This window comes from Argopecten irradians, chromosome 16 (genome assembly GCF_041381155.1).
Source record: "Argopecten irradians isolate NY chromosome 16, Ai_NY, whole genome shotgun sequence".
Classification (NCBI taxonomy): domain Eukaryota; kingdom Metazoa; phylum Mollusca; class Bivalvia; order Pectinida; family Pectinidae; genus Argopecten; species Argopecten irradians.
Genome location: NC_091149.1, coordinates 22,523,221 through 22,584,168, shown reverse-complemented (window position 1 = coordinate 22,584,168; position 60,948 = coordinate 22,523,221). Strand labels below are relative to the sequence as shown.

Here is a 60,948-nt window from a genome sequence, read left to right as displayed (position 1 = left end):
CGGCTATACAGGTCATTGTGTGTTATAATCCACATAAATAGCCGGCTATACAGTACATTGTGTGTTATAATCCACAAAAATAGCCGGCTATACAGTACATTGTGTGTTATAATCCACAAAAATAGCCGGCTATACAGTACATTGTGTGTTATAATCCACAATAATAGCCGGCTATACAGTACATTGTGTGTTATATTCCACAAAAATAGCCGGCTATACAGTCCATTGTGTGTTATAATCCACAAAAATAGCCGGCTATACAGTCCATTGTGTGTTATAATCCACAAAAATAGCCGGCTATACAGTACATTGTGTGTTATAATCCACAAAAATAGCCGGCTATACAGTACAATGTGTGTTATAATCCACAAAAATAGCCGGCTATACAGTACATTGTGTGTTACCACATAAATAGCCGGGTATACAGTACATTGTGTATTATTATCCACACAAATAGCTGGATATACAGTCCATTGTGTGTTATAATCCACATAAATAGCCGGCTATACAGTACATTGTGTGTTATAATCCACAAAAATAGCCGGCTATACAGTACATTGTGTGTTATAATCCACAAAAATAGCCGGCTATACAGGTCATTGTGTGTTATAATCCACATAAATAGCCGGCTATACATGTCATTGTGTGTTATAATCCACATAAATAGCCGGCTATACAGTACATTGTGTGTTATAATCCACAAAAATAGTCGGCTATACAGTACATTGTGTGTTATAATCCACAATAATAGCCGGCTATACAGTACATTGTGTGTTATATTCCACAAAAATAGCCGGCTATACAGTACAATGTGTGTTATAATCCACAAAAATAGCCGGCTATACATGTCATTGTGTGTTATAATCCACATAAATAGCCGGTTATACAGTACAATGTGTGTTATAATCCACAAAAATAGCCGGCTATACAGTACATTGTGTGTTATAATCCACAAAAATAGCCGGCTATACAGTACATTGTGTGTTATAATCCACATAAATAGCCGGTTATACAGTACAATGTGTGTTATAATCCACAAAAATAGCCGGCTATACAGTACATTGTGTGTTATAATCCACAAAAATAGCCGGCTATACAGTACATTGTGTGTTACCACATAAATAGCCGGGTATACAGTACATTGTGTGTTACCACACAAAAATAGCCGGCTATACAGTACATTGTGTGTTATAATCCACACAAATAGCTGGATATACAGTAATAAAATCTATTTCCTATAATTGATCGAGATCGTGTTATCTTAGTCGAGGGCTAAGATTTTGTAACATAATCCCAACCGAGGCGTTACAAGATGTTACAAAATCTTAGCCCGAGACTGAGATAACCCGATCTCGATCAATTATAGCAAATAGATTTTATTACTGTATATCCAGCTATTTGTGTGGATTATAAGATATAACAAAACCCATCTATAGATACGAGTTCAGAGTGTAAAATTATCCCGTCTTGGTCCTCCTGGTTCAAAGCCGATTAACCATTTCATCTGCGCTTCGATTTCAGTTATTCAGCGTAAAACTATAGTTCAGTTATATAAAAGAAAAACGATGATCAATCGATACATAGTGTTTTCATAATTAAAAACAACAACCAAACAATGCATGCTAAATGACTGAATGTACATATTTCTAATAATATCGATTATCTGAAGCGTGTGACGTCACCGATTCGACAGTATGACGTCACATGCGCAGAATGTTACATGAATGGCGTAACATTCCGCCAAAAATCACGTAAAGGTACCAGATAGATCGGACGAGATAGAAAAATCTAGCACCGGGTATCATATGAGATTTCCCTGTCCGAGGTGCGAGAATACATTGTGTGTTAAATCTACAGCGGTACGTGCCAATAAAGTTCTCTAAATCAATTGAGGATACATTGATAGAGATTATCAAGCCTATCTGACAATTCTTTACAAATTCTAAAAGATTTTCAAAAGCACTAACCAATAGCTCTACAATTCAGTATATGAATTGCCTCAATATTGAAATGAATTCAACACCAATCCTTATACTCTGATATCGGTATCCGAAAATCGATTTGTTGGCAGTCGACTTAGTTGGTTCGTTTTTATTTACATGTTACCACTGATTACAACTATCGCCACTTCATTTCTTACAAATACACTTTTGAAAACCTGAAATCCAGATAAATGAATAAATAAGTAATTAAAGTCCATAATTAATACGAACGTGTCCATATACAAAGGATTTGAAATTAATAGTCGTGCAAGAAAACAAGTCTAAATGAGTTCGTTGACCTTCCAAAAGTCCTTAAAGATCAAAACGACGGTCAACTATTCACGACTATTCACTTTAAGGATGTGGCAGGTTTAGAATTTGAGGTGGAGAAAAGCCAGAGTGCCCAGAAAAAAAATCATCGAACAACTGTCAGTATATGGCAGCTTCCCAATGTAGGATTCGAACTCGCAACCCAGAGGCGGATGGCTTATAGTAATATGTTGTGATATCCTAATTTTTGTCTTAAAATATATTTGTCCCACACGTAGGACCGCGGAGATTTGGATCTCTGGGGTTTTCGCATTGCAAGCGTTATATCCTCTGAACCACTTGGTCATTGTGGCCTACTCAAAATAACATCGATCTTCTTTGGTTAAATGTCACATTATATTCTACCGTGTGTACTTGTCACTCCATCCAGAGTTCATAATGTTGAGAGTGTCGTTTTTTTGAAACAGAGTTGTCTTTAAAAAACTTTAAAAATGCTAAATTACTGTTGGTGACGATAGTGATCTGTGGAGATGAATAAGTTACAGCAATTTAACACCACAAGTGCTGCAGAATGATTGTCTGCACTTTAAAAACAATCGCTCAATCTGAATTTTGTTTTCCCACTTCACTTTTTATCTAGTTGTAAACAAATGCACTATTGAAGTAGAAACACAATTGAAGGAATAGTGCTTGACTGTAAACGAATTTTCGGTTTCTTATACTAGCAGCATAAAAGTTGCCCTTTCTCTTTCTAAAAACAACAATGCTTATGTCAGCGTTTCAGTGAAATCACTCATAATCGTTTCATACGACCGCATTGCATGATACCGACATTACAATATGCACACGACCAATATGTAGGTGTGAAAAAACGAAACAAAACACATCTGACGAACGAACACACAATATCACTCACACTTAATGCTTCTCGTTCTCAAGAGTCTTTTTTTGCACCTTGACGTCATATTGTCCTCGTCATTTTGAAGTTTACACTTCCCCGTAAATTTTATAAAATATCTGAGACTATACACATTCTAGATAGTTCACCACAGAAAACCTGGATTCCAATCTCGAGTCTTGATTCAAAATGATGTTGGTGTTGCAGAATTGTTTGTCGGCAGCTGACGCCTAGCCCACGGACCATAACGGAGCACCCTTCCGCTTCCGCCTGCACATGCTCAGTCGTGAGCAAGACTTTACTGATTCCCACATCCGGGAGCTGAAAACGAGGTAGATCCAAGGATTGGTGCAGCTATTTAGACTATACAGCAGAAGTATGATAGTGTAGGCTGAACCTGCAACACAAACAACCGACATCAGACAGTGAAATATATATTGACCTACCTATAGGTTACAATTATATAGGTATTAGATGTGTTAAAATACCGAAATGAAAGATACCTATTAACACAAAGGCATATAATCATGATGTTTGGCCAGCAACTGATCTAAAAAGGAAATAAAGTCGACATTGATCTATGTGTTGTTTCAAAGTCATTACGCAAAACGTCAAAATCATAAAAGAAAGCGAAAAAAGCGATGGGATCAGATAATCCTTAAAATAAGCGTGTTTACATTGTTTATGTAACATTTAGTTATTTAACTCAATGGAGAGGTCTTGATTTTGGAGGATACCGATTACCCTGGCTCAGAACTATGTATGTGGACTGGTGACGACAGTATTTGTGTTAATGAGTGGGGAGTTCAATAATGGAAAGTGCATTTTTGTTGAGACAGTAACTTACTCGAAAGGTGATCATGATAAAGTCAGAACGTTGCCATTGATATTAGAGCGAAAGAAAAGTAATTGTCGGCTAGCAAACTCAGTTTCCTGAGATGCCTACATACAGATGGAACAACCTATAAAGGTTCCTAACGACTGACTGGATACGCCATAATTTATGCAGCGCTGGGGATCAACGACCAACGCCAACGCGAGGAATTTAATTTTTGTTTGTTTGTTTAATTAACGTCCTATCAACAGCTATGGTCATGTAAGGACGGCCTCCCATGCATGCGGTGTTTTGCGTGTATGTTGTGCGAGGTGCGTGTTTTGGGAGGCTGCGGTATATTCATACGAGATCACATAAACAATATAGGAGGGAACCAGGAACGCCAAAGTGAGATGGAGCTCATGGAGCACGGACCGGGGAACCGAGGGTGGGAGGTCATAGATAAAAACGGACTTTGTCAAACACCATTTCTATTTAGTTTCTATTTATTTCTGAGACCTCCTGTCGTCACCTAGTTGGTTGGTTGGATGATTAAATGAACGTCATATTAACAGCCAGGGGTATTTTAGGACGACCGCCTATGTATGCGGAGTGTTTCGTGAATGAGTGTGTGCATATTTTGTCAGTATGTTAATGTTGTGAGACTTTCTAAAGCGGAACCATTGACATATGGAAATGGGGCTTAACCAAGAATGCACAGAAAACAGAAATCTCTATGGGGAAAGGCAAAGTGGAGTTGGGAGCCCAAGGAGCACCGAAAAAGCGGAGTACCATAATCAGAATACTGTGCGTCTTTGTGTGACAGCTGGGACATTGCCGAGTCAATGCAGTTCCTGTTGACCACTTACATACTGCACCGACTATAGATAATTGTCTAATATTCCAGTCTGCCCAATATGCATCAAATCATGAAACCTTGCCACATGGCTACATCATACAAGGTCTTTCTTACTGATGATCGATATGCGCAGCGTTATGACAAGGCGCTAAGCGAAGGTGGTAGAATTGTAGATATTATGGGAACAGATTTGACATAATAAGAGGAAGGCAAAGACAAAGAAATGATGACGTACATATTGTATCAACTTTGCACGAGGTGGAGAGGGAAAGAAAGATTATGTAACAGCCCCGAGGGAGACATATCCCGAATGTGCATAAACCTAAGTTTTCTAGCGAAACTAGGTCCTGATTTAAAAAGGAGACTGATGCCCCAGACATCACATAGAACAATTTTAACAGGATACTACTTTACTCGAAGTAAGCAAAGAAATGGATTTATGGAAATAATGTTTGGACTGATAGGAAGTAAATAGCATTGCATGACGTGTTTTGGTCGTCCAAGAAGGGATCTTTTGAAAGTCCCTGTCCATTTTTTTTTTTTTTTTTTTTTTTTTTTGGGGGGGGGGGGGGGGGGGTATTGACCGCATTAAGGAATGGAAGGGTTCAATTGTGGATCTACTCTCAAGAACATTTTTCAAGAAGATTTTCGTTAAAATATTTCACAGCACAATGACCATTAAAGCACAGCATTAAGGTTAACGTTACCGCTGAAAAGTGTGTTACAGTAATAGTATAAATTACAGTATACAAAGGGTCAGTGATATATTGTTTTTTAAAAGTATTGCCATTTCTTACTGTAAATAATAGTGCATGAACGATCATTGGAATTATATCGGGTATCCTAACTGCACACGTGTGCTTGGTAACCATGGAAACATAGCCAATATTTGGTTTCGTAGGGTTTATTACTAACTATAAACAGTCAGTTTATTTAAGGACGGACACCTGTGTAGGTGGTGTTTCATGTATGAAGTGCGTGGTGTGTGTTTTGGGAGACTGCGGTATATTCGTGTTGTGTCTTCTTGTATAGTGGAACTGTTGCCCTTTTTATAGTGCTATATCATTGAAGGATGCCGCCGAAGACACCAAGTAACACACCTCACCCAGTCACATTATATTGACAAATGGCGAACCAGTCGTCTGAATAGAGCTTGCAGACAATTAATATCTCATTTGAATCTAATTCTTAATCTAGATGAATGGATGATTTTTTTTATACTTACTTGTAAAGGGTGCGTGTGGGTCAAATGCTGCCCACAGCTGAGCGAAGTGAAATGGAGAACTACACACAATGAAACAGAAGACCACGGTCAAGGTCAGTCTCACCGTGCGAACTTTAGCACGTGGAATAGCACCTCTGGTCTGAGATTGTCGACTCTGGATTGATGCATGGTCGCTTTTCCGAAGCTTATGATTTCTATATGAGTTATCTCCTTTCCTGATCAGATCATTTATAGGACTATTTTCCTCTTTGGCAGACATGTTTGAATGATTCCACTGAACTTTTGTTGACGACGCGACTTGCTCACCAACTTTTCCTCGCTTCCAGACGGAGTAGCACATTCGTCCATAGCAGAATGTTAGGATTATGATTGGAATAATGTAAACAGTTACAGAATTGAATGTTATATACAGTTCCAAAGTCCATGCAGGATTAAATGTAGCCCAGCAGTCGTAGACGTTGGGTTGTCGCTCCATGTAGGAGAATATGTAAATCTGCGGAAGACTAAGAACAAGGGAAATAACCCAGGCCAGGGCCACCATATAGTGGACTGTCCGAGATGACCACTGATGACTGACCAAAGGACGACAGATAGCAAAGTAACGGTCAATTGCGGTCATCACTAAAACATACGCCGAGGCGTACACAACCACCAGCTGGAAATACTTCACGAATCGACAGATGACGTCATTTCCGTAAAACACATACGTCACATCCCATATGAGTTGAGGAAGCACGTTGAAGAAGGCGACAGACAGATCTGCGGCACTGAGATGAAGCATCAAAAGGTGCATTCGTGTGAGACTGCGTCCACGGAGCAGAAACACAATAAACACTGTAGAATTCCCGAATACTGCCAAAATAAAAATGGCTGACGATACTCCTATCTCTGCGCGTGCTAGATCCTCGTTCCTATCATTTATTTGATTGGTCTCGTTGCCAAGCAAGGCTGCACTAGATGTATTTTCCATTTCTGTGAAATTGAAGTTGAACATTGTGATTTTATTTTGAGAACACCAATTGATTTCACAATAGAAAACGTCTTTACACAAAATAAATCGCTTTATTCCTCTCCAAAATACCACCAGTAGAAGTTAGTCATTGCATAAGACAAACATAACTCTTGGCACACGCAGCGTCTTCTAATGCCTTGTAAAGTGTAATGGGTCACAATGACGTCCACATGACGCCGGATATAAAAATATTTGTTCTGTGCGCAGATCCGGTAATTAATTTCCGTTGTCGAGAGTTAATTGGTGGTTAACTCAAGCGTCGTCTTGATGTATTGGGACCCTTTAACGTGAAGGCGACTCCGTTTTCTCTGAAATGGAAATAAGAAATTAGACCAAGTGTACCTAAATGTATAGCTGAACCGTTAATGGAAAGGGTTTCTCGATTTATGAGCACCCGTCAAATTACTTGAGATAATTGATAATTCGGGCAGTCTGATTTCTCCTTCTACTGTGACATACTTTACAACTCTACGCGATTGACTTGTTCTATATGATATCGATCATTTTACACGCTTATTAGAACAGATATTTATTGATATTCTTGGTGCCGGTGTTTTGCAGTTCCCAGAAAGATGGACGATTTTCGGAGAAATTGGTAATGGCACGGCCAGGAAAATGTAAAAGTGAGACATTTGTCGCCCAGTTACCGGGTTCTAGCGTCTTAGCATGCTTGAGACCTGTGGCTATCTATGGGTTTCGGTAATTGTCTTTATTACGGGATTTTGGGTTTCGATTTCGATTGTTGTTTTGTTATGTGTGTAATCTTGATGCAGGAAAAAATCAAACAAACGAAAACTACCGGAAGTAGAACCTATTTCATCAGTTATAAAAACGTCCTATTTACTATTTCCGGTTTTGGTTTTGTTTACTTCGTCCGATTAGGGGGATAGACATTGTCGGAGACCCACGGTTGATTGCACAATATGCTTCGCTACAGTGAATGACCAACGATTAATTGCACTAAACGCTTCGGTACACTTATCGTATTTAGCTAAAAAACACGGTTAATGGGTAGGTCGCATGATTTCCGTAAAACATGTTTTTGATAAATTAACGTCGTATTAACATCCAGAATCATGTCAGGACCACGGACATTTGCAGACTGAAAATCTTACAGTAGGTCTTGGTAATTATAAGGGTTTGCAACAGGTCACGTGACCTACGGTTTGTTTGTTTCTTTGATTAATCAACGTCCTATTAACAGCTATGGTAATGTAAGGACGGCCTCCCATGTATGCGGTGTGTTGCGTGTATGTTGTGCGAGGTGCGTGTTTTGGGAGACTGCGGTTGCCCTTTTAATAGTGCTATATCACTGAAGCATGCCGCCGAAGACACCAAGCAACAAACCCCACCCGGTCACATTATACTGACAACGGCATCCCGCTTCAATTTGAGCGGTTAAAAAGCACACTTATTCCATCTAACATGTTACAAATTACACATAACCGTATTTCAGAAATGTTGATCTTTCATTTAACGATCATTCAATGCCAACACTTATACACAACTGGGAAATCAAATAAATCATCGTCTGAGTAAAATAACTATGTACGGGTTAGGCTTTTTTTGGGAGACTGGGGTGTATTCGAGTTGTGACCTGTAAAAAGTTTCAATGAGGTTCGTACCTAATGATTCCCTTGTCAAACTGTGCCGTAAATAAACTCATTTTCCGTGTGAATAACATATCGCGAAAATCAACTGACGCGAAGCTTCATAAAACAAGAGGCCCAAAGGGCCTTAACGGTCATCTGACTACCTTGGCAATAGTAAAATTAATTTCATATGGTGTCACTTTGTCAGGACCATGTCAGGATCATTTTCCATTTCCTTCAACAAATCTTATTTCAAACAAGAGGCACAAGGGCCTTAACATGTAGGAAATTAATCAAATATAGTGTCATGGTAACCTTCTTCGATTTGGGATCAACCAGAGATGTAACAATACTTTGTCAAACCATGTCAGGAACATATCATGCAGATGAAGTTGCAGCCAAATCACAAAGGTAGAACTTGAGAAGTTCAAAATGTGTTTTCATGATGGCGGCTGTGGCGGCCATCATGGATTTCGGATCGACCCGAAAAATAACAACACTTTGTCAGGACCATGTCAGGATCATCTATGCAAGTTTCAGCCAAATCGCACCGGTAGAACTTGAGAAGAAGTTCAAAATGTGTTTTCAAGATGGCGGCTGTGACGCCATCTTGGATTTTGGATCGACCCGAAAAATAACAACACTTTGTCGGGACCATGTCAGGATCATTTCGTGCAAGTTTCAGCGAAATCGCACCGGTAGAACTTGAGAAGAAGTTCAAAATGTGTTTTCAAGATGGCGGCTGTGGCGGCCATCTTGGATTTCGGATCGACCCGAAAAATAACAACACTTTGGCGGGACCATGTCAGGATCATTTCATGCAAGTTTCAGCCAAATCGCACTGGTAGAACTTGAGAAGAAGTTCAAAATGTGTTTTCAAGATGGCGGCTTTGGTGGCCATCTTGGATTTCGGATCAACCCGAAAAATAACAACACTTTGTTGGGACCATTTCATGCAAGTTTCAGCCAAATCGCACCGGTAGAACTTGAGAAGAAGTTCAAAATGTGTTTTCAAGATGGCGGCTGTGGCGGCCATCTTGGATTTCGGATCAACCCGAAAAATAACAACACTTTGTCGGGACCATGTCAGGATCATTTCATACAAGTTTCAGCCAAATCGCACTGGTAGAACTTGAGAAGAAGTTCAAAATGTGTTTTCAAGATGGCGGCTTTGGCGGCCATCTTGGATTTCGGATCAACCCGAAAAATAACAACACTTTGTTGGGACCATTTCAGGATCATTTCATGCAAGTTTCAGCCAAATCGCACCGGTAGAACTTGAGAAGAAGTTCAAAATGTGTTTTCAAGATGGCGGCTGTGGCGGCCATCTTGGATTTCGGATCGACCCGAAAAATAACAACACTTTGTCGGGACCATGTCAGGATCATTTCATGCAAGTTTCAGCCAAATCGCACCGGTAGAACTTGAGAAGAAGTTCAAAATGTGTTTTCAAGATGGCGGCTGTGGCGGCCATCTCGGATTTCGGATCGACCCGAAAAATAACAACACTTTGTCGGGACCATGTCAGGATCATTTCATACAAGTTTCAGCCAAATCGCACTGGTAGAACTTGAGAAGAAGTTCAAAATGTGTTTTCAAGATGGCGGCTTTGGCGGCCATCTTGGATTTCGGATCAACCCGAAAAATAACAACACTTTGTTGGGACCATTTCAGGATCATTTCATGCAAGTTTCAGCCAAATCGCACCGGTAGAACTTGAGAAGAAGTTCAAAATGTGTTTTCAAGATGGCGGCTGTGGCGGCCATCTTGGATTTCGGATCGACTCGAAAAATAACAACACTTTGTCGGGACCATGTCAGGATCATTTCATGCAAGTTTCAGCCAAATTGCACTGGTAGAACTTGAGAAGAAGTTCAAAATGTGAAAAGTTAACGCACGGCGGACGGCGGACGACGACGGACGAAACATGACGACTATAGGTCATCCTGACCCTTCGGGTCAGATGACCTTAAAAGGTACAGCAGGACAATCATTATTATTCTCTAAATCGCCAAGAAATAGCTATGAAAAAAAAACAGCCACGGAAACGCAAAATTTAGTAGCCACAAAAATAGGTTGGTTTATAGTATTTTTAATCCAAAATTAACCTAGATTTGTATGACCAAGCTTTGTGCCATTGCCGAACGTGTAATTGGCATGAAATGTCCAACTACTAAACTAATGATGATAGGTTATATATACAATGTATGTCATGCAGGGTCTTTGACGTTTGACCTTGAACTTTTCAGTTTTGCGCTTTGAGTATCTTGTATGGGCAGGGGATCGTTTATACGCTCTAACCAGAATCAGAGAAAAATTGATCCTGAATTAACCTAGATTTGTCCGGTTGTTTCTTACCAAGCCGTGTGATTTTCGTGTCACACCTGAATTAACCTAGATTTGTATGAGTGTTTGTCAAACTTTGTGATTCCCTTGCGTCTGCAGTAATTGGCGATGTAAGCTGTATAAAATGTCCAATACTTATTAATAGTATATTAATAATGAATTATATATAAAAACTGTCGCGCTTAGTAGCATCTTGAACTATTTAGTTGTGTTTTCATTACATTGTATTGATAAGTGAAGATTTATGTGCACTAACCAAAGACAGTTTTGTGGTACGCCTGAAAGACGTAACACTGAAAAACTGAACCTTGTAATCTGGGTGTACCAAAATGCATGGACTAATGGGAGAGCGTTATAGTATACCTGTCGGAACCTCAAAATCCAGGTATACTCTTAATAAAACGAAGCAAGCTGTAGTGATCTATGCTGAATCTATATGTGGTGACATCGCGTGATTGTCTGCGTAGACGGAAACGTCACATCTGGGCAGGGTTTCACTTATATTTCTTTTAATAAAAGTTATATGATAAATATAATCTTACAATTGTGACTATGTAATATGAAATTTATCACTTAAACTGGCTCGTGGCATCACATTATTGATCTCATTTGATAAATTTTATATTACATAGCCACTCTGCAAGATCCTCTATTCATGTTATAACTCTGAGACTGATTTGAAAGTCATATGTAGATGTGCATACATGTTTTCTTTTGTCAAAACTTTGTTGCTATGGTAACCAGGTCGAGATTAGCGTTAGTGTAAGGTGAAAATATTGAAAGGGTCATCATCATAAATTTTCTTTTAACTTTCATCTTAAGTTTTGAAGTTATATATGAATTAAGATTGTTGTGAAGTTAGTTTGTCAAGGCGCGTTCGAATAGAAGCACGTGAACGATCATAAGAACGGTCAAAATCAAAAACACCACAATATCTTCTTGTTTGAAAGGTAAAAAAAATGTATGCATGAAAATTGTCACAATATGGATACTGTCGTGATATCAGAGGAAGCGAGAGGAAATGATGATAGGCTTTAGGCTTGTTTTCCTATCCTAGATGTTTGTGTGTATTGGTGTATATGTATGTATATATTTGAATAAATATTGTTTAAACTAAAACTAAGCGAGAGGGGGAGTTTCCCGAGTTAAAGATTTTTAAGTTATTTACTCTTTGCATGCAGTCAAACTATTATGGCCGAAACTGTATCTAGGCACTTCACGGATTATACCGGAAGCATGACACTAAGAATCATGAAGTAGCCGCTTCATCGACAAGTCCTCCTGGCTCCGTCTGGAATATTGTCAGATCCTCTACAGAAACAAATGAGAATAGGATCTGTACATCACTCAGATATGTCTAGGTTTTGTTTACGTAAACCTTATGTGAAATCTTCCTATGACAAGATGAGAGGCTAACAACATTACGTGATGGACCAATTACTATCCTCGTCACATTACGCGAATGACCAATTACATCTCTTGTCACAGAATCACAAGGAAACTGGGGATCATTACAGAACAGATTGGTTACAGACTCCAATCGTTCACGCGGAATTACAAATAGTGATTTGTTGATGTTGTCAGCATATAAACAGTTTTGTCGTATATTCTGAACTACCTCTGGGGACAACATCCGCCACTTTGACGAACGCGGTGCACTAAAGAACTGTTTATCTCGGTGATTTACGTCCCTTGGTACACATACACAACAAATGTGACGTCTGAAATAGGAGAGGAGAGTGATGCCAAAGGATGGGGTTGGGGCTTCAGTTATCACGGGGTGGCGACTATAAGATCGTAAATCAGTAATATCACGGATGGGTGGCTACTTGTGTCTAAATATGGTTCTCGCGTGAAATCGATGGTCATTCCGACCAGTGTTCAACATCTAACGAGATGACCGATATTTTTTCCACCTAGAAGCTTTCTACTCAGCCAATTACAACTGTAAGTAATGTCATACACTTGGGCACTTTCCTCCTACAGCCGGACGTCAGTGATATTATAGGAACACTGGGACACATAAGATACATTCAAGAATAGTAAGGCTTTCAGTGTGTCCTTTCGTAAGACCATTAAACAGTGTGTCCTTTCGTAAGACCAATTAACAGTATGTCCTTTCGTAATACTAATTATCAGTGTATCCTTTCGTAAGACCAATTAATAGCGAGTCCTTTCGTAAGACCAATTAACATTATGTCATATCGTAATACCAATTAACAGTGTGTCCTTTCGTAATACTAATTATTAGTGTGTCCTTTCGTAAGACCAATTAACAGTGTATCCTTTCGGAAGACCAATTAACAGTGTGTCCTTTCGTAAGACCAATTAACAGTGTGTCCTTTCCTAAGACCAATTAACTGTGTGTCCTTTTGTAAGACCAATAAACAATGTGTCCTTTCGTAAGACCAATTAACAGTGTGTCCTTTCGTAAGACCAATTAACAGTGTGTCCTTTCGTAAGACCAATTAACAGTGTGTCCTTTCGTAAGACCAATTAACAGTGTGTCCTTTCGTAAGACCAATTAACAGTGTGTCCTTTCGTAATACCAATTAACTGTGTGTCCTTTCGTAAGACCAATTAACAGTGTGTCCTTTCGTAAGACCAATTAACAGTGTGTCCTTTCGTAAGACCAATTAACAGTGTGTCCTTTCGTAAGACCAATTAACAGTGTGTCCTTTCGTAATACTAATTATCAGTGTGTCCTTTCGTAAGACCAATTAACAGTGTGTCCTTTCGTAAGACCAATAAACAATGTGTCCTTTCGTAATACCAATTAACTGTGTGTCCTTTTGTAAGACCAGTAAACAATGTGTCCTTTCGTAAGACCACTAAACAGTGTGTCCTTTCGTAATACCAATTAACTGTGTGTCCTTTCGTAAGACCAATTAACAGTGTGTCCTTTCGTAAGACCAATTAACAATGTGTCCTTTCCTAAGACCAATTAACTGTGTGTCCTTTCGTAAGACCAATAAACAGTGTGTCCTTTCGTAAGATCAATTAACAGTCTGTCCTTTCGTAGGACCATTTTGTTTTGTTTGTTTGTTTGATTTATTAACGTCCTATTAACAGCTATGGTCATGTAAGGACGGCCTCCCCATGTATGCGGTGTTGCGTGTATGTTGTGCGAGGTGAGTGTACTGGGAGACTGCGGTATGTTCGTGTTGCGTCTTCTTGTATAGTGGAACTGTTGCCCTTTTTATAGTGCTATATCACTGAAGCATGCCGCCGAAGACACCAAGCAACACACCCCACCCGGTCACATTATACTGACAACGGGCGAACCAGTCGTCCCACTCCCTGTATGCTGAGCGCTAAGCAGGAGCAGAAACTACTACTTTTATAGACTTTGGTGTGTCTCGGCCAGGGGACAGAACCCAGTGCCTTCCTCACAGGGGCGAACGCTCAACTTAAGGCCAAAAGTGAGGCGGTGCCAAGGGAGGCATTAGGAAGGATAAAGTCAGTTAGGAAGAAGAGAAAAGATAAGATCCTAAATTTAGTCGCCTTTTACGATCATGCAATAGGGGCAGCAGGTACAATTCTTACGCCCTACCTGCACAGTGTGTCCTTTCATAGCACTTATTGAAATATCGATTAAAGATGCTCCACCGCTGACAAATGGTATTTATTTCCCTATAAAAAACAAGAGCAGACGATTTAGTATTTTTCTTCAGTTAGAAAAGTTACTTTACACCATTACCACTATTGAAAAGTTTGGGCTTCTAATTTTACTTCAAGTAAAAAATATGAAAAATAATTAATTGCATCCCGAAAAAATTCCGTGACACTATATCCTCTATGGAATGAAGTACTGATTGCGCATGCACCAAAGGCGAAATCAATTATATTATTTTTTGTGTTAATTAGGCATATATATAAGATTAAACACCAATTACTGCTCAAATGATTAATATCATTTATGCTCTATCGGCGGTGGAGCATCTTTAACGTAAATATTTACCTAGTCAAAATTGTTTCCTATTTTAACTGAAAATGAAAAAAATAGATTTAGCGGTTTTCACTTTTTTGCGATTGCTTTTCAGAGTACATATAACTAAACCACTTCTCAATATTTCGTGGATCATTTTTTTCCGATCTTCAAACGTAGTGATAATAAGGATCTGTATTTTAATCAGATTGCACAATTAAATATCTTGTTCTCTGTGACATTTTTCATATATATCTGAATGCATTTTTCGTTGGTACGTTTCTCAAAACATATCGCTATTTCTACAAAGATCTCCACCTCCTCTAAAACGTGACATGATAATATAGCCACGAGTGTAACAAACCGAATGCTGAAGTACTAAGACACTCAAGGAATTCTGTCAGTGACGAAGTACCACTTAACGAACTGCAAGAGTTGCCATCCACAAAAAAAATAGTCCACAAAATTACTACACCTCTCCCATCTGATCGGTATTATCACGGAGCTATCGGTAATATCACAGTGTCAGGAGAAACGGCTGAAGACTATAAATCACACGAGTCAAACTTTTATATAAATGATGGATAGTTACTGCGCACCATATAGATAGGTTTTTACTGCCAAAGGTAACAACCATCTCATAATTAATGTTTTCGAACTTAAAGCTGACAATGCATGTTAAAAATTTACATTTGAGATTAAAAAAATAATGAAGTTATTTTTAAAAAATTCGTTTCTGAGACCGCCTCTTGCGTTTCTAAGGACGGGCAGTCGCCATTTTGTTTGAACTCAGCTTAAAGCGCGTGAATCGACACACGTGCGCTCTGTCATGTACATATACACCTAGCAGTTGTCCACTGTGTATCGTCTACTAATACATTTACCTGTAAATATTTTTATGTAGGGCTTGTTTTAGCAAGCAAACATGTCAACTCCTCTTATCTTATCGTTTCTCTTCTTCCTAACTGACTTTACGTTTCCCTAAAGCCTCCCTTGGCACCGCCTCACTTTTGGCCTTGAGTTGAGCGTTCGCCCCTGTGAGGAGGGCTCCGGGTTCTGTCCTTTGGCCGAGACACACCAAAGTCCATAATAGTGGTAGTTTCTGCTCCTGCTTAGCTCAGCAAACAGGAAGTGGGACGACAGGTTCGCCCGTTGTCAGTATAATGTGACCGGTTAAGGTGTGTTGCTTGGTGTATCGGCGGCATGCTTCAGCGATATAGCACTATAAAAAGGGCAACAGTTCCACTATAGAAGAAGACACAACACGAACATACCGCAGTCTCCCAAAACACGCACCTCGCACTTCACACACGCTACACACTGCATACATGGGAGGCCGTCCTAATATAGCTGCGATGACGTAGCTCTGAACGACGGACGGAAAATTTCTGACAAATGGTCGTCGTCAGAGCTACGATTCCGTCCCATTGACCGTAGTGTTGCAAAACATCCAGCGGTAAAAATGTTCTATTTCACGTGTGTTATGTAATTTTGTAATTAAATTCAACAATACCAAACATTTTAAATATAAAATGATTATTTATTTACCTACCTCCTTGTCTAAATTATGTTTTAAAGCACTTTTGAATGGCTCACATCTCCGACACGGCTCACTTGGCCGCCATGATGCTTCTCGTTAGAAAGTCTCGCGCTCCAAATATGGCAACTAGTACCATATGTGGAATGACCCACAAATTTTCACTACGAAAAAAATATAATGTCACAAAGTTTTTAACATGAACTTTCAAAATTCTTTTTCGCTAAATTCTAAATAATACTTACATTAATCAGTTCCACCATGTTTATTCTTAGTTTGTTGACTTTTTAAAACTTTTAAACATATTTTACCTGTTGAGTTTTTGATTTCGTAACGGTTTCCGGTTAAAGTTATATGTGCCGTAACTGGTCGAAAATTTTGACATGTTATTTTTTCTTCAATTATCTATTTAAAACCATATGTTTTAATGAATAAAGCTGTGAAAATCATTCAAATGGACAGACAATCATATGTAATGCCTTAAAAACGTTAGTTAGAACACATTGGTTATGCACTGTGAAATTCTTGTTTTGTATGCCTTATACATGTTTAGATGGAAATATATCTTCAGAAATCACTTTACAATTACTAATAATACTGTAAAAATGTGCAATGAAGATTGTGGACAGCAAGATTGCTTCATGGTCTGACCGTATATACTCATTTCATTACACTGAATATGTTAATATAATGATTTTTAGCAGTACTGCCAAAAATGATTTTCAGTCCTTTTTGTACTTTTAAAATTAAAACCTATACATTGAAAGTATTGTAATTCTCAAAATGGTAACTTTTGGAGTTGAATAACATATTAAAAGCTGTTCTTGATTCGTGACTATGAAAATTACGGCACATATAACTTTAATCAAACATGGCGGCGTATTTGAACAGGATTATACATGTGCTGGGTTTGCCTTGAATTTTACCACTAATAGTTGATGAAACATTATTCGAAAGGTTTGTGAATTGAATATTGATCATAGTTGTCAGAACAATACAGTTACATAAGAATATTACCTGAAAAATATATTTTCATCAGTCTCAAAGTGCGCATGTGGATCACAACGGGGCTTGCAACACTAGCGGCAACGGGGTGAAATTCATACCCTGCCGGGAACGGAGTGGAGGCAGGGTATGATTATTCGTTCTAGTCCTAATATAACCCTGGCTGTTAAATAGGACGGTAAAATTATCAAACAAACAAACAGTATAGATGACTTGGTCGTTATGTCAAAAACGTGACGCCGTTATGTGTAGTATAATAATCTCGTTTTGACGGAAAAGGATCTTACTGGTGAGTTTGGTAGATTAAACGAGTCTGGAACGGAACTTGATTACAATGGCTAACAACGTTATGTTATGGCTGTGCCGTGCGTATGCTTTTATATAGCCCGACAGTGTGTGTTACATTGTTGAAAACTTTGAAAGAAATGATAATACGTTAAATGAGAAATATTTCGTTCTAAATTGTTCTCAATTAGAAGACATTTATATGGATGGATTCTTTATGAAAACATGAATTGAACTGACAACGGACGAACCAATCGCCACACTCCATTAATACCGAACAATAAATAGGAACAGAAACTACCACTTTTATAAACTTTGGCGTGTCTCGGACTGGGGTCAAAACCCAGAGCCTTCGATACAGAGGCGACTGCTCGACCGAAAGTAGAAAGTGAGGTGGTGTCAAGGGAGGCATTAGGAAGAATAAAGTAAGTTAGAAAGAAAGAAAAGATAATATCTTAAATCTAGTCGCATTTTAAGATCATGTAATGTCTACCCACTAAGCTGTCAATTACAGACTTTGATGTAAAGTTATGTCTAGATCAATTTCAAACTACCTTTAAATGTTGAAGTTCTGGCTGTATTATTGCATATTTCACCATATGACCTTTGACCCACTAATTTTGACCTCACCGTATAGTCAAAAAAATTGACACTATCATTTCTTCCGAAAGAGGATGACCTACTGAACTTTTTTATGTATGGTGTCAAACTCAAGTAGTGCCCACGGAACCCCCAAACCGTACATAAGCCACCAGACTATAACTGCGTTTGGAGCTTTTCAGAATTATAGACCTGTCATGATACTACAGACGTTTTACAGTTTAGCCCTGAAAAGCTTAGTATTTATCTGTTAGTTTTGCTTCAAAATACAGTTGCATTTTACTTCAGTTTAAAACGGAATCGATACTCTCTCATTTCCTAAATGATATTTAGAAGTTCTGTTGACTTATTGTTCTGGCCAGTAGCGAAAACTTCAAACCTTCATATACATTTTTTTGCTTTAATCTGTAATCCGAAATTCTCAGAAAAGCAGGAGAGCATTCAGGAGATAGAATTCCATCCACCTAAAACGCCTGATGCACATACGTTACATAATGCAACTTTTTTTTAATTGTAAGACGGTGTTCGGCACACGTGGTTGCAGGCTATAATGTAGCGGCTGCCACAGATACTTGTAGTTCTATAATACATCCTGTAAACAGTTTAGTTTTTGTTAGACGTTAATCCTGTTAGACTTTGTTCCATATCTGTTTGTAGAATCCCCTGTTCAGATTATTATGAAGACATTATCGTTCGTAATTAAACGGACTAAATGTAAAAGTACAGGTCGTTCACCCCAGAATATGGAACCAGGAAAACAAGAAATGACGATACTTGTCTCGTATATAATAACGCCATCTATTGACCAGGAGGTCGGTGGCGCCCTCTCCCTATAAACTCTCCAATCTCCACAGACCTGCCTCATTTTAATATAGATTAGAGAGATTTATCAAGCCATGAACTCGAACTTCTTGACACCACGACGAATCTTGTGTGACCTTTGTTATAACTGGTTGGCCCAGTGGTTGTGACAGATGTGCCACCAACATTTCGTGGAAAAGGCGTCAAGTAAAACGGCCATATGTATGTATGTAACAACGTAAATTCCTCCGTTTATTTTTCGGAGCATCCGCCTATATGAGGGTACAACGAAGTCAGATACACTCCACAAGGGATTACTGGGTTTAGTGTCTATGGCATCCAACAACCAACTCTACCAACACAAATTAACTACAATTTATATACAAAAATGCACCATACACAGAGAACAATTAATTTAACTATTATCCTATACACTCAGCCCCCCAAGACATCGCTTTGAGCAGAAGTCGAACCACTTACTGAAGCAAACGTTCTGCAGCTCACGCATATTATTATATGATTATTTTGTTTATACCATAGGAGCTTAGCAATTTGGATAAGGACTTAATCACTGAGAGAGAGAGAAAGAGAGAGAGAGGGGTAGAGAGAGAGAGAGAGAGGGAGAGAGAGCACACGATATGGTCATTATTTATTCTGACGTTCTATTGGTTTTTTTTTTATATTGGTCAATGATATGATAGACATCATGTTCCTTTTTACGACAAGACATTGCAAACTTCCAAATCTAAACCGCTTACAAGTATTGTTTTACCTAATCGAATTCAATTTCTTTTTAGAATTGACACACTTATTTCATTGAGTGAGGGTTACCACGGTAGGGAACAAGTACGAAGTCAACGCAACGAGGTTTGTGACGTACGTCCTCATATCACTTTTGTACTAAACCTGTTTATATATCAGACTTGTTTTAGTTTGCCTAAAGTGATAACTATTTCCCCATAATTGGTTTAATGTCGCTTAATATTCTGTAAACAGCCTATAATTTTATTAAAATACAGATCCTGGTTCCAATAACGTCCCATAGAGAAAATCTGGCAACATTTAGGGTCACGTTCTGGTGACCTTTATATCCGCATAACTATAGTTCAAATGCAATTTCTTGCTATCTCGCTTTATCTACCGAAATCAACATTTTGTCACAGAATACACGTACATTACCCTATGTTGTGACTACACACATCAATGTGATTATGACAGCCCTTGTAAATATTTCGTCTCCTTCAGTAGTAATTTGAATGTTCAATTGGTCAAAAGGTTATCAGAATGTGATCCAGTATTGGATGTTAATAAAATTGAAAAGCTTACACTATACTATTTGTCTGGTTATTGAATATAATCAGTAGACTGTACCAGCCATACCAAGACGTATAAAAACGATTATTTTCTCAACAAGATTCAAATGTATAGAAATAATATCATCATATGAGTACAGTATTGTAATCGAAAATAAACAGACATCAACGAAATTGTCTTGAAATATCATGATCCTATGAGTAAAGTATAGCAATAAACATCAGATATCAACGAAATTGTCTAGAAATATTATCATGCAATAAGTAAATAGAGTAATCGAAAATAAACTTCAATCATCAACGAAATTGTCAAGATATTATTATCCTATGAGTAAGGTATATGGATTACATACTAATTTCTTCTACTGTTGAAATAAATTGAAAGTATTTGTTAGAAAGTCTGGTGTAATTAATTTCTTAGAAATATTTCCAAGTTCTAATGTCCCTGCAATATTCTGTCAGGTTAAACTTCTGACCCTCCCAATATGCAGAATTTTGAGAACTGTCAAAACCGCACTTTCTCAGATTAATTCATTGACACGCTTCTGTTCATCGTGGTGCCACCAACGCTTGAAATGCCAATCATTAATTTGTATGAAGGAGCACGATTTCATAGCACGGCTCGTCCCAGGGGAACTTCCACGCGCTCTCTATCCAACATCTTATCAAAATATGTCGATCAAATCAAACAGCCGTATTGGCTTGGTCAAATAAATTGTTGTGTAGCCCCTATGGACCTCCCCTATGGTTGACAAAAGGGATGCATTCTTGACCTGTATTAAGTAAATGGGCTGTAATATACATCTCTTGTTGATTTAGTGTTTACATGGTGCGTTATATCCCAGAGAGTTTGTAAGCTGTATTTGTTGCCGAATTAACCATGGATGTAAATTAAAGACCATTCAGTTAATAAAGAGCAGGGATGCATCTCCCTTGGAGTAAAACGATACAATCATCTCGTTACCTCAACAGAGTATCTGGCACTGATGTTTGTATTTTGGACGCGTGGACCCTTTTTAGATGTAAGTGTGAACGACATTCGAATTACTAGTATTGTATTAAAATATTGCTTAGGTATTTGTTATCAATTTACTCTGACCTTGAGAATTGCTGAGTACACTCAATTTTTAAAAGGACAAAACGAAAGAAGTTTTTGACAATGGGATATATTTGAGAAAAAGCCAACAAAACAGTTAAGACAATCTCCAAGGTTTGCCTTTTAAGTTGACCTATCGACGACAAATTATAAACAAATTTTATCATTTGGACAATTATTGGTGTTTAATCGTGTTTATATATATGCCTAATTGACAAAAATCTAATTTGTTTTGCTTTTATTGCCTGTCCATTTAGTGCCTGATTCCAAATAGAGATAGTGCCATAATTTTTGCAATTAATTATTGTAATACCGCAGTCTCCCAAAATACGCACCTCGCACTTCACACACTGCATTAATAGGACGTTAAAAGAATCAAACAAACAAACAACTTTAAGTAAACATAAGAAGCTCAATATTTTCAATTATCTTATAAGTGTTATATAACGCATGAAGGAGGGATAAAAAACAGATAATTAAGTATTTGGAGTATGATAATACATATGTTGGTAACTGTATATGATGTAAAACGTTTCTGGCATTACGATAGCACGAGTATTTCATGGTATGTCAAAAAGTTCAATATTGAGAAGTAAAATTCAATATTTCATACCTAAAAAATCTTTGTAGCAGAAAAAGACTCAAAGCGCCATGTTGTTTTTAGTCCAGTAAAGTAGCATATAGGTTTTTGCAATAAATGCCATGTTTTCTTTATTCACAAATTTTTTTCACCTTACACGACGATCGGTGGAACTAGGGAATGTTAATCTTAATTATATATATTTGCTGATAGAGAGAAAAAATATTGTAATACTTAATTCCGATGAAAGAGAGAAACATGCGTGGAAGCGTTGTGATATGATGAAAATCTGCTAGTAAATATATTTTCAAAAATGTAGCAAGTAGATAAAAAGACCAACACTGTTCGCGAAAGAATGAGAAGTGAAGAAAAAATGTGAGTACGTGATGAGTGTCGAATTAATGAGAGATAATGTCAACCCTGTACATGTATCAATAATTTTAGGGAAAAACTACACTTGCCATTATTACAATGCGTAATGAAGACGAAATGCAAAAATATACCTCAATATGTAATTTTATTAATTACAGTAAAACTTAGTTGTATCGAATAAATGGAATGAGTCGATGTTGTGTTAGATTTTGTTTCACCAAATTTTGTTACACGGATGATACGAACACGGTTGAAGCAAGTACTGCGGATGTTGTCGAATACATTTTGCAATCAATTTTTAAATACTGGCGAAACAATTCGTACAGTTTTTGTCTGGGCAGACTCTCATAGACATTGGGAACTCCATACAAGTTATTGGAAACCCAGGTATTCCGTTTATACTACATGTACCCGAAGGACCCGTTGTTGCCCTTAATCATATTTGTATTACCTCTCCTAGCGTCTCGACCGCGAGATAACGAATTTAGTATAGTTTATTGGGTTTAACGCCCTATTAACAGCTGGTATCATTTGATGACGGACTCCCATGTGTGCAATGTGTGAATTTTTTCGCAGGCTGAAGTATGTTCGTGCTGTGTCTTGTAATAGTCGAACTAACGAGACCACCTACATCACGATCGTGTTATACACTGGAGATCTGATGAGATTTTGGTAAACCCGATGTGGAAACCTAAATTTATCTCCCTGATCGAATGAATACCAGAGAGTCATCAGGATGTACTTCTCAATAGACATGTCTCTTTTTTTGTGTAACTGCCCATTGACTACAATAACAGTGAATTGGGATGAGGGGTCGTTTTGTCGCGTACTGTCAATTATAATTGATTTGTGTACTGGTGTACAGAAGATTTGCTCTGCAGGTAGAGTGTTAGAATATTAACCTGCTGTCTCTATTGTATTATCGTACAAGGCGCCTAAATTTAGCATAGCATATTTTCTCTTCTTCCTAACTACATACCGCCTCACTTTTGGCCTTCTGTTGAAAGCCTTTGAGGTAGGCGCTGGGTTTTTCCCCTGATCGAGACAAATCAAAGTACTATAAAGGGCAAGATTTCCACTATACCTGAAGACATAACATGAATATACCACAGTCTCCCAAAACATGCATAACGCACTCCATACACACCACATACGTCATTACATGACTATAATATGATAAGTTTCATTTGAACTCTTAAAATAAGCTATTCGGCCAGTGTCAGACTTAAAGCTACTCGTGTATGTACATGTATACGGTCAGTTATCTGCACACCTGTTGGTCATATCATAATCCCTGATTAGTCTGTGGGAACACGGAATGGATACATTGTGTGGACTGTTGCGGAAGTAGATATCAGGTATTAGATATCATGGCCAAATACTGATGTGTAAACCTACCTGCTCTCTTGTTACATGTACTAACCATTATAAATAGAGCTGACCAGTGATATATCAGGAGACAGCTATACAGGGCTAGAGAGAGAGGGAGCTAGACTGAAGCACACACCTTCTGTGTGGTCCTATTTTGGACCACATAACCATGACTGTATCTATACTGTTAAAGATGCTCCACCGCTGACAAATGGTATTTTTTTCCACTATCAAAATCAGGAACAGACGATTTAGTATTTAGTTACATACTTTGAACCATTTCCACTTTTGAAAAGTTTGAGCTTCTTATTTTACTTCAAAAATAATAATTGCATCCCGAAAAAATTCCGTGGCACTATATCCTAGTTGGAATGAAGTACTGATTACGCATGCACCAAAGGCCAAATAAATTATTCTATATTATTTTTGTGTTAATTAGGCATATATGTACACGATTAAACACGAACTATTGTTCAATTGATGAATTAATAACGCACTCAAAATAACCATGAATTGGGCTCAAAATGTGGAAAAGGACGAACGGCATCATTAGACATTATTTGACACAGTGCAGTGTCACTCAATTTTTCAGAGACAAATTTATGACTGATATACTCGATATATGTGGTATTGAATGTTTCATACTACTAGACAGTCAGTCAGACGAAGGCTTTGCACGGATTCTATTCGGACAACGTAATGATCATCTAAAAGACATAGAGGAACCATTTCACAAAAAGGCTACACACTATTTATCCTCTACTAGTGACAGACATTAAGAAAGAATGGATTGACGTTTCGCGACGTGAACGCGTAGATGTACGCCTGGCTCTTCCTTCTTCTATTTGACATTCATGAACTTGTATAGCTGATAAAATCAGTTTTTTCTTTTTCTTTTTGTAATTTTTTTGTATTTCTTTTGAATTTATTATTTGTATCGCTATAAGAGGAATTAAAGATTGAATGAATGAAATATGAAATAAATACAAAAAAGCAAATTCAGTGATAGAAAAACCATCAATGCGAATTGATGATGCTACACATTTATAGATAAATGAGATCAAACAGCAATGGAAGAGGTCGGAGGTCAATATCATGCGTTGGGGTGACTGTTGTCCGCCATTAGTCTCTATTGTACAAACTGTACTATCTGTCACTTGAAATCGTCAGAGAACGTGTTTAAGGGCCATACCAAGGACAAGACTGATCTTCCATGCTTATATTTACATTTTATTTTATTATTTCCAGTGTCAGACATTCCATTGAGAAGACAATCGATACTACACTATGTTTTTGTTTAATGTACGGCTGATATGGGGTAGCTAACTGAACGTTTTCTCGCTATATTCGATGACGTTACGATAGGCAATGATATTTTGATGGAATTGCTGTTTGCTTGATAAATTAAGATAGGAACTTTTGAAAACCGCGTCAATTCATTTGACGCTAAACCGGAAACTGTGCGGGTTTTTTTTTTAAATTCTAGAATGGTTTTCCAATACGCTACGACATTCCATTTGGATATTTTTCAATAGGTGAAAAATTGTGTAATATTGAATGTTTAAAATCATTAAATAATTAAAATAAAAGCAAGGAAGTGAAAATTAGATGATACCTCTGAGGTTTTTGTGGTCCCTGTCGTAAATGGGAATGTATTTTCAAATACCGGAAGTAACGTTCGCGGCAAAAAAATGATAGAGGGGACCCGTCCGGACCGAAATTCCTGAATTCTAAAAACATCGCAGACGGATTTTCTTAAAATACAAAATTTGGAGAAAATTATTAAAATAATCTGATAAACCAGATATAATATCACAAAAAGAACTGATGTGGAATGTTTTCTTGCTGCACGATTTTCCAAAAATAGTCAAATATGACCCATCTTAACACTGGATGAAATTGGCGTAGGGTTGCGAGTTACAAACTGAAAACTTGCAAAATTGGTAAAATTAGGTTTTTTATATGACATATACAAATATTGTGAAATTGAAATGGATATTAATTTCCTCTTTTGTCTATTCATTAATGTTTTAGGGGAGAAAATATAGAAAAACGTGATGATTACGTATAGAAACGGCCCTGGGAGATAAACAAAAATTAGTAAACATTTGTAACAATACAGTAGTTTTGTATATTGTTCTATCGTTAGAAACTTAGGACAAAAGAAACAGGATTGGGACTACATTCACCCTAATAATACAGAAAGCAAAATTTTCTGATTTTTTCTTTTTTCGCATGAAAAATGCAAGAAAATAAGATCTGTTAGAAAAAAATGATAAGGGTTTTCCCAAAAGTATGGAGCTACTTTTACATCCTAGTAACAGCTGGGATCTTGTAAGGTCGACCTCCCATGTATGCGATGTGCAGACTGTATGTAGTGCGCGGTGCGTGTCACAGATAGACTGATTACCGTCATACATACAAATATCATTTCGCCAGGGGTATTGTCTCTCTTTTTTATTTACAGAAATGCTATAAGTGGTTTTATGTAAAGACATTGCAAAATAAATGTAGCTATAATGGATTCTATGCTGATAAAATAACTGATTTTGAGGTAATTTGATGGAAATAGATTGACGACTGATGTAGTGGATGATAAATCCAGGATTTTGTAATTTGATGGAAATAGATTGACGACTGATGTAGTGGATGATAAATCCAGGATTTTGTGCGAATCTGTCTAAACAAAAGAGAATACAAACACTAGGACTAAAACATTGATACCGAAGTTTCGATTTAAACACCTTTAGCTTCGTTCGCTCCTATCACGGTCCGTAATATTGATAATATTGTCTAAAAGAATCCTTGTCTTGATTCCCCTTGGCTATCCCAGGTGGCAGTTGCGTTTGATAGTAAAAGGCACAAATAGTCTGAAAAGTTGACCTTTAGGAAAGTTCTCTCGTTTTGTATTGCTATTTCTCTGAAATGTTTCACAGATTTACCTTCCGTTCTTTGATGGTTTTATGTTGGCATTTATGCTGTCAATTCAATTTCACTTCGGAAATGGATTGCGATATGAACGGTATGATTTGATATAAAGAAGACAGTGTATGACCCACAGCCATCTTTAATGTCTTATTACAGAAGGCTAATACCGATTGGAAGATAATTACATATAAGTTTAGACAATTAAATGGAAATCGGCCAAATGCCAGCAGTTCTATACGACATGATTTATGTAACTATAGTAATAATAAAAAATAATAATAAAGTAGAACGAAAACAACATCATTCAATTTGTTAAACTCGACTTATTTCTCCAAATGAGGTTCTTTATACATTACACATTGTGTTTGTAGTCTTCTTTTTAAGAAAAAAATATGCGAACAAATTAGTTTCTGAAAAAAATTTGTTTGTGGTTAAATAAGATAATGTCAGCATAAACACTGATGAACCTATTTCCTGTAGATGCGTGCCAATTCCCTTAGTGATTTCCTCTATTGAGACTACGATATATTTGTCAAATGAAATATTAAAAAAAACAAGTAGGGATTGATACCGACCTGGTATAGTACTTCCATATTATGTTTGTCATGCTTTTGTCTATATGTCTTAGTTAACACTTACAAAATTTTCGTCAAAGACATGCTCGATGTCGAACGCCAATACTACCGCAACAGTATCCTGTATCCTGTACAGATCATCTCTACTTTACTCTGTAAACAAGTTATAAATAATGGCAAATACATAAAAAAAACCAACAACAACAACTTGTAACAAGGATCAAATTCAGCGTGAGCCGTTTCAGCCGTCATATGCAGCACTTCCTTGTTTGTAAATGAAATGCCAGTCTGTAATCAATTGTCATTGAAGAAGAGAAAATCAGGGGAAGAAATCTTTGCTAATTGACTTATTGTTCAAAGGAGCGGCAAAGATATCTTTGGTATATGATGGAATTTACTACATCAATTTAAGAAGAAACAAAAAAGCAAAAAATTATAGAAAATTTAAAGCTTTAATTCCAGCTATCTTTCAATTATCTTGTTAATTATGTATTCATTTACAGATATTTCATCCCTTTACGTTATCTTGTGATGAATGTGATGATCAGCCCTCCCCGAATTCTTTTGTTCGCCCCTGTAAGGAATGCTGTGTTCTGTCCCCTGGCCGAGACACACCAAAGTCTATAAAAGTGGTCGTTTCTGCTCCTGCATAGCGCTCAGCATACAGGGAATGGGGCGACTGGTTCGCCCTTTGTCAGTATAATGTGACCGGGTGGGGTGTGTTACTTGGTGTCTCGGTGGCATGCTTCAGTAATATAGCACTATAAAAAGGACAACAGTTCCACTATACAAGAGGACACAACACGAACATACTGCAGTCTTCAAAAACACACACTTCGCACTTCACACACGCTACACACTGCATACATGGGAGGCCGTCCTTGCATGACCATAGCTGTTAATAGGACGTTAATTAATCAAACAAACAAACAAAGCTGTGCTCGCCTGATGGCCTATAGTACAAGCAGACATTTACACACATTTGGGAAGTTTACAGTGGTATTTTGGATTAGAATTCATGTCATAGCTTCACAAGTTAACAGATTTTGATTTATGTAACACTTTGTTTGTTAAAGAATTTGCCTATGATTTTTCAAACAGTGCCTTAGAGGAGTTTAAATTAGGAAATGTATTTCTTTGTATAGACTCCTGAAAGCATGCGAACTTTATTGCTTTGATTAATCTCAACTAATAACTAATGTTTAAACTTGTACATATTTTGTAAATTTCTATTTGCTTTTTTGTTTTGTTTATTGTTTTCATGTTAAATGTCATTCTTTATGTAATTTTCAATTTTAAAGGAAATAAAGATAATAATAATTGTACCCAAAACCTTTCTCATAAGGGCAAACACTCAATGCAATACCAAAATTTCAGGCGGTCCGTATCAAGAAAATCATTGTATATTTAGAATGACAGTATACCACAACCCCCTCCCCCAAACCAATCTGATTAAAATATAGATCCTTATCACTACGTTTGAACGGAGTGGTTATAAGGATCTGTAATTTAATCAAATTGCCCCAAAAACACCCAAGAAATTGACACATTGCACACATTGCCTCATCACATTCGCTCATATCCAAATATAAATCAATAATTACTTTAATTAATTGTATGTGTTCTAGAAAATTATAATGTATTCAATGAGCAAATCAATTATGTGGTAAATCTTGCCTTTTATAATGCTTGTTCAGAAAAAAACATGGCGTAAAGCAAATCAGTTTCACTACAGACTCTCCTTGTTTCAGATTCTTTTACTAATTAGCAGTAGCAATTACCGTCATCAATGGTCCTAGTAATTACACCAATTAGCAGTAACAACTATTGAAGATGCACTATCGTCTGTAACGATGTGTCCTGTGTGTCGACTACACTGCAATAAACGGTAACGAGAAGACGGACTTTGTTTTAGTTGTGTGACGGCCGACACCTCCTAGATGCCTTGGTGCTGGTGTGAGAATAGGATACCGAGCTTAGTGACAAAAGAATCAGCTGTTCGAATCCAGGTATACATTACATTTTTGTTTGGCAATTCCGTTTAATGTTCCACAGAGTTCCGAAATATTTTCGTCAATGTATAAAGGGCCTTTCAGCGATAGATACTTTTTGCTCCTGCTTAGCGCTCAGTATAACGGGAGTGGGACGACTGGTTTGCCCGTTGTCAGTATAATGTGACCGGGTGGGGTGTGTTGCCTGGTGTCTTCGGCGGCATGCTTCAGTGATATAGCACTATAAAAAGGGCAACAGTTCCACTATACAAGAAGACACAACACGAATATACCGCAGTCTCCCAAAAGACGCACCTCGCACAACATACACACAACACAACGCATACATGGGAGGCCGTCCTTACATGACCATAGCTGTTAATAGGACGTTAATTAATCAAACAAACAAACAAAGAAACTGATGATATTCTTTGTTATTTTCTTTAGTTGTAGCATACAGCTACTTCTCTAGCACTCCGCGATAAAGTGCATGTTTGTGCAGAGCAAGACCTGTTGATTGAATAGTGCGAGTGCCGATATTGCAGCTTCGTGTTTTGTTCCACAAAGAGCTGCAAAACATTTTCGCCAGTATATAACGGCCAATAAGCTATAGATAATGTTAAGTGCAATCTGCCTTAAAGCAGCGCCGTTATGGGGACATGTGGCATATAGACTTACAGTCCTTACTTTTGACTTATGTGCACTAATTTTGCCCCTTTTCTCAACCAAGTTTATTGAATAAGATAGATAGCGTAAACATGTTTACCGCTGTCAAATGTCGATATATATATATCTAATACAAATGCTATTCATGAAACAAATATCGGTTAAAAACATTCCTTCGGATGACAATCAGTGCTTTAGAGGAGTTTAGATAAGGACTATTTTTTGTATAGACTCCTGAAAGCATGCGATTGTATTGGTTTGATTAATCTCAACGAATAACTAATTATTATTAGTTAATATGTGTAGTCACTATGTTTGTACTATGTATTGTTTAATAGGATAATTGTAAGTACAATTAAATATTTGATTTTGAATGATTTTTCAAATGTAACATTTATTATATTTGTCTTTCATGTATCTCTTGTCAATGTTGTCTTGTGTGCAATATTAAAAAAAAATGAATAAAAAAAAATATTTATTTTTATTAGACTTGAACTTGTACATATTTTGTAAATTTCTATTTGCTTTTTTGTTTTGTTAATGTTTTCATGTTAAATGTCATGTAATCTTCAATTTTGGAGGAAATTAAGATAATAATAATAGTACCAAAAACCTTTCTCATAAGGGCGGACATTCAATGCAATACCAAAATGTCAGGCGGTGCGTGTCAAGAAAATCATTATAAATTTAAAATGACTGTATACCACAACCCCCCAAAACCAATCTGATTAAAAACAGATCCTTATCACTGCGTTTGAACGGAGTGGTTATAGGGAACAACCAACTAAATAAAAAAAACGTTCGAAATGGTCCCTGTGTATACAAGATTGAGCCCAGGATAGAATTTTAACCCGGCCGCTGATTGGCTGGCTAATTATGAATTTCAAATGTAAAAATGTTTTCTGGCACGTAATTATTCCTAGATAATCATGAAATGAATTTGGAAATTCATATTGAGATTTAGGTTCAAAATATCAATTTTAATAATGAATAGGTAAAAACATTAGAATTTCAGGATTTTTTAGAGCAAAATGCGCCTGATTTCAATAAAGCTACCCTGGTTGGAGTTTGAGCAGAAGGACCCAAACTTTTGTTTCTATCTAGTGTTATATAAGAACCTAGACTTTAATTATAGAACACAATAGTTAACTAATATTCCTTTGTTTTAATAATACAGTACAAAACTTTCACAAAGTTTAACACTGTGGTCTATGTAAAATTATTTAGTTGGTTGCTTTCTATATATAGTGAACAACCAACTAAATAAAAAAGACCTTCGCAATGACCCCTGTGTATACAAGATTGAGCCTAGGATAGAATTTTAACCCGGCCGCTGATTGGCTGGCTAATTATGAATTTCAAAAGTAAAAATGTTTTCTGACAGGTAATTACTCCTAGATAACCATGAAATGAATTTGGAAATTCATATTGAGATTTAGGTTCAAAATATCAATTTTGATAATGAATAGGTAAAAACATTAGAATTTCAGGATTTTTTAGAGCAAAATGCGCCTGATTTCAATAAAGCTACCCTGGTTGGAGTTTGAACAGAAGAACCCAAATTTTTGTTTCTATCTAATGTTATATAAGAACCTAGACTTTAATTATATAACACAATAGTTAACTAATATTCCTTTGTTTTAATAATACAGTACAAAACTTTAACAAAGTTTAACACTGTGGTCTATGTAAAATCATTTAGTTGGTTGCTCTCTATATATAGGGAACAACCAACTAAATAAAAAAGACCTTCGAAATGGCCCCTGTGTATACAAGATTGAGCCTAGGATAGAATTTTAACCCGGCCGCTGATTGGCTGGCTAATTATGAAGGAGTAGATATGATAGGACCAGTATTTGGCCCTAATTTTTAGGCCGAAAAATATTGACTCTGATCCACATCAATTTCACATCAATAAATACTCTCATGCTTGCCATTCATCAAAACATAACTTTTTATAACCATGTAAACGATGTGCTCCACCTATGACGTCATCAAATCGATGATTTTCCTCTTATCGCCAAATTTTGCTAGAAATTCATCATCTTTAGGTTAGAAAAGGCTTGAAATGGATTTAGTCGCCACCTTGGAGCAACTTTATATTTTGCATGGATTTGCGTAAATACACGATACACAACATGTGAAAATCTCTTTCTGCTCCACGAAGGCGGCCACATTCATTTTTAGAGAAAACCACTCAAAAAGTATGATTTTTCAAGGATTTTTGTGAAAAATGGCGGGAAACTGCATGTTGATGACGTCATAGTGAACATAATTGGCACATGCGGGATATTTTCGGGATGTAACGTGTTAGCAAATGTATTCAACTGTTATATGGCAAAATATGTTGTTCTTTACTGGAGAATTAATTTTGGGGCCATATTCAAGTCTTAACGTCCCTTCTCCTTTCAAAAGTAAAAATGTTTTCTGACAGGTAATTATTCCTAGATAACCATGAAATGAATTTGGAAATTCATATTGAGATTTAGGTTCAAAATATCAATTTTGATAATGAATAGGTAAAAACAATAGATTTTCAGGATTAAATAGTGCAAAATGCGCCTGATTTCAATAACGCTACCCTGGTTGGAGTTTGAGCAGAAGGACCCAAACTTTTGTTTCTATCTAGTGTTATATGAGAACCTAGACTTTAATTATAGAACACAATAGTTAACTAATATTCCTTTGTTTTAATAATACAGTACAAAACTTTAACAAAGTTTAACACTGTGGTCTGTGTAAAATTATTTAGTTGGTTGCTCTCTATATATAGGGAACAACCAACTAAATAAAAAAAGACCTTCGAAATGGCCCCTGTGTATACAAGATTGAGCCTAGGATAGAATCTTAACCCGGCCGCTGATTGGCTGGCTAATTATGAATTTCAAATGTGAAAATGTTTTCCGACAGGTAATTACTCCTAGATAACCATGAAATGAATTTGGAAATTCATATTGAGATTTAGGTTCAAAATATCAATTTTGATAATGAATAGGTAAAAACATTAGAATTTCAGGATTTTTTAGTGCAAAATGCGCCTGATTTCAATAAAGCTACCCTAGTTGGAGTTTGAGCAGAAGGACCCAAACTTTTTTTCTATCTAGTGTTAAATGAAAACTTAGACTTTAATTATAGAACACAGTAACTAACTAATATTCCTTTGTTTTAATAATACAGTACAAGACTTAAACAAAGTTTAACACTGTGGTCTATGTAAAATTATTTAGTTGGTTGCTCTCTTATAAGGATCTGTAATTTAATCAGATTGCCCCAAAACACACATTCGCTCATATCCAAATATAAATCAATAATTACTTTAATTACTTATATGTGTTCGATATAGATATATATAATAAATGAGCAAATCAATTATGTGGTAAATCTTGCCGTTTATAATGCTTGTTCAGAAAAAAAACATGGCGTAAAGCAAATCAATTTCACTACAGACTCTCCTTGTTTCAGATTCTTTTTCTAATTAGCAGTAGCAATTACCGTCATCAATGGTCCCAGTAATTACACCAATTAGCAGTAACAACTACTGAAGATGCACTATCGTCTGTAACGATGTGTCCTGTGTGTCGACTACACTGCAATAAACGGTAACGAGAAGACGGACTTTGTTTTAGTTGTGTGACGGCCGACACCTCCTAGATGCCTTGGTGCTGGAATGTGTGAGAATAGGATACCGAGCTTAGTGACAAAAGAATCAGTTGTTCGAATCAAGGGATACATTACATCTTTGTTTGGCAATTTTGTTTATTGTTCCACAGAGTTCCGAAATATTTTCGTCAATGTATAAAGGGCCTTTCAGCGATAGATACTGATGATTTTCTTTCTTATTTTCTTTAGTTGTAGCATACAGCTACTTCTCTAGCACTCCGCGATAAAGTGCATGTTTGTGCAGAGCAAGACCTGTTGATTGAATAGTGCGATTGCCGATATTGCAGCTTCGTGTTTTGTTCCACAAAGAGCTGCAAAATATTTTCGCCAGTATATAACGGCCAATAAGCTATAGATAATGATTAGTGCAAGCTGCCTTAAACCAGCGCCGTTATGGGGACATGTGGTATATAGACTTACAGTCCTTACTTTTGACTTATGTGCACTAATTTTGCCCCTTTTCTCAACCAAGTTTATTGAATAAGATAGATAGCGTAAACATGTTTACCGCTGTCAAATGTCGATATATATATATATATATATATAATACAAATGCTATTCATGAAACAAATATCGGTTAAAACATTCCTTCGGATGTCAATCAGTCTGACAAATCTAATGGAGCGGTGTTGCCGATAGTAATTATGTATCATTTGATATAACAAAATATTCCAATAGAGAAAATTGAACAAATGTCATCGGCTCTCAATAAAGTGTTGCGTTCGTTTATCTTTATGTGGTTTTGGCATGCTTTATATATTGATGTAATTTGTGTAATCAACTCCCTCCCCACGCAACGTCCGTCTGTTCGTCTGTAGACCGACTACTACGAGGGTATGTTGCCTTGTGTCTTCGGCGGCATGCTTCAGTGACAAGAGTTCCACTATACAAGAAGACACAACACCAATATACCGCAGTCTCCCAAAACACGTACCACGTACTTCATACACGCAACACTCCGCATACATAGGAAGCCGTCCTTACATGACCCTGGCTGTTAATAGGACATAGGAGGATTAATCAACTAAACTCGTAAACGACTGGAAGGATTTAACGGAATTTTGTGACAATGGTTCTTATGAAGTGTTAATATGTTAATAAGTGTTAATCTATAAAGGGACAGAGTACCTCCATATTTTCATAGTTATGCCTCATGGTTACAACACGGGTTAGGGAAGGCATATGCTTTTTGGCAGGGGGGAATTATCCTGTCGTTCTACCGTCGTTTTATATGTGCAATGAGCTGATGCATTCCGGGCATATAAAAAGGACAAAATCGCAGAATATTTTTGACGTGATTTAGTTTAGAACCAAATGTATATTCTCCTTTATCTACCTCTATATAGAAACACTTATACTACTTTTGCCAACTAGCCTATCGCGTACAAGTTGCAGACGTGTTTTTCCATAGACAAAGATGAAGTATTAGCTAATTATCTAATTTCAAACCATTTTCATTTCAAGCATACATTATTAATGTTTTTAACGTTGAAATACCTGCTGCGCCTTCTGCCTCTAAAAGCCGACTAAATTTAGGATATTACATTTTCTTTATTCCTACCTTATTGTTTTTCTTCCTAACGTCTCCCTTGACAACCACCCAAGTTTTGGCCTACTGTTCAGCGCTCGCTCCTATAAGGAAGACACTAGGTTTTGTCCCCTGACCGAGATACCACGGGGGTAATCGTGGTACATCGGTTTTTCAATTCCGTCAGAGTGGTATAACGGTATTTCAATTCCGTCAGAGCAGAATGTTGGCTACAAATTCCGTCAAAGGAAAAAAGTTCCACATTGACACTTTCAAGCAGAAAAATAAAGAAAGTATATGTGATTGAAATCATCTTTGTACTTGCGTAATATGGATATAGATACATTTTTAATATCTAGCTAAGGTAATACATATCTATTGATAGTTGATATGATACCGATGTACCACGATTACCCCCGTGGATACACCAAAGTCTAAAAAGCTTCTGCTCATGCTTAGGACTCAAAATTAAGTGAGTGGGACGACTGGTTCGCCCGTTGTCAGTATAATGTGACCAGGTGAGATGTGTTGCTCGGTGTCTTCAGTTATATAGCACTATAAAAAGGGCAAGAGTTCTTCACAACACGAATAAACCGCAGTCTCCCAAAACACATTGTACACAATATACACCCTACACACCGCACACGTGGGAGGCCATACGCAGTCATGAAGTAATAGAAAGGCCACCTAATGAATAGTCCAAAGGAATAATATTCAAATAAATAAGAAATGGATGGAAGTTTACGAATGAAATAGTTTATATAATAGTTTATATAAATATATTTATATAGTTTTATAATTTAAGACCAAAAAAGAAGAGTTAAATTCCCCTATATTTCGCCAAACAGTTCCATTATTTTGAAAAATGGTTGTTTCCCCCATATCCTAGATTGACTCCTGCGTCCTTACATAACCCTAGCTGTTAATAGGACCTGAATTAATGAAACAAACGAATAAGTGCTTGTTATTAGCTGCCTCTAACAGCGCTTTCGCAGATTTCTAATTTCAACATGAAATCATGGCTACGTGCGAAGTTCCCCGTCCTTAAATCTGAAAATAAATGGGACAAACTTTAATAGTTTAACCACACAGCCATGTTTTAGAATTGATCTTTCACAATAAAAACTTCATACTTTTATTCCGGAGTTACATCAGTACAGGGTTATACCGGTATCTAAATGTTAAAAAAGTCTCCGTCATGTCTTTCCGGCGGTGAATTATCTCGATTTCTCCTAAAACTTCTTAAAGTGTGTACTTTACTATTAAACATATTTTTATAGATTTTCCCGTCACTTATCAGTCATAAAAAGAGATACATAATTTTTCTCACATTGATATATATACGTACCTCACGGTAGTGCTCTGATACATAATTACAATGTACTTTGTGTGCCGTATGTGGTATGAGTGATGAGCTCAACATTAACCAATTTCTCTCTCCATCGATCTGAACACTTAATAAGTTGTTATCTTACAAACGGGTCACAGTGACTTAAGGGTAATGTCTCTGACAGTTGAAGGATCACCTGCTAAATCGCCATGGTACCGCACGTGACTTTGCATTTTGTAATGTGTATTACGACATTAAATGGGAACACGTGCCTCTGATATTGTACTTTGTGGTTAAAGCCCATGGCATTTGACTGTGTGGCTTTGATACTGTTTGTCTGTTTGATTAATTCACGTCTTATTAACATCTGTGGTCATGTAAGGACGGCCTCCCATGTATGCGGTGTGTTGCGTGTATTTTGTGCGAGATGCGTGTTTTGGGAGACTGCGGTATATTCATGTTGTGTCTTCTTGTATAGTGGAACTGTTGCCTTTTTATAATGCTATATCCCTGTAGCATGCCGCCGAAGACACCAAGCAACACATCCCATCCGGTCACATTATACTGACAACGGGCGAATCAGTCGTCCAACGGCCTCCCGTGTATGCAGCGTGTAGCGTGTGTATGACTCTGATACTTGACCTTGATGATTAGAACATTTTACAATTTTGTTAAAGCATATACCCTGCCAAGCAGAGAAGGCTTTAGAATGGAGGGATACAGAAATTGTATTTAGACCTATATCAGCGTTTTTTGCCGTTTTCTGACACTAAAAAGAATGGCAAAAATGTTTCAAAATAGTTTGAAAAAACATGTTTTTTATTTTGATTGTTAGGCAATCCATCGTATGGATAGAAAAAAAGAAATAGTTTGATGTTGAAAAATATGAATTTTGAATTATTCTAATGAAATTACAAAATAGCAAAAAGAATTCCATTACAAATAATAAACAACATACATTGTATTTCACACAGATATTGTTGTAATCGATATAGTCGTCCACTAATCATGGCCATAAACCTTCCTGGCGATGATATTTCTTCAGTTATAAAGCTGCCGATAACGTCTTGTAAATATTTCAGGGATGAAAATAGCATCAATATATTTATCTCCGAATATAAACACTTTATTTGCTGTTTTAACAATAGCTAGTAGATCGTTTCTCAATATTTTTTTTTTCAATGAGAAAGTATAAACAACTATTCAATAAAAAAATATCCGGGTAAATGACGTCATCGTTTTCTGTGCAAATGGCGTCACTCAAAAAATGAAAGTGCGCGATAAATGTTGTATGTGAAAAAGTGAATGATATAGAGAATACACAGTTAGTATCTTTCAATAAAAGGTTAAATGTACTCTAGATATGACTCGCGTGGTTTATGCACGTGGTCTTACGTAAGCACATGTTCCGAAACTAAATACCTATTGGCATCTTAGGATTAAGTTAAATTCAATTTGGTATATTAGAAATTTTTGTACAATGTACAAATTTCGTTATTGGATATTACACAATCTGATTAAAATACAGATCCTTATTATCACTACGTTGGATAAGAGGATCTGAGAACATCCCATTAGGGGTCACGTCAAGATGACCTTTTGAAATGACCAATCAAAGTGCCACTGCCAGAATCTTGACTTGGGACGAAATAGTTTGAAAAAGCTGTCCAAATTATCCATCTCGCCTGAAGTGCACAACAAAGCTAATTGTATATATATACTGGGGCGAAAAGACGTTTTCAAATTCTGTTGTTAGGTGTTGAGACTGCATTTGCTCTGATGTACACGTGGTATAAAGGTCATCTTGACGTGACCCCTTATGGGATATTGTCAGATCCTCTATTGAACGGAGAGGTTATAAGGATCTGTGTTTTAATCAGATTGGATATTCCATGTACTTGACTATTTGTATCGGCAGATTCTGGAAATAACGAGTTGTAAATTGGATAGGGTTAATATTCGAGTCCTTACCAAGGTGTTGATGACTTCAAAAACATATAATGTCGACAACTTAAGAGTGAAGATCGATACATTAGAAATGGGTCTAAGTGTTCAGGACGTATTACCATCACATAAACTACCGCAACACGAGTGTGCTTCCATAACGTACAGTACTCTACTATATAAAATATTCGCGGGTATTTTCTTACGTGGTTTGGAAAATTATTGGGCAAGTAGAAATATTAATGATTGTTAATGGTTAATTTTTTATTACAATGATTTTACGTTTGTATTTAAAAACTTCCAATGTGTATTAGTTAAGGGTAAGGGGAAAGTACTTCATTTTCGCCTATTCATCATTTCGCGCCTTGATTATTCTCAACGAATTCGCGATCAAGGACTTTAAGTTACTATCGTTCATTCGTATGTACATTTTATAAAATTATTTTTACATCAGTTCGCACTTTCCCGAAATTACATGATTATTTCAATCCTGTGAAATTAAAGTGTTCTACAGCATTCGTGGATCCATTGTAACCGCGAAATAAGTTTCTGTACAACGAACAAATCGTAATATACAGTATTAAAATCCTCGGAATAACTTTTCTATTTTATATTAAAGGGACAATTCAGTGTAAGAGAACATTAAAATTTGTACATATTTCGGAAAAAACCAGTTCTAATGGAAATTAGATTATTCGGTTTTACTGTGATATGCCTGAAAAGCCCATGGTTGTGACATGTGTGTAGATGTTCAAACTCGCTCGCTGTCCGCCATTACACATTGTGGTCGAACTTCTTGTATGCCGAACCCTGTCCCTTGCTCGTAGAGTAATGCAACTTTTGTCTAGAACTGCTCAAATCGCTCTGACAGTAGTGTGTTTACCTTATTAGGTGAATTGTCTTGCCTAAAAACCATTTCATCACCTTCTCGGTGGTTATGTAGTTTATTTGCTTAACGTGCGTGACTTTGGCTCATGCATGGGTACAGCGGCCATATTGTACCTACTTAATCGTATTGATCAACGATTTGATATTTCAACGATATTAATTGAAATACTAAACAATGACGTGGAATTTGTCAATATTTTATGTTATATGTTTCATAAGAAATGTAGAACAATACATTTATGCCATATTTTGCTTCTTGGTAATGTAAAAGAATTAGCCTGAATGAATTGTCACTTTAAACTGTGTGTTACCTTTAATAGGACGGTTAACATAATAAAGCAAATAAAAACAATCAAATTTGTTATCAACACAAACATCATGACACATCATGCGGAGAAAGAAACCTGAAGTCTATAGTATGCGGGCGCCAATCTCTGAGAGGTATGTATCAATCGGTGACAATACAACTACTACAACGAACAAGCGTAGTACATTCTGGCTGTTTATTATTTGATATTGTCTGATAGAAATACACTTATTTGACTATTTGTGATCATCTTTATTATGACGTTATAAGTCCCCTTCTGGGGATATAATAGTCATGAAAATTCGATCTAAGGTCTTATTAAAATAGTCATGAAAATTTTATCTGCGGTCATATTGAAATAGTCAGGAAAATTCTATCTACGGCCTTATTAAAATAGTCATGAAAATTCTTATTAAAATAGTCATGAAAATTTTATCTGCGGTCCTATTGAAATAGTAATGAAAATTCTATTTGCGGTCTTATTAAAATAGTCATGAAAATTCTATCTGTGGTCTTATTAAAATAGTCATGAAAATTCTATCTGCGGTCTTATTAAAATACATATTATATGTCAATAACACATACCCCGACAATATTGGATCATACGGTAGGAGACTATATGTATAGCTACTAGTGCTTCTCATCGAGGCAATTGGCAGAAATTTTATAATTTTCAAAACACAGAGTGAAAATGTTCCAATGTATCTTTTCCATGTTTGTTATCCAGCAGCATGCGTCAGTGTCTTTAATAAATACAGGCCGCGGTGGCCGAGTGGTTAAGATGTACCGACATTTTACCATATGCTCCCACCTCTGGGTCGCGAGTTCGAATCCCATGTGGGGCAGTTACCAGGTACTGACCGCTGGTCGGTGGTTTTTCTCCGGGTACCCCGGCTTTCCTCCACCAACAAACCTGGCACGCCTTAAATGACCCTGGCTGTTAAAAGGACGTTAAACTAATCAAACCAAACCGAACTTTACATAATGTTGTTATGGAAACAAAGTTGTATTGGCTTATTGAAGTGAATATAAAAGGAAAATATTTGAAATAAAAGAGCTTCTGAAACGTTTAAAAGTTTTTTTTGTAAATTTACATATATGTCTTTTGTGGTTATCAAAACAAAGTTGTACTGGCTTGTGAAAGTAAACAAAATGCAAAATAGCTGAAATAAAAGCTTCTGAAAGTCCTCGTAAATTTGTCGTTATATATGTCTTTTTGCTTATCAAAACAAAGTTACATTGGCTTGAAAATGTAAAAAAATTGCAATTATTTGAAATCAAAGCTCCTAAAACTTTTGAAGTCCACGTCAATGTATCTTGTAAAAGAAGTAACGTGATAGTTTTAACGAAAAGTGAAAAAAGTCCTTTAAAGGGAGATAGCTGACAGAGTATCCTGGCTATCTGTCGTCTGCGTGGATGAGCAAAATACACGAAACGTGGCCAGGAAATCATGTAATCTGGACGTATTCCTACAGTGTTGTTTACGAGGGGATTGGAGAGGAACTCTTCCCAACAGATAACAGTACGAGGGGCCAAAGGGGACATTAAGGGGGAGCACTCGCCGGATCATCTCAAATATCGCAAGTTTACTTTGTAATGCATGTAGCGGATCGATGAAAACCGATTCTGATAACACAGAATCTTCCTACATCCATTTCGTACTTAATCTGTAATGTTCCTGGTGAACGTGTAAACATTTTGTGACTAAGAGTACTGAAAATTGTTGATCTTTCGTTAGATATTTCAAATAATTATTCTGCAAACAATACGGAATCATCATATCATATTTGAAAAGTCTTGAAACGTAACGTTTAACTGTTCACAAATAACCCTGTCCATACAAAGCCGTCCTTAAATGATCATGTCTATGAATTAAACACAATTAATCAAATAAATCCTTTGGTATTAGTTTTATGGCAACAAATACATGTTGACCAAGAGAACGTTCTCAGTACATTAAGATTGGAAGTAGATACTTCGGAATATGTACCATTTTCTGCATAAGGAACATATTAATTACCATGTAATGGGACTTATTCATGTTCCACGTGATACCCAATATCGTTGTATGGGACTAGCATATCCAGTGGTGATGGAACGCGTAGTAACTCATTGTAATCTTCCCACTGAAATGACGTTAGCGCGGGATATCATCCTTTAACATCGTGCTAACTCCAACAGAAACGTCAGTAGTCCCACACAAACGTATTCATGTATCACGTAGGACGTGAATGGGACTAATTCACGTAAGGTTTGTGCGGGACTCTTGTTTCTATTGGTGATGGAATGACGTCAAATGATGTTATCGCGGGATAACGTCATTTCAGCGGGAAGATTACAAAGAGCTACGTTCCATCACCACTGGAGATACTAATCCCGCACAAACGTTATTGGGTATCACGTGGTACGTGAATTAGTCCCATTATGTTTTTTAAAACATGTAATACATCTAAAAATTTGATATTCTATACTCTCTTTTATATCCATTAGATTTGTCTACAGAAATCAAATGAATGGTATTTTATCGTGTCCTTTACGAACCAGGATGTCATCAATAATTGGCTCACCGACTGTTGAGATGGGATGGGCTCTACCAGAGGCCAGACTGTATATCTTTGACTGTTATTATTTATATACAACACACCGACCGTGTATATCACACTAAAACCAACACAGCCTTGTGTATCTCTCAGTCACCTTTTGACGGGCCAAACAGCTTCTCGCGAGATTTTTTGTCAGAGTAATAATCTCGCCATGTTTATTTTTGTTTGTGGAATCAATGCCCTTACAATATGCTATATCTCAATGTCGTTTAATACCAAGTCTTGTCATCTTCCAAAAACATTTCTCTGATAGATTGTCTCATTAACTCAGAATACAGAATACAGTCATTTGTATCAATTAAACAATACGGTTGCAACGCTAAGTCTAGCTTGCGTCGTCGTTTGCATAATTGTCTAGGAACAGTTGTAATACTCTTTATGTCTATGACGCCATCACACTAGACAGTTTGCTATGGAGACAATATTGAATGTTTTATGTTTGGTTTGTCAACACACACCGACCCTATCAAGATATATAATGCATACAAATAGTCGTTTATCTTTAAAACCATCGTCATAACGATACCTGTCTTATACGGAGCGCCCGTGTTATGATAAAAAACGAGTTTCTCAAGGTTTTAATCTGCTATTGGTATCTACGCCAAGACATCTGTTTCGTGATAGCGATCAATTTCAGGATCATAACACAACGATACGTTACTATCAAACATCGTAATCACTCGAATCGTTAAGAAACAGTGCTTCAACCAGAAGAAAGTTTCATTAGGAGAAATAACTTTTTCTCCATATAACCTCTCTCTGAATAATAAAATTTATGAAATGTTGTTCAAGGATTTTCAAGAAGTATAACGACTTCGGTGTCTAGCTTGTGGCACTTTCTCACAATAATCAAAGGCAGTATTATTTCATGTGACTTTCACGTGAAAAGTTACACGTCGATTCACGTGAACAGACGTTAAAAAGTACACGTGGATTTCACGTGAACAGGTTAAATAGTAAAGTTCACTTGAAGAAATATTGAGTGAAACCTTAAACAAAACTAAGAGGGATTGATTTGAGGTTATTTCTTTAACGTTATAAACCAACCACATTGTGTAATGGTATATAAAATTAATCACCAGTCTTGTCTCGTAGTCCTCGACCTGACCTGGCAAAACACAGGTGAAGGGCAATGCGACCTATTGAACATTGACCTATTGTGTTAGTCAAACCGGACAATGGGTGATGGTTCCGTTCCCAGACACAGTTTAGACGTGACCTTCCCGACCCTGGCCAACATCACAAGTCTGACTCCCCGTCCTCGGGTTACGTGTGGCTCTGTCATTATACTCTATTTAGAATCATTAGCAGGAAAACTGTCGTTTATTTTATTTAAGTTTATCTTAATGAATTCTGACTTGTGCTGGCACACAAGGGAAAATTCAATCACGTGTTTTCGTCATTACAGAATAAAAGACAACTTGAAGCCTAGCTAAATTAGCTTTGTTTGTTTGTTTTCCCCCTCAACCAAATACAACGGAGCCACTAGAATAGCATTAAACAGGTAATAGGAGCCCTTTGTATTCTTTTCGCTGAATCAGCTATTCGGAATAATTGGTGCGATTTAAAAAAAAATATTGAAGGTTGAGTTTACAGCATAAATTTTGTAAATCACTTTATTTCGTGTCCTCATTATTTTCAACTTATTCGCGAATACGTATTAAATTTACTCTTACTGACAATCGTGCTTTCAAAAAATGATTATAAAATTAACGCGAAATTACGCTAAAATGTCACATTATATTAACAGATATTACTCCGCTGCTAAATTGTATTGTTTTCACTTTCAAAAACAGGAGCAGACGATTTAGTATTTTTCTTCAGTTACAAAAGTTACTTACTTTAGACTATTACCACCATTGAAAAGTTTGAGCTTCTAATTTTACTTAAAGTTCTAAATATAAATGATGAATAATTGCATCCTGAAAAAAATCCGTGGCACTATATCCTATATGGAATGAAGTACTGATTGCGCATGCACCAAAGGTAAAATAAGTTATTATTTTATATTATTTTTTTTTTGTGTTAATTAGACATATATATACACGATTATACACCATTTATTGTTCAAATGATGATTATCATTTATGCTCTGTCGGCGATGGAGCATCTCTTAAGAATTTGTCTTTAACCGAGAAATTGCAGCATTAAAAAGGCAAAATCATCAGTGAAATATAGACAATGAAATTGAGAAAAATATCGATAAAACTGAAAATGAAATAAACCTTATATTCCGACAGCATATTGAAAATTGAGGTTTGTCATATTCGATTAAATAATTTCTCAAGTTCAGTTATAAATAATATATTCTGATCGGAATATGAATTAAACTATTTTGGCCAAAACATCAACTTTCACACTTTTAAACTGTAAATCACAAAAATGAATTTCGGTGAAAAAGCAATGTAAACGTGAAATTAAGTCAGCCCAATTGGCCTCGTAGTAAAGTGATGTGGAGATTTGTTCTTTGGTCATTATCACGTTAACAAGTTCAGAACTCCATAAAGGTATCCTAGAATACCTCCTTTGTGATATTCCATTATGATTTTGCTCTAGTGAAATAGGAACTCGTCATAAGCTCGGACCGAATAGTGTATCCATTTTGGGAGAGTGGCATCGACAAAATAATGGCCGTGTCAGAATATTTTAATTATTTCTTAACATTGATTTCGTCAAAATATTAAACGGAATATTTTTTGTTGTTGTTAATTAACGTCCTATTAACAGCCAGGGTCATGTAAGGGCTGCCTCCCATGTATGCGGCGTATAGCTTGTGTGTAGTTCGAGGTGCGTCTTTTAGAAGACTGCGGTATGTTCGTCGTGTGCCATCTTGTTGTCCTTTTTATAGTGCCATATCAATGCCGCATGCAAGACAATAAGCAATACACCCCGCCCGGTCACATTATAATGACAACGGGCGAATCAGTCGTCCCACTCCCTGTATGCCAAGTACTAAGCAGGAGCAGAAACTACAAATTTTATAGACTATGATATGTCTCGGCCAGGGGACATAACCCAAAGCCTACCTCATAGGGACAAGCGCTCAACAGAGAGACAAAAGTGAGGCGGAGTCAAGGGAGACGTAAGGAAGGACATTGTCATTTAGGAAGAATAGAAAATATATTAAAATCCTAATTTAGTTGCCTTTTACGATCATGCAATAGGGGTAGGGCAGCATAGTACAATTCTAACAATTGATCCCTAAGGCTTGTATAGCTTAGGCAGAAACTTTAATATAGGAGAAATCTTAATATAAGTATAACACAGTTCATTGATATGGGCATTTTATACGAATAGTCCAATACCCATATAGATGAGTAATGGCAGATTTGTTTATTTTGACAAACTCTTTGTTCATTTGGTGACCATTTTTGTTTGATATTTTTCTTTTTCTGTCAATCAAACTGTTATATCACAATGAGTTTGCTTGAATCAGCCTTGGAATCGCTGAGGGATTTCGTCGTCTACAACGGGTATGTTTTGTGTAATTATATTGGTACAGTACAACACTTGGTTTAAGGTGAAATATTGTAAACCAGCGTCTTTGCGTGAGAGTATATTTAGATTCCTTCGCGAAAGACGAAAAATCTTGAAAATAAACCGCTAAATTGTTTCACATACATATAAACTAGAATCAAAGATGTATCGATCACTAAATTAAATTGTCGTGGAAAGTGGGAGTATGTGAAAACGCAAAATAAAAATTATAAAAATTGACGTAGAACCTTGATAGTTTGGTTAGTATAAAACTTTTTAATGTAGTAGAACCTTGATAGTTTGGTTGGTATCAAACTTTTTAATGTAGTAGAACCTTGATAGTTTGGTTGGTATAAGACTTTTTGATGACGTAGAACCTAGAGAGTTTGGTTGGTATAAGACTTTTTATGACGTAGAACCCTGATAGTTTAGTTGGTATAAAACTTTGATTGAGTAGAACCTTGATAGTTTGGTTGGTATAAGACTTTTTGATGACGCAGAACCCTGACAGTTTGGTTGGTATTAATCTTTTTGATGACGTAGAACCTTGACAGTTTGGTTGGTATGAAACGTTATGATGTAGTAGAACCTTGATAGTTGACATACTGCGGTTTGTGCCTCATACACTCCAGTGTAGTATATACAGTTATGTTTACGTTGATGTATGCTGTGTATAAATAAACTCGACCCCTTATACAAACATATCAAAATCAGCCAATTACATACTGTACCATGTCAGTTTAGAATGGTGCATAAGTATATTGTGAAAACCAATTTGATTTATTCAACATGATTTGATACCGGCAATCAAATGAAAAATAGGCGATCGTAACTTTACGTACTTGGATGAATATTATAATATATGATGAACGATTTCCTCAGCATTTGAAAGAATTATATCTAATGACACAAAATAAGATAAACTACCCTCATAACCTCTTGTGGTTTCACTGGACCCGTCAGTGATGTAAACTACAGCTGGCGAGTTTCTCGCATACTCGGCGATATTTGACCACGAAACCGCTGTATCATCCAGTTTAGTCCGTGATGTTACATTGTATGAGTCTATGTGATGGAAGATGTTACATTGTATGAGTCTATGTGATGGACGATGTTACATTGTATGAGTCTATGTGATGGACGATGTTACATTGTATGAGTCTATGTGATGGACGATGTTACATTGTATGAGTCTATGTGATGGACGATGTTACTTTGTATGAGTCTATGTGATGGACGATGTTACATTGTATGAGTCTATGTGATGGACGATGTTACATTGTATGAGTCTATGTGATGGATGATGTTACATTGTATGAGTCTATGTGATGGACGATGTTACATTGTATGAGTCTATGTGATGGACGATGTTACATTGTATGAGTCTATGTGATGGACGATGTTACATTGTATGAGTCTATGTGATGGACGATGTTACATTGTATGAGTCTATGTGATGGACGATGTTACATTGTATGAGTCTATGTGATGGAAGATGTTACATTGTATGAGTCTATATATGATGGGCTTGACTAGTCCGTGATGTTACATTGTATGAGTCTATGTGATAGACGATGTTACATTGCATGAGTCTATATATGATGGGCTTGACTAGTCCGTGATGTTACATTGTATGAGTCTATGTGATAGACGATGTTACATTGCATGAGTCTATATATGATGGGCTTGACTAGTCCGTGATGTTACATTGCATGAGTCTATATATGATGGGCTTGACTAGTCCGTGATGTTACATTGTATGAGTCTATGTGATGGACGATGTTACATTGTATGAGTCTATATATGATGGGCTTGTTCAGTCCGTGACGTTACATTGTATGAGTCTACCTTAGTAAAGTTATACGTATATGATCACTTACGTTATGTCGAGATAAAAACTCGTCGAGGTTTATGTTCATCGTTAACACATTCGATGATAAATAAAGTCTAACTTGGCACGTCATCATTAAGGAGTCTCCGAATGCCATACTTCTAGTCACTGTTTCCTATTGTGTTTATTATCACTGATCGTTTCTGTTGTAGAAAACACATGATCTTATTCTTATTACGCGGTCGTCAGCTCTACCAAATAGTTGAATCGCCGTTCTTCGCTTCGTCCATGACGATATGCATCTTTAAAGATATCCGTTTCTTAACAGGTTTTCTTCATAAAAGGAAACTTATTTCGTCTTTGAGAACTAGTAATTCGCGGATTATGCAACAGTTTCACTATCATAGGGCTCGTAAGCGATATTGTGGTGTTCAGTATATATAAAATAATGTGGCCAGAACACAGCATACACTACGTCCAAAGGGAACATGTACGAAAAAACAAAAACAAAAAGCGAAATATTTTTCAGGAAAACATAAACTAGTCGTGTAATTTCATTGTATGCCAATAAAACCTATCACAGAAAGTCGAATTGAAATAAAGTCTTTACATGTACACAGCAAAAAGTGTAACGCATGTTTTACATACGTTTGAAAAAACATGCGTTAAACGTATGTTTCAAACATGCGTTTTACGTACGTTTTGGCCACCATGCGTAAAACGTACGTTTAAACAAAACATGCGTTAAACGTATGTTTTACATATGTTTTACGTATGTTTGCTTTCCACCACATGTAAAATGAACGTCTGTTAAAATAAACCTACTAATTACATATAAAACATTAGTTTTATCAATGTTTTTAAAGACCTGCAGTGTTTTTTGGTTTTTTTTTCTTCTTCAAAAATGATACTCCCATATGCAAATACATGTTTTAAGCCTTTATGTTTTGGTTTCATGTTATCTATATATGTCTTCTATCAACTTATAGTGAACCTCATACAAGCCTCACATAACAAATAAATGATAGAATAATGCAGTTTAAATATCGTATGATGATACATGTAGGTCTACAATTATATGTACATTTATTGATGATGAACAGAAGCAAAACCGCTAATGTAGATTCCGTTTTTTTTCCATTTTAATTTTAACAGTTTCGAAGACTAATGCTCTGAATACGTATGATCTATATCAGCTGACCAGCGCTTCATAATGTACAATGAAGTAGGTCTACAACTGCTGTTTGATTTATTTATGATCTATGTAGAGATCGTAAGTGATCAGAACCCCTGGAGTATCGAGGTAGATCGTAAGTGATCGGAACCCCTGGAGTATCGAGGGTGCTGTTTAGATCACGAGATCATAAGTGCATGTATATGTCCTAGAATTGTCATTATACATGTAGTTAAGGATTATCCGTGTAGCTACATTATGCATATGTAAAGGAAAAAATGTATTTACATATATTTAGTTTGTAAACTAGAAAATAGATTACTGACTTTTACTTCAGATCTTCATTAGAATTCTTCTTGAAATGTTCAGGTCATTTGAGGCATTTTGGGACTTGTGCAAGTCTGGTTAAAAAAATAGTAGCCTTCCCTACTATATAGTAGGGGTAGGTTATTGTATTTTTTCAAAACCAGAAGCAGACGCCTGTACTATTACATGACAGATTCTAATGGCCGGACAAACTTATATTCCGGAAATCTTTATTTATTGTATATATATATTCTCGGATGTAAAACATAACGGCAGTTACATCCGAGGCGTTCCGATTGTATTCTTGTTGATTTTATTTGTATTTTAAAATTGGTTCAACATAAATAAAGGTAACTGTAAAAAAACTGTTCTACACATACACAATATTATCAAATGTAAATGTGCGAGAGTAACATCCGAGGCGTTCGGAGTACGGACTGCATAGCGGTATACGGACGAGCGCTGAATGCGGTACATTAAAAAATATGGAAATGTTCATAGATCAATTACTTTAATTTGTATTCATATAATACGTTTAAATGTTATTCTGAGATTCTGTGTAAACATCCGAAGTTTCTGCAAATACAACATAAATTGATTTTTGGACTCACTGAGCCAGAATTTGAAAACAATTGAACATTGGGCAAGACTTTAGTAAAGATTTTAGCCTTTTTTTTTTAAAAATGTAATGAAGTGACGTTAAGGACAAATTGATGTAGGAAAAATAAAATCATCCAAAGATTATGAAATTTATCAATATGTAGTCACTCGTTTGTAAATACAACATACTATGTATGAAAAAATATCAGTCATTGGACAGGAACGGAAAATACAAATAAAATGGTATTAAACTTTACTTTTCAAAATCACAAATATATGGTGCAACTTCAAAGACCATGTAAATGTACATAAAAATTAAAAAAGTGGATTTTGTAATAGGATCAAACATATGTATAACAAATGTTTTGATACGTCCGTTTTACATGCGTTTACGTTTAATGTCTGTTTACCATGCGTATTACGCATGTTTAACACACGTATTACATACGTTTCGTACGTACGTTTTTCATGCGTGGTCTTCAACATGCGTTTTATAACGTACGTAAAACGTGTATGCACTTTTTCCTGTGTAGATCAACATTTGTGGTGTTCAGTATATATACTGTAAGGCAATTAGAACACAACCTAAATCATAAAAAACAAGAAAAAAATCTGGGCTGATCTGGAAAAAGTCTGAAATAGTGTAGTGTACCTGTAACAGGATAGAATTAAAATATCTATTATTTAATATATATCGAATTGCATTGTTTATCTAGCGTGACATAAAATAATTTTTGAGTTAATCATCAACGCCAATGTGAAATTTTGACATTCATCATAGTATCTATTGTAAGTGCATTGTACATGTGGCTTTATCCAATAAATATTCTTAGTATTCTATTCAATGTGGGCCTTCCTGTTATGTTGACACGGTCATCAATGTAAATGATGATGGCGAAAATGATGCAAAGAAAACAGGCATATCGACATAAGAGAAAAAGTATTGGTAAGTTGTCGAGAAAAGCATTATGTAATTTGCTATATGAATGTTTGAACAGTTTTTAAATTTGTATATTAAATATTTTTTGTTTCATCATAACCTTATAACATTATTTATTTTCCTACCATGTAATTTCACATTTACGGTCAAAAATAAGAAATCAAATAAAAACTCACCTATAAGTCCTTGTATTCCCTCTCATGCTTTTCCTCTGTCTCCGGAATTCCTTGTAGATTCTATCTTGGCATTCCAGCAAAATTTCTTCACTTATTTAGATAAATGAAAACAACTGCATCAATTCCATGTAAACCTACAGTTTGTGGCCATTGTTGGTATATACTAGAATAGTGATTAGATCGATGTTTGTGAATTGCAGTCTGAAGCGCTCCCACTTGGCAATCTCGCGACAAAGGTCTGAGCGTCGCGTGACGTTCTCGTGACAAAGCTCTACAATCCAAGATACAAAACACCGAAATAGACTGCAAATGATGTGAGTGCTCCCATCCGCTACTCGATTCCTCGTCGTTAGGATCACTGAGTGATCGGGACGGTCTACGTTAAAGTTGTGGGAATGGGCACTGCTATCTCCTCGCTGGTAGTTACTAAACTATCAATTTTACAAATTACTGTATACAGTTCTTGTAGCATTTAATAATTCAATACACACATATCGACTGTTTTACTTAAGCAAAGTGTAAATCTCGGGAAAGTTATTAGATTTAACTGTGAAGTTATAATCTATCATATTTTTCCAGAAAATGGGTTTTTTAAAGCAGATTTGATGATGGATAAGCTTATGAAAATATAATGCATTAAGGCTTTTCCTCGAATCATTTCTGTTATAGATTTGTCTTCACGTAAATCGTCAATTTGTTAATAATCTTACCTTTCTTTATACCTGCAATATGTTTACATCTCTCTTTCCAAAAGAAACTAAATTATATTAGAAATTTTAAACACTTGCTGCACAACTTCTTGGTTGAACATGTCTTGCAGGCGAGCCGGTGGAAGCATCTTACAATGCCTATTACGATCATCATTTCTTGGTTATTATTTTGTTCATTTCTCGATAGCAATATGATGATATGAGGTCAGGGGCGTGCTTGTTCGGCATCTTCGGCAGTGTGCTTCAATGAGACAGCACTTTATCAAGTTTCACTATTAAAGAAGACACAGTACGAACATACCGCTACCTCCCAGAACATTACAAACATGGAAGGTCGTCCTTACATGGCCTTTTTCTGTGAGTAGGACGTTAATTTAATTAAACAACCAACCAATTAATTTGCAGTTATTGTTTGTTTAATTAATTAACGTACTGTTAACAGCCAGGGTCATGTAAGGACGGCCTCCCATGTATGCGGTGTGATGTGTCTGTAGTGCGAGGTGCGTGTTTTGTGAGACTGCGTTATATTCGTGTTGTGTATTCTTGTATAGTTGAACTGTTGCCCTCTTTTTAGTGCTATATCATTGATATATGAAGCATGCCACCGAGATTATTCACGGAAAATTGGAATTCGTGGTCGAGTTCTCTCGCGAAATTATGCGATTTTTATAGAAAACAAGGATTATATTTGTTGATCATAATGTTCAATGAAACAAGGAACGACAAGGATCATATTTGTTGTTCGTGATGTTCAATGTTTTATAGAAAACAAGGATTATATTTGTTGTTAATAATGTTCAATGTTTACAGAAACAAGGATTATATTTGTTGTTCGTAATGTTCAATGTTTTATAGAAAACAAAGATTATATTTGTTGTTCGTGATGTATTATTTTTATAGAAGGATTACATTTGTTGTTTGTAATGTTCAATGTTTACAGAAAACAAGGATTATATTTGTTATTTGTAATGTTCAATGTTTATAGAAAACAAGGATTATATTTGTTGTTTGTAATGTTCAATGTTCTTAACGATTAAAGTCTACCAAAGTGCATCGAGATCTGTATATGAATATCTCAAGGATTAATCTGAATAGACAGGTATATTCTGGGTTAAAGTCCAGGAGTTTTGAAGCGTGCTCTGTGTGAAACTTCCTTCATTTTCACATATAGATGTGTTGACGGTATTCTGGCTCTCAAAAACATCTTGCCGAAAATATTGATCCAATAGGACCGACAGATCGTTATGTGGAAGGTTTGTACGGAAAGTTTTGTATCTTTTTATTATCTCTATCGTTACTTACTAAAGCCAAAGGAAAAATTACGGTTAAATTGTATTGGCAAGTGTGATGATTTATTAACTTATAAATACACATCCCGCCAAATGGTCAAATGATGTTCCGTTTTACCGTGCATGTTCCACTATGATGTCGACTGTTAACGGAGAGGTTGTCTACACAGGGCATCACAGATGACGACTGGGAGCACTTTTATTAATTATATCACGATCATATCAAAATATTTCTACTCAGATTACGAAATATGCCTTTCGGTTCCGTTGTCATTCCCTACGGTTAAATTATATGTCAAAGCTAACTTATGAATATGCTCCAATATTTCCTGCATGTTTTATTTATCACACAGACGTCGAGAGCTGACAGAAAAGTTGCCTAAACGGGGATTCGAAGATTTCATCGTGATCACATCAAGGAATGGCTGTTGTTTATACTCAGAAACATGCCGTCCGGTTCCTTACTAATTCCGTAGTGTTGAATAGTATGTCAAATGATGATTTATTAACTTAACACGAATAAGCATCCATCTTAATGGTGAAATCTTGCCGTTTGTTTCCTGCATGTTTTATTGACCAATCCATACAGATATCGCGCGCTGACAGAGAACATGTCTATATAGGGCATCAGAGAAGAAGTCTGCAGGACAATTTATAAATTACATCACGATCATATCAAGGAAAGACTGTTGTTTTAACTTCCATTAAGAAGCACGCCTCTTGTTTACGTTGTCATTTCGTACGGATATATTGTATATCAAATCTAATGATTTATCAATTCCTGAATAAACACTCAACCAGATAGTGTTTACATGCTCCATTTACTCCTACCTATGCTATTTATAACACAGATGTCGAGTGCTGACAAATTACAAATTATATCATGACCAGAAAATACTACTATTTCTGTTTACTATAAGATACATGTCTTTTGGTTCCGTCGTCGCACTCTATTAGATACTTATAACCACACATCGAAGTTATGGAGATATACTTGAATCGGTATGTCCATCTGTTTGTCTGTCTAGGTGACTTTGTCAGGCGAACTCCTCCTAAACTACTAGGCAGATTTTGATAAAATTTGGTACACAGAACCCTGACAAAAAAGAGGTGTTGAGTAAATTATATAGGATTCTAAAAAGCCCCCTATTAGTTATTACTGAATCTGTGCAGCTGGAGAATTAGTCGTCCACTCTTGCGATAATTCTAGTTTGGTATTGGCAGAGATGTGTATGACAGCTGGCATCGATAAGACAGGGAACGCTTACTCTTCCAGAACACGTGGTTTCAAACTATTTCGGGTTTGTCCCATCGTCCTTCCAATCTGGTTTTTATTTGTGGTTTCTTTATTAGGCTCGAATTTTGTTCATTTATTTTATATTATTAATTGTATAGTTTGATGATGAATTTATTTGTGTAGAAAGCCAAACAATTGCAACAATGATTTCATATTAAAACATCCGGGAAGATAACTCAGTGCTAGGAAAACATTATTAATACTATTTTGATAGCATTCTGCATATACACTGTTTTCAGCTCGCAAAACAATTAGTTGCTCTTGCAATATCTTTATGAGTTTTTAAAGAATCAATATTAAGGAAGCCAAATTACTTGGATATTTTGATATTCAAACAATGATTGTCGAAAACCGAATTATTACCTCACGTTTATGATAAATGAAAACCCGATTGTGGTGCAATTGTTAATTTTTTTCGATAACTCTGTTAAACTGTTAGAATAAGTAGATTCATTGTTTTCAGAAGAAAGTTCCAAGATATCTTGAAATTATTCTTTTCAGAAAACATAACTTTTGATATTTCATGTCATTATAACAAGAAAAGAATCCGATGTTCAGAAATGCCTGTCTAGATATTTTAGTTAGACTGACCAGACGACGAATTCAGAAACATATAACCGCCGATATATTTGTATTACATCCTGCATGGTCGTACAATAAAGGTCGATTTTCCGACCCAATGATTGTCATGATAGCTTCATATAAGACATCATAACCTCACAATTCACGTTAGTTTACGGAACCAAAAGACTCTCGCGATATTTGTTATTGTCCTTCATAACCTCACTAAGAATTTCGAAGGTAGGAAGTCAAATCGCTATAGCGATAATATTCGGACCAGACGGTTAATTAGATTGATGCTTAACGCCTGACTCATTAGGAATACCCAGGCTATACGTTTTTCCCGGGGATATTGCTCGATCAGAGGGTCTTATACAATAACTTGATCCGTAAGAACGTCTGCTTCCTATGGCGCGGAATATATTGTACTCACTAATACCGTTATTAACACTTCATATTAACTCTCTCAGGCGTTAATAATTGTCATATTTGTTCAGACTACCAATAATGCTTACCCGCGACAAATGCCAGTAAAACAAACAAAGACTCGAGCTACCTACATAATAGTATTAAGAACATTTAATAAAGCAGACCAGAAATCGGTGCGATTTTCTAGGAAACCTAGACGTATTTGTAGCCGTAGGCGGCGATTCCTCTGAAACGCTTTATTTTTTTGTGTGAAGTGCTGTATGTTATTACTGTCCTTTTTTCAGGGATGACCCAAAATAATTAGTGTCTTTATTATTGTGTCTAGAAAATAGGCAATACTTTTTCTTAGCGTGTGTTCCATTTGCAATAAGTACGAATGACCTTTGCTTTTTCACACAGCTGTCTGGTGTCCTGCGAATTTGAGCCAGGAAATAAATGAACAAGTTTCCCTTGACACTGCCTCACGTTTGAATTTGAATTGATCGCTTGTCCCCGTGAGGAAGCCTCTAAGTTGTGTTCCATGGTTGAGACACACGATAGTATGTAAAAGTGGTAGTTTTAGATTAGCGTTCAACATAAAGAGAGCGGGACAATTTGTTGTCAGTAAACCAAGACCGGTGTAACGTTGAAAATGGACCCCCGTTGAAAACTGACCTCGGGTCATTTTTCAACGTTGAAAAATGACCCCGAAAACCGTTGAAAACTGAACTTTCAGCGCACTTTTTACACCGACCCGTTGAAAATAGACCCCGTTGAAAAGTGACCCCATAAGAACTCGTTTTTACAAAACAACACAACACGACACCACAACACCACGGAACCACACAGCATCACACAGCACAGCAACACAACAACACTACAGAACAACACCACACAACAACACATCACATCACACAACAAAACACAACAAATAACACATAACACAATACAACATCAAACAACATAACATCACACAACACAACAACGCATCACACTAAACACAACATCACAAAACACACAACACAAGACAACATTACACAACAACACGACACAACATCACAACAAAACATCATAAAACACAACAACACACAACACAACCACACCAAAACACACAACAACAATACAACAACATCCAACAACAACACAACACTACACAACACAGCATCACACAACACAACATCACACAACAGCACATCACACATTTGTTTGTTTGATTTATTAACGTCCTATTAAAAGCTATGGTCATGTAAGGACGGCCTCCCATGTATGCGGTGTGTTGCGTGTATGTTGTGCGAGGTGAGTGTACTGGGAGACTGCGCTATGTTCGTGTTGTGTCTTCTTGTATAGTGGAACTGTTGCCCTTTTTATAGTGCTATATCAATGAAGCATGCCGCCGAAGACACCAAGCAACACACCCCTACCGGTCACATTATACTGACAACGGGCGAACCAGTCGTCCCACTCCCTGTATGCTGAACGCTAAGCAGGAGCAGAAACTACCATTTTTATAGACTTTGGTGTGTCTCGGCAAGGGGACATAACCCAGAGCCTTTCTCACAGGGGCGAACGCTCAACTCAATGCCAAAAGTGAGGCGGTGCCAAGGGAGGCATTAGGAAAAATAAAGTCAGTTAGGAAGAAGAGAAAAGATAAGATCCTAAATTTAGTCGCCTTTTACGATCATGCAATAGGGGCAGCAGGTACAATTATAACGCCCTACCTGCAGGGCCAGCACATCACACAACAGCACATCACACAACATAACACAAATACACATCACACAAACACGCAACAACATAACACCACCCAACAACACCTCACATCACAACAAAACATCACACAACAATACATAACAAAACACACAACACAACCACGCAACAACAATACAACACCACCCAAAAACAACACAATAACACACAACACACGGCAACATCACACAACAAAACATCACACAACATAACACAACACAAAATCACACAACAAAACATCACACAACACAACATACAACACAACAACAATGCAACACCACCTAACAACACAACAATAGACAGCAAAACAACACCCGACAACAACACAAGATCACACAACACAACACACAGCACAACCATAACACACAACCACGCAACAACAATACAACACCACCCAAAAACAACACAATAACACACAACACAGTACACGACAGCATCACACAACACAACATCACACAACATAACACAACAAAACATCACACAACAACACATCACACAACACAACAACAATACAACAACACCTAACAACACAACAACACAACATCCGACAACAACACAACATCACACAACCTAACGCAACAACACATCACAAAAACATCATGTAACAACACTGCACAAACACGGAACATTAACACAACACACAACAACAAAACACAGCCACACAGCACACAACAACTCACAACACAACACACCAATGACACACAACACAATAACATGACACAACCACTCATAACAACACAACACACAACAACACAACACACAACAACAAAACAACATAACAACACAACATCACACAACAACAAAACAACACAACAACACAACACAACCATACGCAGAACACAACATAACTGATCCAAACGCAGATATATAATACATGCATACATGTATTGCAGGGAATAAATATATATTAACAATTACTGAATATCTGACAAACGTTAAATCGTCGAAAATATAATCATAAAAAATCATAAAGAAACAAATTAATAATATCCCATAATTATAGTTTTGTAACACTACCCACGTTATATTGTTACGATGATAACAATACCAAATTTCAATTCAAATCGAGGTGATTACGTAATTTAAATACCAGCATAGAAAGGTCGCTTATATTAGGAATGGCGATAACAGAGTTTGTGCAACAGTTATACATGTGAATGTACTAGGGTCATATTCCAACAGACCATCCGTTGATAGTTTGCCAAGGTCATTTTTCAACGGTCATTTTTCAACAGACCTGCCGCTGAGATTTGACCCTAGACACTGTCAATTTTCAACGGCATGTTCAATTTTCAACGGCATTCGGGGTCCGTTTTCAACGTTGAAAACTGACCCGAGTATAGTGAATATGTATGATTGTAGTAAAAGCAAGCAATAAATAGTTCAATATTATAATGGTATATTATTAATAATTCATATCATTGACTTTTAGCGTAGCCATGGCAGTGTAATATAATTGCATAACCACTGAATATATTTAAATTTTACTAAAGTTCATACTTTCAGCTTTAATAAAACTTGAACGCTTAATACTTTATACATAGTATATATAGATTGAACATATACATGTAGTAGTTTTAAAATTGTATATTCGATGCTATATCATATAACATATATAATCAGCTATATCACAACATAATAAGAAGTAATAACATACAAGTAATATAAATGCAGGTGTATGTAACAAGTACACCGTATTTTTTGATCAACTTAAAATACATAACTGTTTAAGAAAATAACTCACTCTAACTTGTTAATTAAGTTCAATTACAAATTTCAAACATGCCTCCCATTTTTAGTAAACTTTGTATATTTTTTTTTAATTTGTATAATAGTATTTTGGAATATATTTATGCTATTAGTAGTTACACATTGAAATTAGTAGTGATATTCATCTCCAAAACCGTTATTACATAGTAAACAAATACCGTTATTACGTGGTATACCAGCCCATCTACCAGTTTCAATAGGAAATTTAAATTCGAGGTTCTAAATTTACTAATAGTAACACGTTCTTTGAAATCAAGCTGTACTAAAATATGGTTCAAGTTTAAACTGTTTTTTAAAGGTAGAGTAGAATTGTCCGCGAGACGATGTTTCAAGAATAGAAAACCAATTTGGAATATATTGATCACCTAAACGTCGTTTAAGCAAGCTTTTAAACAAATCTCTATTCATCGTACATGTATTTTGAAATGCCCATATATTGTTAAAACCTGTGTCATTAAGGAGTGATTTTATATGCCCAAGCCATTTGAATTCTGTATTATGATTTTCTTGCATTCTTAGTGTAAGGCGATTAAATACTTTAGAAAGTTTATCTCCCCCTGTAATTAATTTTTGCCAAAACATTAACATCCGTACCTTGATCTCAATTTCTAAAGGAAATTTACCAAGGTCTCCATAAACTATAAAATTAGGAGTACTGTTTCGAACATGAAGAGTTACTTTACAAAATTGCAAATGAGTTTTCTCAATGATACTTACATTTTCAAATCCCCATATTTCACAGGCATACAACAAAATAGGAGATACAAGCGAGTCAAATAATTTCAATTGTAAATCTATTGATAATGGAATGTTTCTTATCTTAGTATCGAATGCATACAGTGCTTTCTTTGCCTGGTCAGCTAACTTTTTCTTTGTTTTAGTAGCAAATAAGCCGTTGTAATTGAACAATATACCAAGATAAGGATAAGAAACTTCTCGAATTATCTGATAATTAAATAATTTGAAATTATACTGCCGTTTACTTTTGCGTTTTAAATTTTTTTTGTCTTTTGTGTATTAATAGTTAGTGTCACTCTAAAAAAACGATCATTGACAAAATCAGCCATGCTTTATTTTAACACCATAGTACTTTATGGTGTTAAAATAAAGAATGGCTATTATTTTCAATGAGTTTATTTTTCGTTATATCGCTGTAAAATATTAAAAAGAATGTGCGAAAATAACTTTGAACGAATTAAGCTTTCTCTTACAAGGTAAGGCGAATCATAAAAAAGTATGTGTAACACGTGATGATACAATAAAAGTATTCTCTAAAGACATCACGGTTTGAAAAACAATCGCATGACACACGCAACGGTTTCCGGTTTTTTCCTTACAAAGGATAAATATAATACTTTATCTGTCCTATAAATGGTTCATATGTATCAACCACTAATTTCACAGAAACGTATTGTAATGTGCACGTGTCTTCTATAGAAATGGTTGTTACGTATTTAAATTTTGAGATTTGTAATTCCCTTTGCAATGCATTTTGTACCGTAGTAACTGCATCAAGCATTTAATGAACGCCCTTATTATTGTTTTGATTATGTACTAAGCAATTTCATGCCATTACAATTAATAACTATAATTGAATTATTGCACATAATTTTATATTATATATCTATAACTGAATAATTGCTTCTGAAGTAGCCGGTGTGTTTGACATTGTTATGCTCAAACGCACCGAAGACTGGTCACATGTCACGTGAGAGCTGATTTGAGTCGATGTTTTGACGTCATCGTTTCTCTGACAGTCGTTTGATCAAAATGAAAAGATATAGATTTTCACTCTGACAATTTCAGTTTTTCACACTTCAATCAAGCGACGTGAAGCTCTGGGCTTCCTCTGCATTTCCCGTGGATATTGCGCTAATAAGTATAAGCAGTACTCATTTTACGCCAATATCTCGTCTATATGTATACGTATAAAATGGCACGATACTGTCAAGTGTCGGAGCAGCCAACTGTTATATTTGGTTTATATCGATTGACGTCTTTTAACGACCACTCGTGTGGTGTATGTAGTGTGTTTTGGGAGACCGGGGGTATGTCCTACTAAACAGTCAGGTCGGCCACTCGTGTGGTGTCTGTAGTGTGTTTTGGGAGACTGGGGTATGTCCTGGTTAACAGTCAGGTCGACCACTCCTGTGGTGTCTGTAGTGTATTTTTGGAGGCTGGAGTATGTCTTGGTTGGTCGGCCACTCATGTATGTCTGTAGTGTGTTTTGGGAGACTGGGGTATGTCCTGGATAACAGTCAGGTCGGCCACTCGTGTGGTGTCTGTAGTGTGTTTTTGGAGACTGGGGTATGTCCTGGTTAACAGTCAGGTCGGCCACTCATGTGGTGTCTGTAGTG

The 60,948-nt window shown here is 36.3% G+C and overlaps 1 protein-coding gene across 1 annotated transcript; it reads right to left on the bottom strand.

The window, feature by feature from the left end:
* Positions 1–1,408: 1,408 nt before the first annotated feature.
* LOC138310105 (cephalotocin receptor 1-like) lies at positions 1,409–7,042 on the bottom strand. The gene is made up of 2 exons (XM_069251239.1): positions 6,049–7,042; positions 1,409–3,547 (listed from the first exon to the last, which is right to left on the bottom strand). The coding sequence occupies exons 1-2, from the start codon at positions 7,040–7,042 to the stop codon at positions 3,381–3,383; spliced, it is 1,161 nt and encodes a 386-aa protein (XP_069107340.1). The 3' UTR covers positions 1,409–3,380.
* Between the last annotated feature and the right edge of the window lie 53,906 nt (positions 7,043–60,948).

Bases quoted from the DNA above. Each gene is read 5' to 3' on its own strand.
- LOC138310105 (XM_069251239.1), bottom strand. From the start codon at position 7,042: ATGTTCAACTTCAATTTCACAGAAATGGAAAATACATCTAGTGCAGCC. The intron at 3,548-6,048 runs GTAAGTATAAAA...TTTGTGTTGCAG, and splicing joins CCCACACGCACCCTTTACAA to GTTCAGCCTACACTATCATA.